Source organism: Salmo trutta, chromosome 31, assembly GCF_901001165.1.
Source record: "Salmo trutta chromosome 31, fSalTru1.1, whole genome shotgun sequence".
NCBI lineage: Eukaryota > Metazoa > Chordata > Actinopteri > Salmoniformes > Salmonidae > Salmo > Salmo trutta.
Window position 1 is genome coordinate 4,569,418 of NC_042987.1, and position 72,089 is coordinate 4,641,506.

The following is a 72,089-nucleotide window of genomic DNA, read 5'->3' on the forward strand; positions in this document are numbered from 1 at the left end:
CATGGCCTATACTCGGCCTTGTCTAAGGATGGTAAGTTGGTGGTTGAAGATATAACTCTAGTGGTGTGGGGGCTGTGCTTTGGCAAAGTGGGTGGGGTTATATCTGGCCTGTTTGGCACTCTCCCGGGGTATCGGCGGATGGGGCCACAGTGTTTCCCGACCCCTCCTGTCTCATCCTCCAGTATTTATGCTGCAACAGTTTGTGTGTCAGGGGGCTAGGGTCAGTCTGTTATATCTGGAGTATTTCTCCTGTCTTATCCGGTGTCCTGTGTGAATTGAAGTATGCTCTCTTTAATTCTCTCTAATTTTCTTTCTTTCTCTCTCTCAGAGGACCTGAGCCCTGGGACCATGGCTCAGGACTACCTGGCCTGATGACTCCTTGCTGTCCCCAGTCACCTGGTCATGCTGCTGCTCCAGTTTCAACTGTTCGGCCTGCGGCTATGGAACCCTGACCTGTTCACCGGACGTGCTACCTGTCCCAGACCTGCTGTTTTCAACTCTCTAGAGACAGCAGGAGCGGTAGAGGTACTCTGAATGATCGGCTATGAAAAAAAGCCAACTGACATTTACTCCTGAGGTGCTGACCTGTTGCACCCTCTACAACCACTGTGATTATTATTATTTGACCCTGCTGGTCATCTATGAACATTTGAACATCTTGGGCATGTTCTGTTATAATCTCCACCCGGCACAGCCAGAAGAGGACTGGCCACCTCTCATAGCCTGGTTCCTCTCTAGGTTTCTTCCTAGGTTCCGGCCTTTCTAGGGAGTTTTTCCTAGCCACCGTGCTTCTACACCTGCATTGCTTGCTGTTTGGGGTTTGAGGCTGGGTTTCTGTACAGCACTTTGTAACATCAGCTGATGTAAGAAGGGCTTTATAAATACATTTGATTGAACTATTAGGGATGCACGATATATCGGTAACCATATCGGATTGGTCGATATTGGCTCAAAATGCCAACATCAGCATTGGCCCGATGTGCAAACCCAATATCAAAGTTGACGTGCATACCTATATAACGTAGGTAGATGACGTAATGACGCCATGACAAATACAGCACTACACATGCAACACAGCATTCCTAACCTAGCCGACAATGTCTGCTGTGTGGATCCATTTTGAAGTTTCAAAGGAAGATAACATAAAGCCCATATGCAACATTTGTGCTGCTATTATTTCCAGAGGGGAGAAAGTGATATCTTTCAATACCACAAACCTAATTTGAAAGTGCATCACCCCCAGACGTTCAGTGACTACTTAGAACAAAAGCAGTAAAAAAAACTAAGCACACACTTCCAACAACTAAATAAGTTCACGTCACAGTGGGTCGACGAGGATTTCGTACTGAGGAAAGCCGTATTGCATGCTCAAGAATGTGCTGGTTCTCATACTGACATTTCTATGGCATTTAAGAACGTTTGAACCTTGGAAACATGAACACACTCCTAGCGCCATTCGAACAACAGACTTGAGAAAAAAGCTCAACTGCGTCTGCAGCAGACGTGATACCCTTTGTCATGGCATTGAAACCACTGCAACACAGACAGTGTTGTGAAGAAGACACAACAGCGTCTCTTCAAATTTCTTCAGCCTCCTGAGGTTGTCTTGGCACCTAAAACACTCAAACTTTTACAGGTGCACAATTTAAAGCATCCTGTCGGGCTGTATCACTGCTTGGTATGGCAACTGCACCGCCCGCAACCGCTGGGCTCTCCAGAGGGTGGTTTGGTTTGACCAACGCATCATCGGGGGCAAACTACCTGCCCTACAGGACACCTAAAGCATCCGATGTCACAGGAAGGCCAAAAAGATCATCAAGGACAACAACCACCGGCGCCACTGCCTGTTCACCCCGCTATCATCCAGAAGGCGAGGTCAGTACAGGTTCATCAAAGCTGGGACAGAGACATTGAAAAACAGCTTCTATCTCAAGGCCATCAGACTGCTAAACAGCCATCTAACACAGAGAGGTTGCTGCCAACACACAGACTTGAAATCCCTGGCCACTTTAATAAAATGGAACACTAATCACTTTAATAATGTTTACATATTTTGCATTACTCATCTTATATGTATATACTGTATTCTATTATATTCTACTGTATCTTAGTCTATGCCGCTCTGACATTGCGTGTCCATATATTTATATATTTTTAATTCCATTCCTTTACTTAGATTTGTGTGTATTGTGTTTATTGTTGTGACATTGTTAGATATTACTTGTCAGATATGAATGCACTGTTGGAGCTAGGAACACAAGCATGTTGCTACATCCGCAATAACATCTGCTAAACACGGGTATGTTACCAATCACATTTTATTGGGCACCCTGTCTTGCCACCAGCAACATTTCAGTCGCACCTTGCGCCCTGCACTTGTCTGTACATCAAGCATTTAAACAATTTGCTCACCCGGTCTATAGCAAGCTGTGCCTCACTGATTGGTGGAGTAATTTAATGAGCTAAATGTAAACAGAATGTTGATTTCACAGCTTAAAAAAGGAATAGAAAGGAATTATATAAACTGACTTTTTGTGTGTGTGTGGGGGGGGGGGGGTTGAATCGGTTCAGTACTTTATTTGCTTTTCGGAACAGAAAAAAAGTGGTTCTGTTCAGATCGAAACGATTGGAAAATAAATTCGTGAGCATTTTGTATAAGCTAAACTGTAACGGAAACATCTGGCGTACATTCTGTAGCCTGCATGATGAGGGCTGCATGATTATTATCTGGCGTGCTCACAGCATCACATAGGTGTGGAGGGAAATAAGCTGTCAAGAAGAGAGGATAGCAGCCAAACGAACACCTTACAACAAAATCATGTATCCTACATGGACTCTGAAAGAGAGCTTTGGTAAGCTGGCATATCGCTAACCCATTAGCTATCCATTCTCATATAATACATTTATTTCCAAGCATTGGCAGCTGGCTGCATGTGGCAGGTGCTGCCGACTATGGCTTCGTAAATGAAAATACAAGATCATTACCTCTGCATCGTGTGATAACATCATATTATATTGTGACTATTGTCAGGCAGTTTTTTCATGTTAGATCAATGAAATAATTATTCTAACGTGATTTTCAACTCACTCATTGCGTCTGCTTCCGTATACAAAAAAACCCCACATTGTTATCACATGACCTAAGCGTCATGGCAGTCCGTACCAATCAATGAAATCCCACGTTGATGGGCTTTATGACGAAGTCTCGCGAGGTTTCTTGTGTGATCTTGATTGCTATCGCTGAAGAGTAGGAGGAAAATATCAGGTACAGTATTTAAAATAATATATTTTCTTTACCAAAACACAGTTGACTGCTACAACTAGATATTCGCGTTCCTAAACTGACCCTGTGCTTATTTATGTCTGATACAAATTCATCGAGGGCAAATAGATGGCATTGTTCTGCTTTGATAGCGGCCAGGCTTCAATGTTGTGGTTTTCATCGAAGGCCGCAGTATTACGTTTCCGGCTTATACCAAAAGGATACTCACTCAGTTCCCCAACTTTATTTACGAATACGTTATTGACGTTAAAATGACGTCCATGGCAATCTCATACAACAATTTTACAACATGGCAGTTATTCTAGTTTAACCTGTGCTATGATACATTTAATCAGCCGTGATTGTAAATAATAATTTGTTCTTAACTGACTTGCCTAGTTAAATTAAATAACTCACTGTAACGTTACAGTACAGCTGACACACCCACTAACTGCAACGTTAAACATTGAGCCTTAGTTTTATTAGTGAAATTACAATGAACATGGCAATGATCATCAGGAAAAACACTTTTTTGCAGGACAATTCATGATGAGTTATGCTGAAAAGCCGGAGGAGATAACGAGAGAGGAGTGGATGGAAAAGCTCAACAATGTCCACATTCAGAGAGCCGACATGAACAGGCTCATCATGAACTACTTGGTGACAGGTACAGTAAAACACACACATACCATGAACTACCTGGTGACCGGTACATTAAAAAACACACATACCATGAACTACTTGGTGACAGGTACAGTAAAACACACATACCATGAACTACCTTAGGACAGGTACAGTACAGTAAACCATGCACACACACAAACATAGGCATACCAAGAAATAACCAGGTACACAAAAAGGTTCTCTAAACAGATAATTGTATGTCTTTGATATTAACAGAGGGGTTTAAGGAGGCAGCTGAGAAGTTCCGTATGGAGTCTGGAATTGAGCCCAGTGTGGACCTGGATTCTCTGGACGAGAGGATAAAGATCCGGGAGATGATCCTGAAGGGACAGATACAGGAGGCCATCGCACTCATCAACAGCCTGCACCCAGAACTGCTCGACACAAACCGCTACCTGTACTTTCACCTACAGGTAAAAAGCAGATTGCCTCTCCCTTTATTCTTCTGGCAGTCTTATTTTATGTGCAGTGTTCCCTTTATTCCATGCAATCTGTTCCTCTCACTATCCTTTTTTTTGTCCATCTCCCTCTCATCTTCCTCCTCTGACCGTCCCCTCATACTGATCTGCCCCTCTGCAGCAGCAGCACCTGATTGAGCTGATCCGTCTGAGGGAGACTGAGGCAGCACTAGAGTTTGCTCAGTCCCAGCTGGCAGAGCAGGGGGAGGAGAGCAGAGAGTGTCTGACAGAGATGGAGAGAACCCTGGCCCTGCTGGCCTTTGACAACCCTGAGGAGTCGCCCTTCGGAGACCTCCTCAACACCATGCAGAGGCAGAAGGTGAGGCTTTAATGTCACATCATAATCTGGAAATAGATAACTTATTGCTTTGTAATTGCACGTTTCTACTATTTCATTTTTCATTTTATTTCTTCAGTAATTGAACTTTTGACTACATTATTGCTGATTTCATGTTTTTCCTGTCCACTGTGCTTCCTGAAGGTATGGAGTGAAGTGAACCAGTCTGTGCTTGACTACGAGAACAGAGAGTCAACGCCCAAACTGGCCAAGCTCCTCAAACTGCTCCTGTGGGCTCAGAACGAACTTGACCAAAAGAAAGTCAAGTACCCCAAAATGACAGACCTCAGCAAGGGCACGATCGAGGACCCAAAGTGACCGCACACCAGGCTATGTGTGCCGTGGGAAACTGAATGGACTCACCTACTTTCCTCCTATCTATTTATGCTCCGACACAGACCGACTCATACTACTTTTTAATTTGTTGTGTGGGTTGCTTTTTGGGAGACTTTGATAACATGGACTGTGCAAACTGGATGGTTTGTATTTTTAAAGTGACTTTCTGACTGAAACTTCAATATCTGAAATATAAACCCTTGTATTTTAATGAAGTAAAATTAGACTTTTGTTTCATGTCTCCGATAGATGGTTACATATTTCACAGTTACACTATTTTTTTTCTGTCTACTGGCAGGGAAAGTTAGCAATCTTTGCATATGGAGGGTGTGTTTAAAGCCTAAATTAGGCTCTCGGGACTATAATGTGTCAACCTAGAACAGGAATGAAGGTGTGGTGTTTGGGTAGAACGATTGGTTCCCATTGCTGTGGTCCACTGTCAACATTGTTATATTTTTCTGAACAAAAACATGCACATTTCAGTTTAATGCTATAGGAGAGGGGCCAAAGCTTCTGGGTACTGATGGTGAATGCTTCTAAGCTGCCAATGCCCTGTATCTTTGTCAGCGTTTTATTGCAACTTTAGTTTTCATCCTGTGTTATCTTGAACAAACAAGACATAATGTGAATACATACAGAGACATCCACTCAGTTCACGGTGGCTGTTTTGCAACCGGATTATTTACATGTATGGAATAAAATACTCTTTTGGAACACTTGATATGCCTAGGTTGTTGTTCATTATAATTGCAACCAAAAACATGTAATGATGATATTGTGTGTGTGTGTTATTGTCATCTGTATGCTAGTTACTGATAGCTTACTTTCTCACAGGATGGAACAAGTAAGAAATATCGTTTTACACACCAATGTGCAGGAATCTCACTTTTTTCCCATCTGATTGCAGATTATATAATAGTACCTATGCTTGGTGTGTCATCCAGCCTAGGCAGAGGAGCCAACTCGTTGAAGATGTTCTGCAGCGTCCCTGGCTGTCCTATGAAGGATGACAACACCGACTACATCACAACAGAGGACCATCAGACATGCTTTTGCCAAGGGCAGGGTAGTGCATCCATCCCGTAAGTGGTAGGCCTACGAAATATAGGATGCTATGGCTATTATAGACTAACATTCTGTAGTAGCTGGCTATATTGGGCTGGGATGTGGGGTTTTTCTCATATGGACCCTGCTGAGTTTTGCTGTGCAATCCAGTCAGGTACTTATGGAAGCTTGTTCCCACCCCAAAAAAAAATATCTGACTGTGTTATGAAATAGTAAGTCATGAGATTGTAAGTCATTATGATCTTTTTTATTTAACTATGCAAGACAGTTAAGGACAAATTCTTATTTACAATGACAGCCTACACCAGCCATGGGACTCCCAATCACAGCTGGATGTGATTCAGCCTGGATTCAAACCAGGGACTGTAGTGACACCTCTTGCACCGAGATGCAGTGCCTTAGACCACTGTGCCACTCGGGAGCCAGATGCATTTAGGTGATCTGTATCAGATGAATCCAGTGTGCACTTTGCATCAGGCCTGCCTCAACTTTCAAGGATAACTGTATGTATATCCTATAGCCAATCACACATTGTGTGTGTGTATGCGAGAGAGAGTTTGTGGTGGTAATGTTCCATATTAATGGATTGGAGAGTTTTTTGTTGATGTGAGTTGGTGCCTGTATGATGACATCTGGTTGATATCAGATTTAATTAATTTCTGTAAAAATGTCAATAGCTCTGGCATTTATTTCCTTAAATCACTGAACACAGCTTTTGCTCATTTGCATAGTTAATTGTTTAATTCCAGCATTCACTTCCAGCATTTTAATCAATTTCTACATTGCCTGCACTGTGTTATTATTTACACACTGTCACGTTTCTTTTGTCTTAGTATGCCTCTATGTAAAAGTAAGAAAAACTTCATGGACAGAATTATTTTCCACTTTGACTGCATTTTCAGCAGTTCTACCACTAGAGGGTGATTGGCCAATTTCTAGGGTCTCTACTCCCAGAATTGTTGACTGTTTTTGTACTTGCTAGTAAGCTAGGATTTCTCAGCTGTTAGCAGCCAATGGCTAGCACTTTCTCTTACTGGCTATAAAACGGATGATTGCCATTTTTTTTTATCTTTACAGAATTAATTAATGTAACAAATCAAACGATGCGTTGATATCACCTGGTTTAAACGTCTCTAGAGACTATATCTCTCATCATTACTCAATGCCTAGGTTTACCTCCAATGTACTCACATCCTACCTTACCTTTGTCTGTACACTATGCCTTGAATCTATGCTATCGTGCCCAGAAACCTGCTCCTTTTACTCTCTGTTCCAAACGTGCTAGACAGCCAGTTCGTATAGCCTTTAGCCATACCCTTATCCTACTTCTCCTCTGTTCCTCTGGTGATGTGGAGGTTAATCCAGCTCCTAGCTCCACTCCCACTCCCCAGGTGCTCTCATTTGTTGACTTCTGTAACCATAAAAGCCTTGGTTTCATGCATGTTAACATTAGAAGCCTACTCCCTAAGTTTGTCTTACTCACTGCTTTAGCGCACTCTGCCAACCCGGATGACTTAGCCGTGTCTGAATCCTGGCTTAGGACAACCCTGAAATCTCCATCCCTAACTATAACATTTTCCGCCAAGATAGAACTGCCAAAGGGGGCGGTGTTGCAATCTACTGCAAAGATAGCCTGCAGAGTTCTGTATTACTATCCAAGTCTGTACCCAAACAATTCGAGCTTCTACTTCTAAAAATTCACCTTTCCAGAAACAAGTCTCTCACTGTTGCCGCTTGCTATAGACCTTCCTCTGCCCCCAGCTGTGCCCTCGATACCATATGTGAATTGATTGCCCCCCATCTATCTTCTGAGCTCGTGCTACTAGGTGATCTAAACTGGGACATGCTTAACACCCCAGCCATCCTACAATCTAAGCTTGATGCCCTCAATCTCACACAAATTAGCAATGAACCTACCAGGTACAACCCCAAATCCTAAACTGTGCACCCTCATAGGTGTCATCCTAACTAACTCGCCCTCCAAATACACCTCTGATGTTTTCAACCAAGATCTCAGCGATCACTGCCTCATTGCCTGCATCCGTAATGGGTCTGCGGTCAAACGACCACCCCTCATCACTGTGAAACGCTCCCTAAACACTTCTGCGAGCAGGCCTTTCTAATCGACCTGGCCGGGGTATCCTGGAATGACATAGACCTCATCCCGTCAGTAGATGATGCCTGGCTATTCTTTAAAAGTGCCTTCCTCCCCATCTTAAATAAGCATGCCCCACTCAAAAAATGTAGAACTAGGAATAGATATAGTCCTTGGTTCACTCCAGACCTGTCTGCCCTTGACCAGCACAAAAATATCCTGTGGCATTCTGCATTAGCATTGAATAGCCCCCGTGATATGCAACTTTTCAGTGAAGTTAGGAACAAATATACACAGGCAGTTAGAAAAGCTAAGGCTAGCTTTTTCAAACAGAAATTTGCATCCTGTAGTACTAACTCAAAAAAGTTCTGGGACACTAAAGTCCATGGAGAATAAGAGCACCTCCTCCCAGCTGCCCACTGCTCTGAGGCTAGGAAACACTGTTACCGCCGATAAATCCACTATAATTGAGAATTTCAATAAGCATTTCTCTACGGCTGGCCATGCTTTCCACCTGGCTACCCCTACCCCGGTCAACTGCCCGGCACCCTCCGCAGCAACCCGCATATGCCCCCACCATTTCTCCTTCACCCAAATCCAGATAGCTGATGTTCTGAAAGAGCTGCAAAATCTGGACCCATACAAATCAGCCGGGCTAGATAATCTGGACCCTCTCTTTCTAAAATGATCTGCCGAAATTGTTGCAACCCCTATTACTAGCCTGTTCAACCTCTATTTCGTATCGTCTGAGATTCCCAAAGATTGGAAAGCTGCCGTGGTCATCCCCCTCTTCAAAGGGGGTGACACTCTAGACCCAAACTGCTACAGACCTATATCTATCCTACCCTGTCTTTCTAAGGTCTTCGAAAGCCAAGTTAACAAACAGATTACCGACCATTTCGGATCCCACCGTACCTTCTCCGCTATGCAATCTGGTTTCAGAGCTGGTCATGGGTGCACCTCAGCCACGCTCAAGGTCCTAAACGACATCATAACCGCCATCGATAAGAGACATTACTGTGCAGCCGTATTCATCGACCTGGCCAAGGCTTTCGACTCTGTCAATCACCACATTCTTATTGGCAGACTCGACAGCCTTGGTTTCTCAAATGTTTGCCTCGCCTGGTTCACCAACTACTTCTCAGAGAGAGTTCAGTGTGTCAAATCAGAGGGCCTGTTGTCCGGACCTCTGGCGGTCTCTATGGGTGTGCCACAGGGTTCAATTCTCGGGCCGACTCTCTTCTCTGTATACATCAATGTTGTTGCTCTTGCTGCTGGTGATTCTCTGATCCACCTCTACGCAGACGACACCATTCTGTATACTTCTGGCCCCTCTTTGGACACTGTGTTAACTAACCTCCAGACGAGCTTCAATGCCATACAACTCTCCTTCCGTGGCCTCCAACTGCTCTTAAATGCAAGTAAAACTAAATGCATGCTATTCAATCGATCACTGCCTGCACCTGCTCGCCCATCCAGCATCACTACTCTGGACGGCTCTGACTTAGAATACGTGGACAACTACAAATACCTGGGTGTCTAGTTAGACTGTAAACTCTCCTTCCAGACTCACATTAAGCATCTCCAATCCAAAATTAAATCTAGAATCGGCTTCCTATTTCGCAACAAAGCATCCTTCACTCATGCTGCCAAACATACCCTCGTAAAACTGACCATCCTACCGATCCTCGACTTCAGTGATGTCATCAATAAAATAGCCTGCAACACTACTCAACAAACTGGATGCCGTCTACCACAGCGCCATCCGTTTTGTCACCAAAGCCCCATACACTACCCACCATTGCGACCTGTATGCTCTCGTTGGTTGGCCCTCGCTTCATACTCGTCGCCAAACCCACTGGCTACAGGTTATCTACAAGTCTCTGCTAGGTAAAGCCCTATCTCAGCCCTATCTCGCCTTATCTCAGCTCACTGGTCACCATAGCAGCACCCACTCGTAGCACGCGCTCCAGCAGGTATATCTCACTGGTCACCCCCAAAGCCAATACCTCCTTTGGTCGTCTTTCCTTCCAGTTCTCTGCTGCCAATGACTGAAATGAACTGCAAAAATCTCTGAAGCTGGAGACTCATATCTCCCTCACTAGCTTTAAGCACCAGCTGTCAGAGCAGCTCACAGATCACTGCACCTGTACATAGCCCATCTATAAACAGCCCATCTATCTACCTACCTCATCCCCATACTGTATTTATTTATTTATCTTGATCCTTTGCACCCCAGTATCTCTACTTGTACATTCATCTTCTGCACATCTACCATTCCAGTGTTTAATTGCTATATTGTAATTACTTCGCCACCATGGCCTATTTATTGCCTTAACTTACCTCATTTGCACTCACTGTATATAAGACTTTTTGTTTTCTTTTGTTCTACTCTATTATTGACTGTATGTTTTGTTTATTCCATGTGTTGTATGTGTCGAATTGCTATGCTTTGTCTTGGCCAGGTCGCAGTTGTAAATGAGAACCTGTTCTCAACTAGCCTACCTGGTTAAATAAAATAAAAATAAAAACATTAAACCTTGTGCCGGTGTTTGGAGGATATATTGGTATGGTTATTGTTAGTCGAGGGCCAGCAAACCGTAATGATTTACATATATATATATTTTTTTTACTTTCATTTGATTAATTTATTCATACAATTTCATCCATCCACAAGATATAGTCTCGACACAAATCTAGAGTTGCTACCCAAGCCGGCTCGTCGTTTGTTCTATCGGTTTGGTTGCCAGAGACAGGACCCAGTCGTTCAATCTTTTTGTTCTACATTTATGGACGCGATCCAGTCGTTCTAAATGTTCCTGCTTCCTAGCTAGCCAACTACAGCTAACTTAGTCACATAAGACAAACAGCAAAGTAGCTGCATTTGTGCTTGTTTAAGCTGTTTTCGAGTGATATTAATTTGGATACATCCATAACATTGAGCTAATGTGTGATTTCGCCTGGCATAGAAAATGTGCTCTCTCGTCAGGACACTGTTGCTCAGAGGAGCTAGCCAAAAACACAGCTAATACAATAACTTCAAACTGAAGCTGGAAATAAGGCAAACAAGCTACACTTCGTTTCATTTTACCAGTTTTTTTATTCATAGTTCTTTATATACCCATAAAAATTATGCTGATTCATGATTTCGACTGGATGACAATTTGAATATTGAAACAATATTGCAAATGTCGGAGAGACAGACAGCAAGGTTTATACAAATCTCTGCTGTTGAAACAATGTTATTCTAAAAGAAATGTGAGATAATGTGTAGATGCATTTTATAGTGGAGATAAAGTTTATAAATTGCCTGGCTGGGCTGATGAGACAGTGGATTGCGCAGTCAGATGGAACAGAGTAAATCATTTTAACCTCAGATTTAGCCAGTGGTAATTTTTGGATTCGACACCGGCTGGAATATGGTTTTAACCAATCAGCATTCAGGATTAGACCCACCCGTTGTATAATATCTCCTAATTATGACTTCGTATATCATTAGTTTGACTTACTATCTCATAATTATGGCTTACTATCTCATAGTAAGTCTACTATCTCATAATTTTGAATTATTTCATAATCATGATTTACTATCTCATTATGATTTACAATGTCATAATTATGACTTACTATGCCATAATTATGATTTACTATCTCATAACTCGTAGTCAGATTTTTTGGGGGGGAGGGTGGCGTGAACGGGCTTCCATAGTTATCACCCAGGTTATGTAGCATAGAATTTCAAGAATATTGCACAGTCATTATGGAGCGCGAACGCCTATATTGGATGGATATGCTAGGCAGCGATACCCCGGGTGGAAAAGAGAGTGCATTTTCTTTCTAACGAAACTCAAACTGGTTTTCATAGGGACTGAGTAACTTCTTTAACTTACTTCCTGATGTAACATACCGTTAGCAGGAAGAACTGCGTGTCTGGAAAAGAAAACGGACACGTGGATTATCATTGCTCCTCTAGCTCTAGGCAAGAGCCACGGAAGAAAAGAAAAAAACAGCCTATCTATCTGTCCTTATTCTCCGGTGCTCTTCACCTCATCACACTGCAATACAATTATGGATCCCCGTTAAACGAATGGAAATGATACGTCGGCGCGAACATCGACCAAGCGTTTCTTTTTGTCGGCTTTCCTCACTCATTCCATAGCCTACTGAACTGCGACGTGCAGGAAGAAAGCACATCTCAAACATTAACATCTCTCGTTGAATGGCAATTCTGCAAAAACATGGAAAGATCTCTGGTCCAGATTTGGCCTGCCTCAAAGAAACCCCCTCAGACAAAATCGGTGACGCCGGAGGTCACCAGAAGAATTGGAGTGAACATAACACGAACTGGCCCAGGTGAGTTAACGAAGGAACATTTTAGTAGCCATCATTTCCCCCAAAGACTAAAACTACCATATTGGAATTACGGACGTTTTCTTGTTATGTTTTTAATAACAGAACACTATATGTTAGCTAGTTCCTTATTTTGAAAACTATTATTCGAGTTCTTCTGTGGGTTACTGAAAGTAATTGGCATTGGCAAATTGATTTTTCAGAATATTTTCTCTCCCTTGACGTAAGCAAACAAAAAGTATGACTCATACAAATGTAGCTTTGTGTTTGATACTTTTGAGTCTTCTCTAAAAGTTGATACAAAGTGTAGACCTAAAATGAAGCCATAATGTAACCGTATGAAATGTAGTTAACACTGCTATGAGGGGCATTCCCCCCCAAAATACTTGACTTTTAATCAGATGCCTGTCAGCTGGTTGCCTCCAGGTTATTTTACTAAGCTGCACCCACAGCTTTTGGGACCTTCAAAGCTACTAGGAAGTCTGATAGTCAGGTGTTTAATATAATTTTCTTAACATCCATCATAGCCTTATCGTTGTCTTAACTAAGGATTCAGACAATACTTATACCATGAGATGTAGGCTTAACCTAGCTAGTTACAATTTATATATTTTAAGTCAAGTGAAAACGCCTAGTTGGTTAAGTTTAACATTCTACGTCTTATGAGCCCCATTTGCCGTTTTTAAAATGTAGAAAAGCAAAATAAATGTACATATGTTGGTTTTACTGAGAATATCACACCCACTCTCGCTTACAAATACACCATTTGTTTTTGCTACACGATCATTCCCTGTACCCGCTACGCAGGTCCCTGGCGCGGGTATGGACGGTGGTGCTACTGCTGGGGACATGTCTGCTGTACTGTGCCCGCGTGGCCATGCCAATCTGTGCTGTCAGCATGGCCGAGAAGTTTAACTGGACCAAGAGGGAACAGGGCATGGTGCTGGGCAGCTTCTTCTGGGGCTACTGCTTCACACAGGTCCTTGGAGGCTACGTCAGCGACAGGTGGGCAACGAGAGGAGATGATTATAGAGTTATTGTCTGTTTGCTCATAAATTTGCACATAAATTGCCTGTTTGCACAACCTGCAGCTGCGCTCACTACATACAATAGCTAGGATAAACAGTGTACATAGCATTACATTTATTCACCTTTAAACACAGATGGACAATCGGATGATATGAGACCCGCGATTCGAGAATCAAATGGCCTAATACTTTGTCTGTTTTACATGTACATTAGTTTTACGTCATACAGCTGCTCCGTTGGTACAATAGACTATAAAACAATACATTTTATATTACTCATATTCATTTCAAAACACCCATTACAATGCTATTACCCATTAGCCCAAAAAGCAAAAGAACACCTGAGGGGATGGTGATAGAATGTCATGGTGCAGAGATACTACTGTACATGCTACTACTGTACATGCTACAGAGTATAAAGGGAGTGTAGTTTAGGGAGCTTGAGAAGCCAATACCCATTTCAGACAGAAGATGGGGTATTTTACCTTAAACAATTATAACGCCGTGTTTATATGGCCCCCTTTCAAACAGCCCCTTATTTAGCACTTATTTGCATGTATAAACCGTATAAATACAGTGCATTCGGAAAGTATTCAGACCCCTTGACTTTTTCAAGATTTAGTTGTTTCAGCCTTACCCTAAAATTGAAAATGTTATTTTATTTCACCTTTTATTTAACCAGGTAGGCCAGTTGAGAACAAGTCCTCATTTACAATTCCTCATCAATCTACACACAATACCCCATAATGACAAAGTGAAAACAGGTTTAGACATTTTTGCTAATTTATAAAAAATAAAAATCAGAAATACCTTATTTACATAAGTATTCAGACCCTTTGCTATGAGACTTGAAATTGAGTTCAGGTGCATCCTGTTTCCATTGATCATTCTTTATTGGAATCCACCTGTGGTAAATTCAATTGATTGGACATGCTTTGGAAAGGCACACGCCTGTCTATATAAGGTCCCACAGTTGAAAGTGCATGTCAGAGCAGAAACCAAGCCATGAGGTCGAAGGAATTGTCCATGGAGCTCCGAGACAGGATTTTGTCGAGGTACAGATCTGGGGAAGGGTACCAAACTATTTCTGCAGCATTGAAGGTCCCAAAGAACATGATGGCATCCATCATTGTTAAATGGAAGAAGTTTGGAACCACCAAGAACCATCCTAGAGCTGGCCGCCCGGCAAAACTGAGCAATTGGGGGAGAAGGGACTTGGTCAGGGAGGTGACCAAGCACCCCATGGTCACTCTTTGATTTGATTAGAATCTCTTTTAGTCCTCATTTGGACTAATCTTCCAAGAGTCCTTAAACATTAAAATACAATTTATAATACGATCACTATTACGTTCTCCCCTCGGGTGTAGCTCGTCTGAGGAGGAGACGTAAATGCCTGGGCCTAAACACACCAGGTAACACGGATGAAAGGGGCAGAAATGTGGGGTGTAATGAGCAAAAAATAAATCGGACCACAACTCAATTTAAGCCCTCAGGGGATGTTTAGTAAAGTAATTAAATAAACAATATAAAACACCCATAAAGAATCAGTAAGAAAACAAAACCTAAACAACCACAACCAGAGAAGGGAATGTTTGCTATCGGGGTCCAAGTAATGAAAATAAACAAAAGGTCCCTCCTCTTCTACACACCTAATCCTTCCTAACACACTCTAAACCCTAACCCACTGTCCTACCTGGTTCCAAGAAAACACAAGGGTGACACCCGCCCGGCTAACCTAGTGTATAAAACAATGGGTTATCTACGTGGGAATGTACACCCATGGGCAGAGCTACCTTTTCCCTTCTCCAGGACCTAGGTAGGGTGGAGTACCTCAAGAGGACAGGCTGAAACACAAACAAAGATAAATTAAAACAAATAATCAAACAAAACAAGAGTCCTCTCTCTCTCCCCCTCTCTTCTTCTCTTCTCACACAGCAAACAGTTATCCTCTCTGTAATCAGCTACAGCCACGCCCACCATCGTTAGCCGCAACTCGGTACACCTGTAATGCCCAAGACACAAACACACTAACGAGAAAATGGGGAACAAGAAAGACGTAACAAGTAACAATCACATATAACACAATGTTACAAACAGACATAATACACTGACATATTGACCAGATAAATACTCTTAACATTCTAAAAATATATATTGATTCTTCTTCTACCATAGTCCAGCACAACTTTCCTATGTATTATACACTGCTCAAAAAAATAAAGGGAACACTAAAATAACACATCTTAGATCTAAATGAATGAAATAATCTTATTAAATACTTTTTTCTTTACATAGTTGAATGTGCTGACAACAAATTCACACAAAAATAATCAATGGAAATCCAATTTATCAACCCATGGAGGTCTGGATTTGGAGTCACACTCAAAATTAAAGTGGAAAACCACACTACAGGCTAATCCAACTTTGATGTAATGTCCTTAAAACAAGTCAAAATGAGGCTCAGTAGTGTGTGTGGCCTCCACGTGCCTGTATGACCTCCCTACAACGCCTGGGCATGCTCCTGATGAGGTGGCGGATGGTCTGCTGAGGGATCTCCTCCCAGACCTGGACTAAAGCATCCGCCAACTCCTGGACAGTCTGTGGTGCAACGTGGCGTTGGTGGATGGAGCGAGACATGATGTCCCAGATGTGCTCAATTGGATTCAGGTCTGGGGAACGGGCGGGCCAGTCCATAGCATCAATGTCTTCCTCTTGCAGGAACTGCTGACACACTCCAGCCACATGAGGTCTAGCATTGTCTTGCATTAGGAGGAACCCAGGGCCAACCGCACCAGCATATGGTCTCACAAGGGGTCTGAGGATCTCATCTCGGTACCTAATGGCAGTCAGGCTACCTCTGGCGAGCACATGGAGGGCTGTGCGGCCCCCCAAAAGAAATGCCACCCCACACCATGACTGACCCTCCGCCAAACCGGTCATGCTGGAGGATGTTGCAGGCAGCAGAACGTTCTCCACGGCGTCTTCAGACTCTGTCACGTCTGTCACATGTGCTCAGTGTGAACCTGCTTTCATCTGTGAAGGGCACAGGGCGCCAGTGGCGAATTTGCCAATCTTGGTGTTCTCTGGCAAATGCCAAACTTCCTGCATGGTGTTGGGCTGTAAGCACAACCCCCACCTGTGGACGTCGGGCCCTCATACCACCCTCATGGAGTCTGTTTTTGACCGTTTGAGCAGAGACATGCACATTTGTGGCCTGCTGGAGGTCATTTTGCAGGGTTCTGGCAGTGCTCCTCCTGCTCCTCCTTGCACAAAGGCGGAGGTAGCGGTCCTGCTGCTGGGTTGTTGCCCTCCTACGGCCTCCTCCACGTCTCCTGATGTACTGGCCTGTCTCCTGGTAGCGCCTCCATGCTCTGGACACTACGCTGACAGACACAGCAAACCTTCTTGCCACAGCTCGCATTGATGTGCCATCCTGGATGAGCTGCACTACCTGAGCCACTTGTGTGGGTTGTAGACTCCGTCTCATGCTACCACTAGAGTGAAAGCACCGCCAGCATTCAAAAGTGACCAAAACATCAGCCAGGAAGCATAGGAACTGAGAAGTGGTCTGTGGTCCCCACCTGCAGAACCACTCCTTTATTGGGGGTGTCTTGCTAATTGCCTATAATTTCCACCTGTTGTCTATTCCATTTGCACAACAGCATGTGAAATTTATTGTCAATCAGTGTTGCTTCCTAAGTGGACAGTTTGATTTCACAGAAGTGTGATTGACTTGGGAGTTACATTGTGTTATTTAAGTGTTCCCTTTATTTTTTTTGAGCAGTGTATTTAAATGGTTTTAAAGTATTGTTTGAATTTATATATTGAAAGGTTTTTGGTTTGCTCAGATAAATTATTCCATTTCTTTATTGCTCTAAATCGAATTGTTATTTTGCCTATTTCTCTTTTCTGTCTGGATAACACATAGATGGGGGACAATCTTTTCCTAGTATTTACTGAATGTCTGTCTCTTACCAACGGAATACTATTGTGAATAGAGTTTTAAATGGTGTATATTATGAAATATAATAAGCGTGTTTTTTTTTCAATTATCTTGTTGATTGATGACCAACCAAGAACTTTGAGCATGACTACAACAGAAGAACTATATCTCCACCTTAAAACAATCCTTGCTGCTTTGTTCTGTGCAATCTGCAGCCTCCTAATTTGAAAAAAAATATGAAAAATAGCCTCTCCTGTTGTCCTGGTTTGCAGAAGAGGATGTCTTCCTTAATTGACCCCCCATAAACTTAACGGACATATACCAGGAGATGTGCCATGTCTGTTGACTCATCCAGCTGTAACGCATAGAATTCACTGGCTTGTATGTGAAGCAGTAATTGTTTTAAAACATATCCTGCCATGTCACTGATGCCTCGTGAATAAGTGTTTTTTGATGAAGTAATTGTCTGTATAGTTTTTTGGGGCCTTTTTCCTCAGCATTGTCCCAGCCACATCCACGGCAGCAGGAAGAATTAAGTCCTCCAAATAGTATGGGGCTTGCCTGTCCTAGCCGCTTGGTAGCTCACCATATAAGACGCTTCTAGCCCTTTCTTATTAATGTTATCTGTTGCTTTTACACGTCTTACTACTCGAAAGTCATCTTAATTCTCGCTCAAAAAACTCAGGTGGCTTATTTTTCAAATTGGCATGTTTTGTTTCTAAATGTCTGCACAAGAGTGAAGGTTTCATCGAGTTTTGAGAAACTCCTCACAAGTCCTCTTCTGACAGCTTCTTTAAATAGTACCCGCAAAACACCAGTCTCAACGTCAACAGTGAAGAGACGACTCTGGGATGCTGTCCTTCTAGGCAGAGTTCCTCTGTCCAGTGTCTGTGTTCTTTTGCCCATCTTAATCTTTTATTTTTATTGGCCAGTCTGAGATATGGCTTTTTCTTTGCAACTCTGCCTAGAAGGCCAGCATCCGGGAGTCGCCTCTTCACTGTTGACGTTGAGACTGGTGTTTTGCGGGTACTATTTAATGAAGCTGCCAGTTGAGGACTTGTGAGGCGTCTGTTTCTCAAACTAGACACTCTAATGTACTTGTCCTTTTGCTCAGTTGTGCACCGGGGCCTCCCACTCCTCTTTCTATTCTGGTTAGAGCCAGTTTGGGCTGTTCTGTGAAGGGAGTAGTCCACCGCCTTGTATGAGATTTTCAGTTTCTTGGCAATTTCTCGCATGGAATAGCCTTCATTTCTCAGAACAAGAATAGACTGACGAGTTTAAGAAGAAAGGTCTTTGTTTCCGGCCATTTTGAGCCTGTAATCAAACCCACAAATGCTGATTCTCCAGATACTTAACTAGTCTAAAGAAGGCCAGTTTTATTGCTTCTTTAATTGGCACAACAGTTTTCAGCTGTGCTAACATAATTGTAAAAGGGTTTTCTAATGATCAATTAGCCTTTTAAAATGATAAACTTGGATTAGCTAACACAACGTGCCATTGGAACACAGGAGTGATGGTTGCTGATAATGGGCCTCGGTACGCCTATATTCCATTAAAAAATAATCCGTTTCCAGCTACAAACGTTATTTACAACATTAACAATGTCTACACTGTATTTCTGATCAATTTGATGTTATTTTAATGGACCAAAAAAAAAAATATATATATTTTTTGTTTTTCAAAAACAAGGACATTTCTAAGTGACCCCAAACTTTTGAAAGGTAGTGTAAGGGAACCCCAAATCAATGTAGTTCTCATCATATTTGCACCTCTTCGATTGTCCAACACCCCTGTCTGTTGTTCGGTGCTTTCCCAGGTAAGGGGGCAGTAGCTCTTCAGCTGCATCAGATACACAACTGTCAGTGTCCATGCTAGCTGGGCTAACAACAAATGTAGAATTACTGATGCTAGCATTGAATGTGCTCCTGGAAGCAGAACAACTTTTGTCGTCGACAGGTGCAGGTGTAGTACTGCTGGTAGTAGCAGTACTACCAGTAGAGCTGGTATATGTCTCTGGACGAGGGCCTTACTAAATGGACTGTTTTTAAAAATGTAAAAATAATTGTTTAAAAAAAAAATGTGAATCACATTTTTATTTGGTGTACCCCCAGTTTGGGAATACCTGCTCTAGATTAATCATCTCCCAGGGTACAGCAGCCAAATCATTTTGAAATAGCGATTCAATGTTTTACAATTTCTTTGACCACAATCCTTGGGGGTTTCTTTGGAACCTTGGTGTTCATGGTTATGGTCACAATATTATGGTCTGTCCAGCCCACTGGCATTGCTCTGGCTTTTAAGCATTGCAATGGTATATTACAGAAAATCAGATCAATGCACGTGTCCAAACGGTGACCCAATTTTAGTTGATGATCGAGTAGTATCATTAACCATATGCCGAGAACTGTGGTTTGAAACAAATCTCATCAATGTGGTTATATTTGAATTATTATGATCCTTCCAATTTTTATCAAAATCACCCAAGATGAATAGATCTCTGTTACTATCTGTGGCCTGGTCAAACGCAGTGCATAAGTCATCCAGATGGGACACCTTGGAGCTCGGAGGTCTATACACACATCCTACCAAAAGGGTGCCTGGTGAGGCAGATGAACTTGAGCCCATAGTGCCTCTATTTCAAATCAAATTTATTTATAAAGCCCTACTTACATCAGCTGATATCTCAAAGTGCTGTACAGAAACCCAGCCTAAAACCCCAAACAGCAAGCAATGCAGGTGTAGAAGCACAGTGGCTAGGAAAAACTCTCTAGAAAGGCCAAAACCTAGGAAGAAACCTAGAGAGGAACCAGGCTATGAGGGGTGGCCAGTCCTCTTCTGGCTGTGCCGGGTGGAGATTATAACAGAACATGGCCAAGATGTTCAAATGTTCATAGATGACCAGCAATGTCAAATAATAATAGTCACAGTGGTTGTAGAGGGTGCAACAGGTCAGCACCTCAGGAGTAAATGTCAGTTGGCTTTTCATAGCCGATCATTCAGAGTACCTCTACCGCTCCTGCTGTCTCTAGAGAGTTGAAAACAGCAGGTCTGGGACAGGTAGCACGTCAGGGTTCCATAGCCGCAGACAGAACAGTTGAAACTGGAGCAGCAGCATGACCAGGTGACTGGGGACTGCAAGGAGTCATCAGGCCAGGTAGTCCTGAGGCATGGTCCTAGGGCTCAGGTCCTCTGAGAGAAAAAGAGAGAATTAGAGAGAGCATACTTAAATTCACACAGGACACCGCATAAGACAGGAGAAATACTCCAGATATAACAGACAGACCCTAGCCCCCCGACACAAACTACTGCAGCATAAATACTGGAGGCTGAGACAGGAGGGGTCGGGAGACACTGTGGCCCCATCCGACGATACCCCCAGACAGGGCCAAACAGGCCAGATATAACCCCACCCACTTTGCCAAAGCACAGCCCTCACACCACTAGAGGGATATCTTCAACCACCAACTTACCATCCTGAGACAAGGCCGAGTATAGCCCACGAAGATCTCCGGGGGGGCGCCAACCCGGACAGGAAGATCACGTCAGTGACTCAACCCACTCAAGTGACGCACCCCTCCCAGGGACGGCATGGAAGAGCACCAGTAAGCCAGTGACTCAGCCCTTGTAATAGGGTTAGAGGCAGAGAATCCCAGTAGAGAGAGGGGAACCGGCCAGGCAGAGACGGCAAGGGCGGTTCGTTGCTCCAGTGCCTTTCCGTTCACCTTCACACTCCTGGGCCAGACTACACTCAAATCACAGGACCTACTAAAGAGATGAGTCTTCAATAAAGACTTAAAGGTTGAGACCAAGTTTGCGTCTCTCAAATGGGTAGGCAGACCATTCCATAAAAATGGAGCTCTATAGGAGAAAGCCCTGCCACCAGCTGTTTGCTTAGAAATTCTAGAGACAGTTAGGAGGCCTGCGTCTTGTGACCGTAGCGTACGTGGAGGTATGTACGGCAGGACCAAATCGGAAAGATAGGTAGGAGCAAGCCCATGTAATGCTTTGTAGGTTAGCAGTAAAACCTTAATCAATATGGGTGCCTTGACAAGGTCATCCCTCCTCTTAAAAGGTATTTGATTTTGAATGTACAGTGCTACACCCCCACTATTCCTGTCTCTTCTAAGTAGACTATATCCAGGAATGTTAATTTACCCATCATTTACAGATGCATCTAAATGTGTTTCCGTCAAAGCTAAAATATGAATATTATTTATGTTGATCAAGTTAAAAACCTCATGTATTTTGTAAGGAAGGCTACATACATTAACCTGAGCTATATGCAACCCTTTCCTTGTCAAGTGAAGATCAATAGAGCATGTATTCGTTATAGTTGGCATGATACACTACAACACACAAACTCAAATTTGAACATTGAATTTAGATAGCCAGGGAGTTACTCTAGAATCCCGATACAGTTTCCCGTTGATGTAAAGTTTATCCATCACCATGGAGACTCATTGATTCAGGCAACGCTTTCCCATCATAATAGGATACTGTTTTTTTTTCTCCTTTCATTGATATCTGTGGGGAAGTGATCATTCATTCCAAAATCAGTGTTTCTGAGTTCTCTGCCCCTGGTCTTCGCCATTTTCCTTTTGCTTAAAATGGTCAAAACATGCAAAAATAGCCTGTGGCCTATTTCCAGAGGCCTTACCCATTCTATGGACTCTGGAGAAAGTGACATTATGCATAACATCTCTGGGCAGTTTCAGTTGAGTAGACAAAGTCTCGGACAGTGTCCTCACAGCTTCTGCTGTTGTCATTCTCCGCTATCCCTGAAAAGATTGTCCCGCATTGATCGACACTGTACATCAAGCAAGGTTTCTTTAAGTTGTTTGTTCTCCCTTTGCACCACCTCCACCTTGCTATGAATAGAGTCTACAGTACCTTTCAGCGCCGTGTTTTCTTTCCTTAGATCATCAATCTGACGTTGGCTGAATTCTAGACTGGCACATATTGCATTAACGTGCGCTCATTGTATATTCAAGATATGACGTTTGGCAAGCCTTTCATTGATGAATTTTAGGAAGTCAACATCCATATCTGTAAACCTCTCCCCACTCTCCACGTGTGCCCTCTTGCTTGGGGATGGTTTGGTGCCATCGTTGATACCGCTTGGCCAACTTGGTTTGTTTTGTTGATTGGGTTTGTTGTCCTTAACTGTGCTCGAATCCTCCGTAACCAGTGACATGTTTCTTTGAGCTCGTAAGTATCTCTCGTCAATGAATCGTTCAAGCTCCTCAACGGTTTCTGAGTCATCCAGCATGTTTGCAGGCAGAGTAAAACAAAAATAACAAAACAACGGATGGATCTTTCCAGTAAATACTCGCAATACTTTTTAAAAAACTATTGTGTACTCACGTGGTTGGAGGAAGTGATAGTGTTAAAGAGGATAAGAGACACTTGTTTGGTTAGCGGGTTTTCAGTAGTCCAGTAACAAAGCCAACACAGATCGCTGTGTTTTCTGATGTTTGAATCTATTCAAAAGGAAAACCTGACAGAGCTCCAGAATTCCTCTCTGGAGATGAGAGAACCTTCCAGAAGGACAACCATCTCTGCAGCACTCCACCATTCAGGCCTTTATGGTAGAGTGGCCAGACGGAAACCACTCCTCAGTAAAAGGCACATAACATCCCACTTGGAGTTTGCCAAAAGACACCTAAAGACTCTCGGACCATGATAAATGACATTCTCTGGTCTGATGAAACCAATGTTGTGGTCTTTGGCCTGAATGCCAAGCGTCAAGTCTGAAGGAAACCTGGCACCATCCCTTCGGTGAAGCGTGGTGGCAGCATCATGCTGTGGGGATGTTTTTCAGCATCGGCATGGACTTGGAGAATAGTCAGGATCGAAGGAAAGATAAACAGTGAAAAGTAAAGGGAGATACTTGATGAAAACCTGCTCCATAGCATTCAGGCCCTCAGACTGGGGTGAAGGTTCACCTTCCAATAGGACAACAACCCTAAGCACACAGCAAGACAACGCAGGAGTGGCTTCGGGACAAGTCTCTGAATGTCCTTGCGTGGTCCAGCCAGAGCTCGGACTTGAACCCAATCAAACATCTCCAAAGAGACCTGAAAATAGCTGTGCGGCAACGCTCCCCATCCAACCTGACAGAGCTTGAGAGGATCTGCAGAGAAGAATGGGAGAAACTCCCAAAATACAGGTGTGCCAAGCTTGTAGCGTCATACCCAAGAAGCGTCGAGGCTGTAATCACAGCCAAAGGTACTTCAACAAAGGACTGAGTAAAGGGTCTGAATTCTTATGTAAATGTCATATTTCATATTACTATTATTTTTTTAAATTTGCAAAAAATTCTCAACCTGTTTTTTCTTTGTCATTATGGGGTATTGTGTGTAGATTTGGGGGGGGGGGGGGGGGGGAGAGACTATTAAATCAATCAATTTTAGAATAAGGCTGTAAGGTAACAAAATGTGGAAAAAGTCATGGGGTCTGAATACTTGCCCGAGTGCACTGTATATATCAGGTCGTAACTGGTAAATTGGGAGGGTTGGGGGTTGTTGTTAAACCATGGGGTCTGTTTGCAGTTCAAATTAGGGAGGTGTTAAACAATAGAAGTTTTAATGAATTTACCTGTAAAAAAGCAGAGAATCATTCACGCAGGCCTAATACCTGTATTTTGGCTACAGGGTCTGTGAGAATGCAGGAAAAATGAATACATAAACATTTTCTGGGAACCCCTTTCAGAAATACGAAAAGGCTGGTATAAAAATGAAGGTATGGTACATTTGTGGGATTTTGGTCTGTGTATGAAAGGGATACAAGATAAACCTTGAGTCATGAGTGGAATTTGAAGGGCATTATCTGACCGTTAGTATTATACTGTGTGTCGTTTGAGGAGTGCACAGCCCTTGTGCCGGTGTCCGGTTGGTGAAAAGGGTGACAGCAATGACGTTGATGTCATTGGTTAGTTGTGCTTGCTTTGTATGCTGATGTCCATTCAAAGCAGATTAAATCATCCAATGTCAGTCATATCTCAATGACATTGCCTGGCAGTTGTGTTTCCTGGTAGGAAAGATGAGTGCCAAGACATTTTAACTGTCTGCAGACTAAAATGGCAGTCTAAAAGGTATTTAATGATTCTGTCTCTTCACATGGCAGGCCATGTTTAGGGTCATCTCACATCTTGCCAACGGAGAAAATAAGTAATCGAGAGTTCCAAGTTCAGAAGCGTCTGCTCTCAACTCCACCCCCCAAAATCAATGATGTGAAACAGTCTTTTTAACTCCTCTGGAACAGTTTAGATTTGGCCTAAACACCTTTGTCAGAAACCTGAAGCTATTATCATATGATTCTGATATTCAATTATTTTACATATTATTTTACCTTTATTTAACTAGGCAAGTCAGTTAAGAACACATTCTTATTTTCAATGACAGCCTAGGAGCAGTGGGTTAACTGCCTTGTTCAGGGGCAGAACGACAGATCTGTACCTTGTCAGCTCGGGGATTCGATCCAGCAACCTTTCGGTTACTAGCCCAATGCTCTAACCACTAGGCTACCCTGCCGCATATTAGAGGAAGCACCCAGGAAATTGGGAGTTTAATGGGAAGTAGCCTCCTTTTCAAGTCTACTTTTCTTCATTTGCATTGTTCTGACAACAGAATAGGTGAAAGCTAATTGTTGGAAACTAACTGGAAAGCTTGGTTTCATATATACATGTTTTTATGAATAGTGCAAATGAAGCAGGTTAGATGAGAAAATACATGTTGTACTATTGAGAGATGCATAATTGTTATCATCTGTGTCTTTCCCTCAGGTTGTAGATTGAGAGTATGTCATCATTGTAACTGTCATCTACTTGTATCACTGTTTCATCATTCTCTTCCCCTCAGAGTTGGAGGTTAGTAGTCCAGTAGTAATGATATTATTGTTATATTACGCCATCTCTTCCCCTCAGAGTTGGAGGAGGAGTTTAGTTTCGTAGTCCAGTAGTAATGATATTGTTGTTATATTACTCCAACTCTGCCCCTCAGGGTTGGAGATGTGGTGTGATACTGTAGTAATAGCCATGCTGTTATATGACTATCTCTTCCCCTCATGGCTGAAGGTGAGAATGTATAGTTGTAATAATAAAGTTGGCTGGAGAGTGCATGAAGTTGCAGTAACAGTATTATGATATCTGTTTCCTTCAGAGTTGGAGGTGAGAAGGTGCTCCTGCTGTCTGCAGCGGCCTGGGGGGCTATGACAGCCTTCACGCCCGTCCTGGCCCACTTCTGCTCTCAGCCCATCTTCTCCATGACGCTGGCCCGCTTCCTGATGGGGCTGCTGCAAGGTCAGAGGTCACTGGGCACTGGGAGCGTGTGAACAGCTTTGCTGCGTCTCTAATGACACCCTATTATTTCCTATATAGTGCTGTAATTATAACAAGAGCCACATAGGGAAGGGACAAGCAACTGTGTGCCCAAACCGAGAGAACTGGTTTCTGGTTAAGAGTCAATTACTGTACAAAACCAGTCAAATAGTTAGTCTCTGTCCTGAACAAACAAAAATGGTCTCAGCTTCAGAGCTACATAGCCTGCGGCTTTAACTTTGAGTGGCCTCTGGGGTTGAAGTTTGACTTTATTGCTTCCCCCTGAGGTATAACTGTTCGTGTTTCCCACTTTTTTTATTTCTTCTTTATTTAACCCTTGTTTTACCCAGTAAGTTGACTGAAAACACATTCTCATTTATAGCAACGACCTGGGGAATAGTTACAGGGGAGAATGATCAAATTGTAAGCTGAAGATGATTAGGTGACCATGATGGTACAGTATGAAGACCAGATTGGGAATTTAGCCAGGGCACGGGGGTTAACACCCCTACTCTTACCTTAAGTGCCATGGGATCTTTAGTGACCACAGAGTCAAGACACCCGTTTAACGTCCCATCCGAAATACAGCACCCTACAGTGGTTCCTCCTTTAAAAGTTGCGAGCTTACACCGCGGGACTTAGAGATACCCAGCGTCACGGCTTCATTGCTCCAGACCACCACAAGGGGGAGTTAGAGCACTCATTATGCATTTGGGTCCCAATATTTTTATATGACCAATCATATCAAGTGGTTCCAATGATGAACTTGACGCGAGCCACCCGTCCCTGGTGCCTTTCTTCAGCAAAGATGGCTGACAAAACATTATGGTGGAAGCAAACATAAGTAATTATAACGTCATAACAAGACAAGCAAAAATGTACAATTGAGAGGAATATGTTAGTTAATGTAGAGACACATGATTGTGCATATTTTTTTGTCATAAAGTTAATTTACGAACTAAACTATTTAGCAAGTTTTTTTTCAGTCATATCCAATACCAGGTGTTTCAAACTCCATCCTCTGAATGATGTATTACCATTCTGCACTTCAACAGTGTTTACCACTCCTGCTCCTGGGACATCAATGATTACACATTGGAACTATGCAATAGACTAGAAACATGATTGAAGTAAAGGCTGATTTGTAATTCATATATACAGAATAAAAACAGTACATCCTGCCTGAACGCCCACAAGCGAGCCACTCAGGCGGATAATGACGCCAGGAACGAGATGGGAATAACAATCCAGGCTATTTGCTCTGAGACCGGCATAATAATGTAATGAAACGAGCAGGCAGCAGGATTTGATCCCTCAACATTCTAGCCCGATGTCCAGCGCGCTATCGACTGTTCCCAAATGTAATAATTGGGGTTGGGGCCGATTGTGGCTAAAAACACTATCTATTGGAATCTTTAATGTGGAAAGGGGAAAAAGCATTATTATTAGTTCTTCACCAGCGTAGCAGGATGGGCTATTAGCTGAACAGTACACTATTCAACCTTTACTAAAGAATTGTCTAACAGCCGAGCTAGGTGTGAACCTCCCCCCCCCCAACTTGCAACAAATCTTTTGTATCTATCTTTCCGCATCTACCTACACACGGTTAATGTTCTGAAGAAAAAAATATAGAAAATGGCCCATTTTCAGGACCCTGTCTTTCGAAGATAATTCGTAAAAATCCAAATAACTTGCCATGCTTGTTCAATGAACCATAAACAATGAATGAACCTGTGGAACGGTCGTTAAGACACTAACAGCTTACAGACGGTAGCCAATTAAGGTCACAGTTATGAAAACTTAGGACACTAAAGAGGCCTTTCTACTGACTTTAAAAAACACCAAAAGAAAGATGCCCAGGTTCCCGGCTCATCTGCGTGAACGTGCCTTAGGCATGCTGCAAGGAGGCATGAGGACTGCAGATGTGGCCAGGGCAATAAATTGCAATGTCCGTACTGTGAGACGCCTAAGACAGCGCTACAGGGAGGCAGGACGGACAGCTGATCGTCCTCGCAGTGTCAGACCACGTGTAACAACACCTGCACAGGATCGGTACATCCGAACATCACACCTGCGGGACAGGTACAAGATGGCAACAACTGCCCGAGTTACACCAGGAACGCACAATCCCTCCATCATTGCTCAGACTGTCCACAATAGGCTGAGAGAGGCTGGACTGAGGGCTTGTAGGCCTGTTGTAAGACAGGTCCTCGCCAGACATCACCGGCAACAACGTCACCTATGGGCACAAATCCACCGTTGCTGGACCAGACAGGACTAGCAAAAAGTGCTCTTCACTGACGAGTCGCGGTTTTGTCTCACCAGGGATGATGATCAGATTCACGTTTATCGTCAAAGGAATGAACGTTACACCGAGCCCTGTCCTCTGGAGCTGGATCGATGTGGAAGTGTCCGTCATGGTCTGGGGCGGTGTGTCACAGCATCATTGGACTGAGCTTGTTGTCATTGCAGGTAATCTCAACGCTATGCGTTACAGGGAAGACATCCTCCTCCCTCATGTGGTACTCTTCCTGCAGGCTCATGCTGACATGACCCTCCAGCATGACAATGCCACCAGCCATACTGCTCGTTCTGTGTGTGATTTCCTGCAAGACAGTAATGTCAGTGTTCTGCCATGGCCAGCGAAGACCCTGGATCTCAATCCCTTTGAGCACGTCTGGGACCTGTTGGATTGGAGGGTGAGGGCTAGGGCCATTCCCCCCAGAAATGTCCAGGAACTTGCAGGTGCCTTGGTGGAAGAGTGGAGTAACATCTCACAGCAAGAACTGGCAAATCGGGTGCAGTCCATGAGGAGAAGATGCACTGCAGTACTTAATGCAGCTGGTGGCCACACCAGACACTGACTGTTACTTAATTTTGACCCCCCCTTTGTTCAGGGATAATCAATCAGTCAATCAAATGTATTTATAAAGCCCTTCTTACATCAGCTGATATATCAAAGTGCTGTACAGAAACCCAGCCTAAAACCCCAAACAGCAAGCAATGCAGATGTAGAAGCACGTTATTCCATTTCTGTTAGTCACATGTTTTTGGAACTTGTTCAGTTTGTCTGTTGAATCTTGTTATGTTCATACAAATATTTACACGTGTTAAGGTTCCTGAAAATAAACACACTTGACAGTGAGAGGACGTTTCTTTTTTTGCTGAGTTTATTTATGTTGGTCATGGCTCCCGAGTGGCGCAGCGGTCTAATGCACTGCATTTCTGTGTAAGTGGCTTTACTACAGTCCCTGGTTCGAATCCAGGCTATATCACATGGGAGTGCCATAGGGTGGTGCACAATTGGCCCAGCGTCATCCGGGTTTGGCCTGGGTAGGCCGTCATTGTAAATAAGAATTTGTTCCTACCTGACATGCCTAGTTAAATAAAGGTTCAAATTAAAAAACAACTGGCGGCAACCGCAGCGCAATCAATAGGAGGTGAACAGTAGGAAGTAGGAGAAGGTGAACAGTAGGAGGTAGGAGGAGGTGAACAGTAGGAGGTAGGAGGAGGTGAACAGTGGCTGGTGCTGAAAATATAGCTAACTTGTTATGCAAGTGTTGCACACCAACAAATGGCGAAAACCTACACCAGTTGAGCAATTCATTTCAACAATAATCTTAATTTTAAATTTGACTTTACAAACAAGAAGAGGGCTTAATTTGAGTTTATTTTTCGGAGCCTAGACCTATATAACTTAACTGGCTGAGGCTTAACAGCCTAATAGAAGTAGGATTTTTTTTATTAGGCCTACTTACAATTGCAACTGGTAAAAAATGTAGCATCCTACATAAAACAATGTAACTAATAATGAAAGCGCGCATTTGTAAATCCTATACTCTAATAGTAATTGGAAAGGTAGATACAAATTATGTGTGACATTGTGGTTACAATAAAGAATGTAGCCCATCATGCAAATGGTTCCTATTAGCAGGACAATAGACTTTTTATAACCAGGCTACTGTTGTGAAAATACCTCAACTTGCAATGTATTCAATGCTTAAGTACTCTAAAGTGTTACATTTCTAACTCAAAATAGCAGTACAGTATTTCTTCATCTACATCTTTATGCTTTTGTTAATAAAATAAAGAGAGAAAAGATGTTTATATTAGCTACATTTTAGTCATACTACCACCCAGCTCGACAACCACAGGTAAAACCTTGCTGAGATGATCAATGTATTAGTTGCATTGTTGTATCGTCAATTTCTCTAGACAAAACATCTTGATGGCCTTGACCAGTTCATCTTTGCCTGTCGGCTTGGCAGAGTTACGGATTAATGTTTTCAGTTGATGCCAAACAAGTTAGATCGGGTTTAAATCAGGAGACCTACATGTAGAGACAAAAAAAAATAGGAAAGGGTGCCTCCTACTGGCCCTCCAATTCCACTTCTAGCAGCATCTGGTCTCCCATCTAGGGACTTACCAGGACCATCCCTGCTTAGCTTCAGAAGCAAGCCAGCAGTGGGATACAGGGTGGTATGCTGCTGATTACTACATTGGCTCTGACCTCATCAAATGTGTCAGGGCTTGAAAACTATCACAAAGGGAAACCCAGCCGTGAGCTGCCCAGAAACCCGAGCCTTCCAGATGAGCTAAATACCTTCTATGCTCGCTTTGTGGCAAGCAGCACTGAGCCATGCATGAGAGCACCAGCTGTTCCGGATGACTGTGATCTCGCTCTCCGTAGCCTATGTGAGTAAACCTTTAAACAGTTTAACATTCGCAAGGCCGCAGGGCCAAACGGAATACCAGGAAGCGTACTCAGAGTATGCTCTGACCAGCTGGCAAGTGTCTTCATTGGCAGTAGAATGGCCCGTACTGAAGAGCTCAGCGATTTTCAACGTGGCACCGTCATAGGATGCCAACATTTCAACAAGTCAAATTTCTGCCCTGCTAGAGCTGCCCCGGTCAACTATAAGTGCTATTATTGTCAAGTGTAAACATCTAGGAGCAACAACGGTTCAGCTGCGAAGTGGTAGGCCACAGAAGATCACAGAACCGCCGAGTGGTGTAGCACGGTTGCAATGCTCACTACCGATTTCCAAACTGCCTCTGGAAGCAGCGTCAGCACTAGAACTGTTCGTCGGGAGCTTCATGAAATGGGTTTCCATGGTCGAGCAGCCGCCCACAAGCCTAAGATCACTATGCGCAATGCCAAGCGTTGGCTGGAGTGGTGTAAAGCTCACCGCCATTGGAATCTCGATCAGTTGAAACGTGCTCTCTGGAGTGATGAATCACGCTTCACCATCTGGCAGTCTGATGGACGAATCTGGGTTTGGCGGATGCCAGGAGAGCGCTACCTGCCCCAATTTATAGTGCTAACTGTAACTTTTGGTGAATGGAGGAATAATGGTCTGGGGCTGTTTTTCATGTTGCTGGCTAGGCCCCTTAGTTCCAGTGAAGGGAAATCTTAACGCTACAGCATACAGTGACATTCTAGATGATTCTGTGCTTCCAACTTTGTGGCAACAGTTTGAGAAAGGCCCTTTCCTGTTTCAGCATGACAATGCCTCCGTGCACAAAGTGAGATCCATACAGAAATGGTTTGTCGAGGTGTGGAAGAACTTGACTGGCCTGCACAGAGCCATGACCTCAACCCCATCGCAGAGGCCTAATCACCCAACATCAGTGCCCGACCTCACTAATGCTCTTGTGACTGAATGGAAGCAGCCCCCCCCCCCCAGATAATGTTCCAACATCTAGTGGAAAGCCTTCCCGGAAGAGTGGAGGCTTTTATAGCAGCAAAGGGGGGACCAACTCTATATCAATACCCATGGTTTTGGAATGAGATGTTCGACAAGCAGGTGACCACATACTTTTGGCCATGTAGTGTAAAAATGCTGTTCATTAACTACAGCTCAGCATTCAACACCATAGTCCCCTCCAAGGTCAGGACCCTGGGACTAAACACCTCCCTCTGCAACTGGATCCTGGACTTCCTGACAGTCTTCCCCAGGCGGTGAGGGTAGTTAATAACACATCTGCTACACTGACTATCAACACGGGGCCCCTCAGGGGGGTGTGCTTAGTCCTGTTCACCCACGACTGCGTGGCCAAGCACGACTGCAACACCATCATCAAGTTTGCTGATGACACGACAGACTGATCGCTGACGACGATGAGGCAGCCTATTGGGAGGAGGTCAGAGACCTGGCAGTGTGATGCCATGACAACAACCTCTCCCTCAAGGTCAGAAAGACAAATAAGCTGATCGTGGACTACAGGAAACGGGTTGAGTTTCAAGTTCACTGAAGAATTAACATGGTCCAGACGCACACAGTTGTCAGGGCAAGACAGCGCCTCTTCCCCCTCAGGAGGCTATAAAGATTCGGCATGGGCCTTCAGATACTCATAAAGTTATGCAGCTTTATCATGTAGAGCAGGTATTCCTAAACTGGGGCACACGCAATGCCGTCAGGGGTACGCCAACTAAAAATGTAATTCACTTCAATTGTTTTTATTTTTTTTCACATTTTCAAAAAATATTTTTTTTCTTCTGATTTTCAAACAGTAAATTTTATTTTTTCCAACGGGGCTATACATTTGGGTGAGTTTTTTTTACATTTAAAAAAAAAATGTTGTCACCTGAGTAGCCTTGTTTCACTGCCAAAAATAAAATTGAAACCATCTAGTGTTGAGCGATATAACAACAATGTGAAATACAGGTAGCCTAGTCAAATAATTAACATCCAATCACATTAACCGTTACTCTCTGACGGGAAACCTTCACTCTTGCGCAGACATTTAGAAGTTAAACATGACAATTGAAAAATAAGCCACGGGAGTTTTTTGAGTGAGAATAAAGACGACTTTCGAGTAGTAAGACATGTATAAAAGCAACAGATACCATTAATAAGAAGGGGCTAGAAGAGTCTTATATGGTGAGCTACCGAGTAGCTAGGACAGGCAAGCCCCATACTATTGTGGAGGACTTCATTCTTCCTGCTGCCGCGGATAAGGCTGGGACAATGCAGGGGGAAAAGGCACCAAAAAATATACAGACAATGCCTTCATCAAACAACACTGTTTCCCAACGCATCAGTGACATCAAATGGACAACAAGAGAGGATATGTTTAAAGTACTGGACAGCTTTGTGACATCAAATGGACTTTGGTGGTCAAGATGTGCTGGTATCTGTACTGATAGCGCAAAAGCCATGGCAGGGAGACATAGTGGAGTGGTAGTGTGTTTGTAAGCAGTTGCTCCCGATGCCACTTGGGTACACTGCAGCATCCACCGAGAGGCTCTTGCTGCCAAGGGAATGCCTAACAGCTTGAAAGACGTTTTGGGCACTACAGTGAAAATGGTTAACTTTTTTTAAGCAAGGCCCCTGAACTCTGCTCTATTTGCTGCATTATGCAATGTGATGGGCAGCGATTATGTAACACTTTTACAACATGTAGGAGTGCGCTACGGAGAATGGGAGAAACTCCCCAGATACAGGTGTGACAATAAGACTTGAGGCTGTAATCGCTGCCAAAGGTGCTTCAACAAAGTACTGAGTAAAGGGTCTAAATACTTATGTAAATGTGATACTTCATTTAAAAAAAAAGGTTTTTATACGTTTGCAAAATTTTCTGAAGACCTGTTTTTGCTTTGTCATTATTGGGTATTGTGTGTAGATTGACGAGGGGGGAAAAAACAATTTAATCTATTTGCGAGTAAGGCTGCAATGTGGAAAAAGTCATGGGGTCTGAATATTTTCTGAATGCACTGTATATGTCCATAGCTACCTCAATTACCTCGTACCCCTGCATATTGACTCAGTACTGGTACTCCCTGTATATAGCCATGTTATTACCTCGTACCCCTGCATATTGACTCAGTACTGGTACTCCCTGTATATAGCCATGTTATTACCTCGTACCCCTGCATATTGACTCAGTACTGGTACTCCCTGTATATAGCCATGTTATTACCTCGTATCCCTGCATATTTGACTCAGTACTGGTACTCCCTGTGTATAGCCATGTTATTACCTCGTACCCCTGCATATTGACTCAGTACTGGTACTCCCTGTATATAGCCATGTTATTACCTCGTACCGCTGCATATTGACTCAGTACTGGTACTCCCTGTATATAGCCATGTTATTACCTCGTACCGCTGCATATTGACTCAGTACTGGTACTCCCTGTGTATAGCCATGTTCTTTTTCTGTATCTATTTATTGTGTCACTATTCAAAATGTTAAAAAAATTTTATCTTTAACTCTGCATTGTTGAAAAAGGACCCGTAGGTAAGTATTTACAATTACATTTAGATGTTGATTTGAAGCGCATCTGTCAGGATATGAATCATTAGTTTGTTGACTCTGCAGGCGACAACGCTTTCGTATTTGAGACAATGGTGTTTTTCTTTTGCCGTTTTCCACTTTCTGTGTCATTTACTAACGTTGATCACATTGCCTAAAGAAGACAGAATAAAGAAAGTTCCTTCCAAATATGTATTAAATGAATGACCCAATGTGTGTGACTTTCTTCACTCACTATATAGTGTAACAGAGCTGTGTGTATCTGTACCTCCAGGTGTGCACTACCCGTCTCTGGTTAGCCTGTGTTCTCAGAAGGTGGTGGAGAGTGAGAGAGGATTCCTCATGAGCACTGTGGGCAGTGGCTCCTATCTGGGGTGAGTCTGGCTCTGCAAAACTTCCTGTTTCCACGCTGATCTAGGGTTGCAAATATTACTGGAAACTACCAGAAGTTTTGTAACTTTGAAGAATTTTTATGTCATTTATCACAAGACATCTAGAGGCCCTTTTGGGTACTTCAAATGATGACAGTAAAATCAAATCCAATTTTATTTGTCACATGCGCCAAATACAATAGGTATTGTATTACCGTGAATTACCGTGAAATGCTGACTTACAAGCCCTTAACCAACAATGCAGTTTTAAGAAAATAGAGTTAAGTAAATATTTTCTTAAATAAACTAAAGTAAAAAAATAAAACAATGACAATAATGATGCTATATACAGGGGTACTGGTACCGAGTCAATGTGCAGAGGTACAGGTTAGTAACGAGGCTATGTGCAGAGGTACAGGTTAGTAACGAGGCTATGTGCAGAGGTACAGGTTAGTAATGAGGCTATATACAGATGTACTGGTACCGAGTCAATGGGCAGGGGTACAGGTTAATAATGAGGCTATATACAGGGGTACTGGTACCAAGTAAATGTACAGGTGTACAGGTTAATAATGAGGCTATATACAGGGGTACTGGTACCGAGTAAATGTACAGGGGTACAGGTTAATAATGAGGCTATATACAGGGGTACTGGTACCGAGTCAATGTACAGGTTAGTAACAAGGCTATATACAGGGGTACTGGTACCGAGTAAATGTACAGGGGTACAGGTTAATAATGAGGCTATATACAGGGGTACTGGTACCGAGTCAATGTGGAGGGGTACAGGTTAGTAACGAGGCTATATACAGGGGTACTGGTACCGAGTCAATGTGGAGGGGTACAGGTTAATAATGAGGCTATATACAGGGGTACTGGTACCGAGTCAATATGGAGGGGTACAGGTTAATAATGAGGCTATATACAGGGGTACTGGTACCGAGTCAATGTGCAGAGGTACAGGTTAATAATGAGGCTATATACAGGGGTACTGGTACCAAGTAAATGTACAGGTGTACAGGTTAATAATGAGGCTATATACAGGGGTACTGGTACCGAGTAAATGTACAGGGGTACAGGTTAATAATGAGGCTATATACAGGGGTACTGGTACCGAGTCAATGTACAGGTTAGTAACAAGGCTATATACAGGGGTACTGGTACCGAGTAAATGTACAGGGGTACAGGTTAATAATGAGGCTATATACAGGGGTACTGGTACCGAGTCAATGTGGAGGGGTACAGGTTAGTAACGAGGCTATATACAGGGGTACTGGTACCGAGTCAATGTGGAGGGGTACAGGTTAGTAACGAGGCTATATACAGGGGTACTGGTACCGAGTCAATGTGCAGAGGTACAGGTTAGTAACGAGGCTATATACAGAGGTACTGGTACCGAGTCAATGTGCAGGGGTACAGGTTAATAATGAGGCTATATACAGGGGTACTGGTACCGAGTAAATGTACAGGGGTACAGGTTAATAATGAGGCTATATACAGGGGTACTGGTACCGAGTAAATGTACAGGGGTACAGGTTACTCAAGGTAATTTGAACATGTCGTAAGGGTAAAGTGACTATGCATAGATAATAAACAGACAGTAGCGACAGTGTAAAAACAAAGGTGGGGGGTGTGTCAATGCAAAAAGTCCGGTTGGCCATTTGATTAATTGTTCAGCAGGCTTTTTATTTTATTTTATTTCACCTTTATTTAACCAGGTAGGCTAGTTGAGAACAAGGCTTAGGGGTAGAAGCTGTTAAGAAGCCTTTTGGACCAAGACTTGGCGCTCCGGTACCGCTTGCCGTGCGGTAGCAGTGAGAACAGTCTATGACTAGGGTGACTAGAGTCTTTGACAATTTTTGGGACCTTCCTCTGACACTGCCTTATATAAAAAAGGCATTAGTTGGAAGAGTTATAATGCCATTGTTGAATAGATGCTTTTTTCATTAATTAGTCTATTTTCTCTTGAACCATATATTCTATCCACAAGAAACTCATGGATAATATGGACACAGATAGAAAAAAATGAATACTGTATATGTCACAGCTGTCTTCAGAAATGGACCAAAATGCAGCAGAGTTAGTATTCATCCTTCAATTTAAATAGAACGAACACTATACAAGAACAAAAACAAGGAAACTGACAGCCAACAGTCCTGTCAGGTGCAACCACACTAAACAAGAAACAATTACCCACAACCCCAAAGAAAAACACACACTCCTATATAGGACTCCCAATCAAAGGCAACTCAACACACCTGCCTTCAATTGGGAGTCCTAATCACCAACACAACCATTCACACACACAAAAACCCTGCCACATCCTGACCAAAACTAATCCAATTGCTCCCTCTGCTGGTCAGGATGTGACAGTATATGAATGAATTTTGATATATTACAGAAGATTCCTGTAACTTTGGTAAATTACCAGTAGCTTTGCAACCCTACGCTGACCTAAGCTCCGTTTTTTGTTTCTCCCACTGGTGTTTAAAGGGTAGGATTGAGGGAGGGTAAGCTGATCCTAGATCTATGCCTTCGGGCAGTTTTTACCGGGGTGTTTTAAGTGCTGCTGTTGTTGAGGTCATCTGTTATGGAAGCCAGGGTCAGCCGTTTGCCATTGGAGTTGCAGGGGGATGTCGTTTTGGGCTGGCCATAACCAACTCATCAGGGAGCCACAGTCAGGACTTCTCCACAGATGCTCTTGTTTTGCCATTGCAGTTAAAAACAATACGGTCTGCAGCTAAAGCTTTAAACTACACTTTGAGTGTATGACCAGTGCTGTTGTCTCCTGCAGGACACTGGTGATTGGGGGGGCTGGTTCCCTCATGCTGGACCTGTATGGTTGGGAGAGTGTGTTCTATGTGTCTGGTCTGCTCTCTGTCCTCTGGGCGTTTTGCATGTGGAAATACCTGCTCAAAGGGGAAGGTAAGGAGTGTGTATGTGTAATGAGAATATGCATATCTAACTGAAAGTAAACACATTTTTCATTTCACAGCTAGACTATTTTGGGCAAGTGCTGCTTCATTGTTGTTTTCTGTTCCTATTGTTGTCATGAACTTCCTCTGAGCTCCACATTTGAGCTCAGACTTTCCTCTTTCTCTTTCTGTGTGTGTGTGTGTGTGTGTTCCAGGTCCTATCATCACATTGGAGTCGCTGGGTCGTGGAGGGCCCCGGTCCAAACTGTCCAGGAGACACTGGCTACGTCTTTTCAAACAACCTGCTGTCTGGTGAGATAAAGCCCAAACACAATCCTCTCTGATCAGCTCACTTCCCTGTAGATGTTTCCGTCTCACATAAAGGCTTCATTCATATCCTCTGTGCCTGTCTCTATTGGCTGTTATTTATAGAACCCCATGGCAGTCCGTTCAACTGATCTGCCCTGTTTACAATGACAGGAATGATGTCTGGTTGGTTGATTTTGTTTCCTGTAATGGCTAAACCACACCTTGATAGGAAAATGAACCACTGAACAGAAAAGCAGATGTCACTGACTGTGTGGGTGGGGGTTGGTGTGAGCATGGATTTGCAGAACAGACTGACACTGTTCACTTCTTGAGTGAGCAAAACTCAGTGGAGAGAAAGCTATTTAAACACTCCAAATAAATGTACAATAAACATACTGATATTGCTTGTTTTTATGTTGAGCAAGCACATTAATATAACTGTAGTGGTGACCCATACGTAAGTTATTACAGCCAGTAAAAGTAGGAACCGCTGTGGAATATTTTATGAGCTTTAAAATGACGTAGCCTATGAATCATAGAAGTGGTACACTAACTTATTTCTATTTGTTTTCTCTGTCTCTCTCTCTCTCTCTCTCTCTCTCTCTCTCTCTCTCTCTCTCTGTTTTCTTTCTCTCTCCTCTCTCTGTTCTCTTTCTCTCTCCTCTCTCTGTTCTCTCTCTGTTCTCTCTCTCTGTTCTCTCTCTCTGTTCTCTCTCTGTTCTCTCTCTGTTCTCTCTCCTCTCTCTCTCTCCTCTCTCTCTCCTCTCCTTCTCTCTCCTTCTCCCCTTCTCTCTCTGCTCTCTCTCTGTTCTCTCTGCTCTCTCTCTGTTCTCTCTGCTCTCTCTCTGTTCTCTCTGCTCTCTCTCCCTCTGTTCTCTCTCTCTGTCTCTCTCTCTCTCTCTCAATTTTTCAATTCGCTTTATTGGCATGACGTAACAATGTACATATTGCCAAAGCTTATTTTGGATATTTACAATATAAAAAATGAGAATCAAAATCGTCAACGGGACAACAGTAACAACAATAACCAAGGGTCAGAATAACCATACATTCAACAATAACAATAAGCATACAGTAGAGGACATGTGCAGGTTGATTGGTCTGTCAGACACTGTCCCTCAACTTATAGCAGGCAGCAATGTAGTGCGCTGCCAACCCACAGCGCTCTGCGTCCTCCCCCAACAGGACGGGTAGCCTACTCTCATCAGAGAGGTCTTTGAAACCTTGAATAAGGGTTTCAAATTTGAAGAAATGACACTCTCTAATTGTTTTATATTTTTTACATTTTGTCAGGAAATGCAGCTCCGTCTCAGGTTCTGCTGTTGTGCAATGGTTGCACAGCCTTTCCTCTACAGGGAGCCAGGTTTTCCTGTGTCTACCCTTCTCAATGGCAAGGCTGTGCTCACTGAGCCTGTACTTTGTCAAGGTTTTTCTAAGGTTTTGATCAGTAACCATGGTCAAATAGTTAGCCACGGTGTACTGTCGATTTAGGGCCAGATAGCACTGCATTTTGCTTTGTGTTTGTGCTTGTGTTTCCCGATAAGCAATGTAGTTTTGTTTTGACTGTGTTGTAATTTGATTTATTCTGATTGATTGGATGTTCTGGTCCTGAGGCTTCAGTGTGCTAGTAGGACAGGTTTGTGAACTCAGCCCCAGGACCAGCTGGATGAGGGGACTCTTTTCTTTGCTCAGCTCTTGGCATTGCAGGGCTTGGTAATGATATGAGAGGGGGTCACTGTATTTTAGATGTTTCCAAAACTTAATTACTATTTTTTGAGTTTTTATTATTAGTGTATATTGGCCTAATTCTGCCCTGCATGAATTGTTTGTAGTTTTCCTCTGGACATGTAGGAGAATCTTACAGAACTCTGCATGCTGGGTTTCAATGGGGTGTTTGTCCCATTTGATGAAATCTTGTTTTGCAAGTGGACCCCACACCTCGCTGCCATAAAGTGCAATTGGTTCAATGACATATTCAATAAGTTTTAGCCAAATTTGAATAGGTATTTGAATTTGCTTTTTAATGGCGTAGAATGCCCTGCGTGCTTTCTCTCAGTTCATTCACTGCCTCATTAAGGTGTCCAGATGGGCTTATTTTTAAACCTAAGTAATTGTAGTGTGTACAGTACTCTATATATTCTGTACCAATTGAGAACTTTGGTCTAATTCCCTGAGATCTGGATCTTCTCTGGAAAATCATTATTTTAGTCTTTTTTGGGTTTACTGCCAGGGCCCAGGTCTGGCAGTACTGCTCTAGCAGGTCCAGGCTCTGCTGTAGGCCATGTGCTGTGGGTGACAGCAGGCATAGGTCATCTGCGAAGAGTAGACATTTAACATTGAACTCTCTCTCTGTTTCTGTTATCCTCCCTTCAGTGCTGTGATTATTACGCACCTTTGCACTGCGAGCACCTTCTTCACACTGTTGTCATGGCTACCAACTTACTTCAAGGACACCTTCCCTGATGCCAAGGTAACTTGCCCCCTCCATCCCTCCTCTTCTCCCAACCCATCCCTTCAGAAGACAAGGCAAAACAAAACTTGAAATACCACATTGGAGTTCAAGGTTGGAATGGCGAAGACAACAGACACTTGAAAGTGTACATACAAAATGGCTCAAAGCTAGTCAGACCCCCCCCCTTGCATCTGACAGACCTGTGTAATGCCACTGAGTAAACCAAGAGAGGGCGCTGTAGACATGGTGTAGACATAAAACTCTGCTAGCTAAGGATCTCGGATGTTCCCCAAACGTAGATGTTCGCCAAGTTGGATCACTATCTCTTAAAAAAACCCATAGGGTATTATGTCTGTGCTCATATCCGTGTTCTTGGTGTTTAATGTTATGGTGTTCTCCCCGCAGGGTTGGGTGTTTAATGTTATCCCATGGTTTGTGGCCATCCCCTCTTCTCTCTTCAGTGGCTGTCTCTCAGACCACCTTATCAGCCAAGGTAATGCCAGAGATATCAACTATTTGTCATCAGGAAACGAATGATGTGAATGTTTTACTTATGTTTTACTGATTGTAATCAGTCGAAGTTGGTACCTTTATACGATTGTCAAGGTTTTTAACTATTGCTCTGTCCCACGTCTCTCTCTCTTTGTGTCTCTTTCTCTCTCTGTCTCTCTAGGGTTTGACACTGCTGCTGTGAGGAAGCTTATGCAGGTATTGTAGCTTGTTTCTGATTCAATGCCCAAATTGGCATTACTAGTAAACTTTAGATATGCCTTTCCTCTCCTCACCTTTCCTCTCCTTGTGTCCTGGTCAGTTCTTCTCCATGGGTGTGTCCAGTGTGTTTACCCTCCTGCTGTGTGGCACCACCACCTTCCCCACCGCTGTGGCCTTTGTCTCTGCCACCATGGGTCTCACCACCTTCAGCCACAGGTACCGATGCTCGTCCCCAAATCCACTCCTAGGCCTAGCCCCTAGACCTAGTGTCTATCATCTAGGGCCTGACCATATTCAGCCGCATGTACTAACCCTTGAGGGCTGCGCTGTTTGATCCTGAAAGTGTACAAGGATGTAAATGATAAATGCAGGATGTAGATAATAACCAACAGTGGAATGGATCATATAAACATAATCACCCCCTCACAAGTGCCGTGCTTTAACAGTAGTTCCACTTACCTGTCAGTTTTCTAGGGTTTAATATGTTCAGGTGACAAAGATATCTACTGGGGCAGACAGTATAGGGAGTCTGTATAACACCTTGTCTACTGGGGCAGACAGTATAGGGAGTCTGTATAACACCTTGTCTACTGGGGCAGACAGTATAGGGAGTCTGTATAACACCTTGTCTACTGGGGCAGACAGTATAGGGAGTCTGTATAACACCTTGTCTACTGGGGCAGACAGTATAGGCAGTCTGTTTAACACCTTGTCTACTGGGGCAGACAGTATAGGGAGTCTGTATAACACCTTATCTACTGATGCAGACAGTATAGGGAGTCTGTATAACACCTTATCTACTGGGGCAGACAGTATAGGGAGTCTATATGACACCTTATCTGCTGATGCAGACAGTATAGGGAGTCTGTATAACACCTAATCTACTGGGGCAGACAGTATAGGGAGTCTGTATAGCACCTTGTCTACTGGGGCAGACAGTATTGGGAGTCTGTATAACACCTTGTCTACTGAGGCAGACAGTATAGGGAGTCTGTATAACACCTTGTCTACTGGGGCAGACAGTATAGGGAGTCTATATGACACCTTGTCTACTGGGGCAGACAGTATAGGGAGTCTGTATAACACCTTGTCTACTGGGGCAGACAGTATAGGGAGTCTGTATAACACCTTGTCTACTGGGGCAGACAGTATAGGGAGTCTGTTTAACACCTTATCTACTGGGGCAGACAGTATAGGGAGTCTGTTTAACACCTTGTCTACTGGGCAGACAGTAACGTGTCTTGTTGTCTGTACTCCAGCGGTGTGTCTGTGAATGTTCAGGACCTGGCTCCATCATGTGCTGGGGCTCTGTTTGGTATGTTACACCAGTGGTTTCTTTATCCACCTCTCAGCAGATTTGACTTTTGATTGATTAATATTACAGTCCTGTCAAATATTACAAATGAATCATGTATCTATTTTTCATTGCAGGTGTTATGAATACCTGTGGCGCATTCTCAGGTAAGCATGTTCATTGAGGGACAAACTAAAGCGGAACCATCTGCGATGAATCTTTCACCAACAGTTCCAGGATCAGTTGTGTTGGCCTTTCATGAGGTAGTGATGAATAATTCATCTGATTGTTCTAAAGGCAGGACTTTGGGTTGTGTCTCTTGTCTGTCTCATTGGCGCCAATGCTCCATGCATATTTGATACTGGAGTGATAATAGAGTTTGTGTCAGATAAATAATTGAGGGAGTAGAAGGTGACAGTTAGGGTACCGTAGGGGGAAGGGGCATTTCAATCCGTTTACTTATACCGCACACAACTGGGAATGGGAGGCTGAACTGTCATTTGTTGATATGATATGCCGTAGTCTGAAACTGCTCAGTTTGTGTGTGCATGTATTGTTTCCTGATGCTGTATTCCTCTGCGTATCTGATCGTGTGTGTGTGTTTCTCCAGGTGTGCTGATGGTGTATTTCTCGGGGTATCTGATTGAGGCTACAGGGTCGTGGACATCTGTCTTCATCCTTATCACTGTGGTGAACCTGGTGGGCCTGGTCACCTTCCTGGCCTTCGCTGAGGCCCGCCGGGTCGACATTGACTCTTCCAAGGGCCACTACCACAACATCCACATCTGAGTCCCAACGTTGAGATGAGGAACCAGGGCTTGCTACCACAACAATCACCTTTTAAACTGAGGGGCCAAAACGGGACCAGGTCCCACACTGTACACATCTGAGTCCCTAAAACAGGACCAGAACCTATGCCCAGGTACCACAGAGTGCACACTGGAGACTTAAATGTAGAAAGAGAACAGCGAGAGCCTTGGTCTGTTAAATGTATCAAAACATCCATATCAGAATTTGAGAAGTGAAAGAAGTGAAACGGTAGTGAAAGTCAATCATAGATGTTTGTCAGATCATAGTCAGTGTTTCTCCTATATTAATTTAACAACTCTTAATTGTTTCTCTCTATATCGACATTCGTGGATTCGGCAATTTCAGCTACACCTGTTGCTGACAGGTGTATAAAATCGCACGCACAGCATTGTAATCTCCATAGACAAACATTAGCAGTAGAATGGCCTTACTGAAGAGCTCAGTGACTTTCAACGTGGTTCTGTTATAGGATGCCACCAGTTCATCAAATTTCTGCCCTGCTAGGGCTTCCCCGGTCAACTGTCAGTGCTGTTATTGTGATGTGGAAACGTCTAAGAGCAACAACGGCCGCAAAATGGTACGCCACACAAGCTCACAGAACGGGACCGTCGAGTGCTGAGGCACGTAGAAATCATCTGTCCTCGGTTACAATTTTCACTACAGAGTTCCAAATTGCCTCTGGAAGGAAAGTCAGCACAAGAACTGTTGGGAGCTTCATGAAATGGGTTTCCATGGCCGAGCAGCCACAAACAAGCTTAAGGTCACCATGCGCAATGCCATGCCATGGAGTGGTGTAAAGCTTCCTGCCATTGGACTCTGGAACAGTGGAAATGCGTTCTCTGGAGTAATGAATCACACTTCACCATCTGGCAGTCTGACGGACGAATATGGTTGTGGCGGATGCCAGGAGAACGCTACCGGCCCAAATGCATAGTGCCAACTGTAAAGTTCGTGGAGGAGGAATAATGATCTGTGGCTGTTTTCATGGTTCGGGCACCTTAGTTCCAGTGAAGAGAAATCTTAACACTGCAGCGTACAATGACATTCTAGAGGATTCTGTCCTTCCAACTTTGTGGCAACAGTTTGGGGAAGGCCCTTTCCTGTTTTAGCATGACAATGCCTCCGTGCACAAAGCAAGGTCCATACAGAAATGGTTTGCCGAGAGCGGTGTGGAAGAACTTGACTGGCCTGCAAATACATTTAAACTCAGTTTTTCACAATTCCTGACGTTTAATCCTAGTCAAAATTTCCTGTCTTAGGTCAGTTAGGATCACCACTTTATTTTAAGAATGTGAAATGTCAGAATAATAGAGTGAATTATTTATTTCAGCTTTTATTTCTTTCCTCACATTCCCAGTGGGTCAGAAGTTTACATACATTCAATTAGTATTTGGTAGCATTGCCTTTAAATTGTTTAACTTGGGTCAAATGTTTTGGGTAGCCTTCCACAAGCTTCCCGCAATAAGTTGGGTGAATTTTGGCCCATTCCTCCTGACAGAGCTGGTGTAACTGCGTAAGGTTTGTAGGCCTCCTTGCTCGCACATGCTTTTTCAGTTCTGCCCACACATTTTCTATAGGATTGAGGTCAGGGCTTTGTGATGGCCACTCCAATACCTTGACTTTGTTTTCCTTAAGCCATTTTGCCACAATTTTGGAAGTATGTTTGGGGTCATTGTCCATTTGGAAGCCCCATTTGCGACCAAGCTGTAACTTCCTGACTGATGTCTTGAGATGTTGCTTCAATATAGCCATCTAATTTGTGAAGCGCACCAGTCCCTCCTGCAGCAAAGAACCCCCACAACATGATGCTGCCACCCCCGTGCTTCACGGTTTGGATGGGGTTCTTCGGCTTGCAAGCCTTCCCCTTTTTCCTCCAAACATAACAATGGTCATTATAGCCAAACAGTTCTATTTTTGTTTCATCAGACCAGCGGACATTTCTCCAAAAAATACGATCTTTGTCCCCATGTGCAGTTGCAAACCGTAGTCTGGCTTTTTTATGGCGGTTTTGGAGCAGTGGCTTTTTCCTTGCTGAGCGGCCTTTCAGGTTATGTCGATATAGGACTAATTTTACTGTGGATATAGATACTTTTGTACCTGTTTCCTCCAGCATCTTCACAAGGTCATTTGCTGTTCTTCTGGGATTGATTTGCACTTTTCGCACCAAAGTACGTTCATCTCTAGGAGACAGAACGCGTCTCCTTCCTGAGCGGTATGACCACTACGTGGTCCCATGGTGTTTATACTTGCGTACTGTTGTTTGTACAGATAAACATGGTACCTTCAGGCGTTTGGAAATTGCTCCCAAGGATGAACCAGACTTGTGAAGGTCTACAAATATTTTTCTGAGGTCTTGGCTGATTTCTTTTGATTTTCCCATGATGTCAAGCAAAGAGGCATTGAGTTTGAAGGTTGGCCTTGAAATCCATCCACAGGTACACCTCCAATTAATTATGTCAATTAGCCTATCAGAAGCTTCTAAATCCATGACATCATTTTCGGGAATTTTCCAAGCTGTTTAAAGGCACAATCAACTTAGTGTATGTAAACTTATGACCCACTGGAATTATGATACTGTGAGTTATCAGTGAAATAATCTGTCCGTAAACAATTGTTGTAAAAATGACTTGTGTCATGCACAAAGTAGATGTCCTAACCGACTTGCCAAAACTATAGTTTGTTAACAAGAAATTTGTGGAGTGGTTGAAAAACGAGTTTTAATGACTCCAACCTAAGTCTATGTAAACTTCCAACTTTAACTGTGTGTTTGTGTGTGTCTATATAGATATATATATAGATATCGATAGATAGATAATCTGCAGAGACGTGCTTTTAAAGGGATAGTCCTTTGGCTCAATGACTAATTCTATGGGAACAGCTAGCATGTCATTGCACTAACACCCACTAACACCCACCTCCCTTCCCACCCACTACCCTCGCCACCACTGCTGAAAAAAATCCTAGGTGGAACACTGATAGTGCTTCAATATTTGGATTTAAAGAACCATTCCTGTGATGTTTTTGATTGTTTGAATTTCAGCCATGTTTTTTTATTTATTTATTTTATTTAACCTTTATTTAACCAGGTAGGCAAGTTGAGAACAAGTTCTCATTTACAATTGCAACCTGGCCAAGATAAAGCAAAGCAGTTCGACACATACAACAACACAGAGTTACACATGCAGTTAAACAAACATACAGTCAATAATACAGTAGAAAAATAAGTCTATATACAATGTGAGCAAATGAGGTGAGATAAGGGAAGTAAAGGCAAAAAAGGCAATGGTGGCGAAGTAAATACAATATAGCAAGTAAAGCACTGGATTGGTAGATTTGCAGTGGAAGAAAGTGCAAAGTAGAAATAGAAATAATGGGGTGCAAAGGAGCAAAATAAATAAATACAGTAGGGGAAGAGGTAGTTGTTTGGGCTAAATTATAGATGGGCTATGTACAGGTGCAGTAATCTGTGAGCTGCTCTGACAGCTGGTGCTTAATGCTAGTGAGGGAGATAAGTGTTTCCACTTTCAGAGATTTTTGTAGTTCGTTCCAGTCATTGGCAGCAGAGAACTGGAAGGAGAGGCGGCCGAAGGAGGAATTGGCTTTGGGGATGACCAGTGAGATATACCTGCTGGAGCTCGTGCTACAGGTGGGTGCTGCTATGGTGACCAGCGAGCTGAGATAAGGGGGGACTTTACCTAACAGGGTCTTGTAGATGACCTGGAGCCAGTGGGTTTGGCGACGAGTATGAAGCGAGGGCCAGCCAACGAGAGCGTACAGGTCGCAGTGGTGGGTAGTATATGGGGCTTCGGTGACAAAACGGATGGCACTGTGATAGACTGCATCCAATTTATTGAGTAGGGTATTAGAGGCTATTTTGTAAATGACATCGCCGAAGTCGAGGATCGGTAGGATGGTCAGTTTTACAAGGGTATGTTTGGCAGCATGAGTGAAGGAGGCTTTGTTGCGAAATAGGAAACCAATTCTAGATTTAACTTTGGATTGGAGATGTTTGATGTGAGTCTGGAAGGAGAGTTTAGTCTAACCAGACACCTAGGTATTTGTAGTTGTCCACATATTCTAAGTCAGAACCGTCCAGAGTAGTGATGCTGGACGGGCGGGCGCAGGCAGCGATCGGCTGGGCCTTTTGGGCTGGGACTGTGGAGTAGCGGTCGTGGAACCAGTGACTGTGGTTAACAGTTCAAAGGTTCGGTATGACCTCAGTGTCTCCTGGTTGCACACACAGGTCTGGGTTTATGTTGGAGTAATATGAGGAGACTGAGGTGTGTGAGTAGTCGGTTTGACGGTGGGTGCTCTGTAGGTAACCCTGCCTACCGAGAAAGATGTGTGTTTGTGGCTGATGAAGGAAGCCCCACTCTGTGGAGACTATTGGGAAAGCAGACCAAAAGAAAAATACATGACTGTGTGAGTTGCATCTAATTAGGAGGTGACTAATCACCCATACACCCACTCTGATGTACTGTACAATTTACCTGCCATCGTCTATCACCATGGTTACATGCTCGTCAGTGTGCTTCACTGCATTTTGTTTTATCTCCAGAGCTGTCATAGAGAGACTAGCCTCAACATACATTTAGCTAGAAGGATTTGTTTTATGTTAAATTAAGAAGGCCAACGGTTATTACGTTTCCTTTTTTTAATGTAATGAAGATAATTGCATGACATGCTCAAATACAAATACCTGAATCACAGAATTTTTTTTATTTTTTTTATGCATTTCATTTATATGGAAATTGATATCAATGATGTTGTCAATAAAGCATAGGAAACCTGTAGAAAGATGCCATAATGTATCATTTGAGAGTGGCCACTTAAAGGAGACTTGATGGATGCAGTTCCCCACAGCTGATGAGGCAGTCAACTGTCATGCCGTAGACGGCTCCTGTTTGTTATGATTACTTCAGTCTGGACAGGATGTGACGTCATCTTTAACGTGTTAAGCTTTACCACCCACAGAGTGGTACGGACACAGTAGGGTGCTTGCTTCTCAGAAACAAAGGCCTTGATTGCAGTAAGGTTATGACGAGGACAAACAGGATGACATTATGAATCAGTTATATTATGGCATTTTTGATTGAACATGTTCTTGTTACTGAATACATGAACAGTGTTGACTCTACCTGTAGATACATGTATAAATGAAACTTACATATAGACCTGCTTTATACCTTAGGTCTTAGCATACAAAAGGTAACACACATGTTAGTGACCGGGTACTGTACAAAAGCTATGCCCTAGTTTGTCAATGTCTGACCAATTTGTAGTCTACTGTTTTTACTTTTTTGTAAACTGAACACCCAACATTTTCGATCACAGAAGCTGACTAAGAGATGCCCTTATTCAAAAGCTCTTTCACTTCACTTGCCTTAGCTGATGATTGTTTGAAAATGCCTTCATTGCTTGTTTTATTTCTGTCACATCAGGTTTGGGGTCCAACCAGTAGTAAAATCAGTGAGTGAATTGAAATTCTAATTCAAGAATAGAAAAATGCCATCTCAATTAGGATATAAAAATCTTATTTAATTGGAATTTTGATGAACTTGAATTTCTCCAGAATTGACCCCCCGAACCCTGTGTCACATGTTGCCCTTTTGTATGCTGATATGTTGTCATACCGGCCCATTGAATTAGAGCCAAGAACCATATAATTCTGATTATGTTTCCGCCCACCAACATTTCACAAACGTGTAGCTTTCTGCAAAAGCATACTGACTATTTTTGACAAGACAATGTAATATATATCAAAAACGTTTTCAAAATGTTTATGCAAAATAAATACTATTCTATTGCTTAAAACATATATTGTATTTGTAATCTTATTTTATTGAACTTGAAATAAATACAACTATTTTATCAACTGTAGTGTGTTGTTGGACTATTCCTTCCTGCCATAGAAAGTGACGTGGTTAGACTGTAAGATGTACTTTCACCTGCTACCACACAGGGGCAGCAGAGGGCTTATAATCAACAGCCACAAAGTAGCTCATTGGAAAAGGGCAGTACAATACATGTTTTGTCTTACTTTAGAAATACAACAAATGTAAGTGTGTGTTTTCGTATGTCTACAAGATGTCATATACTTCTTTTTTCCGCCCAATCAGATTTGTTTGTAACTAACCTTCCCTGTTGCTCAGTTGGTAGAGCATGGTGTTTGCAACGCCAGGGTTGTGGGTTCGCTTCCCACGGGGGGCCAGTACGGAGAGAAAATAAAAAATGCATGAAATGTATGTATTCACTACTGCAAGTCGCTCTGGATAAGAGTGTCTGCTAAATGACTAAAATGTAAATGTAATTGCAATTAACTTCAAAGACGTTTCAGTGGTATTGTACTTTCTTACATATTATAATTTTTGTACGCATTGCACACACCCTTGTGATAACGGATGAGCAATAGTAAAACCATCAAGCATGCAACATGCACCTTTTAGTGGGCATCATGTGCTCTCAGATCTCTGCCTCAGCTGTGGAGTGTATACTGGTGCAGGCAGGTCTCTCCCATTAACACTCCCCTCTCTTCAGGCCCGGCTCAGCCAGGACGTATGGGGTGGCACCATATGGCAGAACGCTATGTGCCATGTTGGCTAGCTGACACAGTCCCACGACACCACTCTCACGGGACTAAAGGCTCAGGTTACCATGGAGACCGGTGGCTTGTGGCCGTCAACGTGGCAATAGATGTGGAGGGGTCAGAGACCAAGGATGGTTCTGGAGAATTCAATGGTTAACACAATGAATCATTTGAAGATGGCTGGAGCAGCGAGTTGCAGGTTTTTAGGTAATATAGTTCTTATAAATGTCTTACACTGATGATGACTTGATTTCGGACCATCTCCATCACACCTGCAATACAATCTGAAGACAATATACTACAGGTGACATGAGAAAGGCACACAGGAATCGCACTTTACATCATGTCCCAAATAGTCTGAAACAGTTCCCTTTCCTCTAGGACCTCTGATCTAATAGGACTTTACTGTCGCTGTAGTTACGTGGACAGGGGAGAGGTAGAGCGGAACTCTGCCTCCATTTTAAGAGTAGGCGGAGGGTCAGTCAGTCACTTCACGGTCTAGATGGGTAGATTCAAAAAGTCTCTTAATTGCAGAGTTAAAGCAGCACACAGACATAATCATGATGACTGGCCCACAGTTTAATTAGCTCCCATGAAACACTGGGGAGACGGGACAAGAGGAACCTCCCCACATCTTCTGGGCTTCAATGGGCCTCGCTAGAGTAACCTACTATAGGAGGGCCCCGTCACAGAGCCAGAGATACATGTAAATGAAATAGCCCTATTAATTTGTAATTAGCATCAAGTTAATGACAATGTCACAGTGTCACCGTCTCATGGGATATCCTTCCATTGTGGCAGAGGGCCTACTCTACTGTATGTCCCTCCCCCTCCTCACTCTCTCGCCCTCTTTCTCTCTCCTGATCCCTCTCTCTCCTGATCTCCTGATCAGAATGCTAATTAGTGGAATGCGAGTTAACGACATTAAAAGGCACAGGGAGTTTATTAGGACTAACTAACGACATAAAGACCTAGTTAACGAATGGGCATTGTGTTGTTGAGGATTAATCATTCACTGGTGATAGATCAGGTGTTAGAAGTCCTGAGGTCCTCTGAGATCCTTTGTATTGGAACACCATTGACATGGTTTAAACGCTAATTGCATTGCGCCTGTTAGCCTGATCTTAGGGATTTCCTTAGGAGGTTAATTTTAGGCATTGCAGCCTGATAGAACTAACACCTTTCCAGTATAGCCTACGTCTATCAGACCTCAAAATAAGACCCAGATGCAGACAGTTCGAAGTAACAAAAGTTTATAACTAGAACAGGGGGCGCAGGCAAAACGACAGGTCAAGAGCAGGCAGAGGTCAGTAATCCAGAGCAGAGTCCGAAAGGTACAGAACGGCAGGCTCAGGGTCAGGGCAGGCAGAATGGTCTGCCCTGGAAAGAGGAGAAAGAGGACAGTGAGACAGAGGTTTAATCCTTGATAGATGAAACGTGAGATGTATATGGAGGGTGCGGGGCAACAGAAGACAAACAGCAGAGGGGCTAAGGATCTTGGAAATGGGGAAAGGGCCGATAAAACGGGGGGAATGTTTGTAGGACTCAACCCAGAGAGGCAGATTCCGAGTAGACCCCGTGTAGCTCAGTTGTAGTCCCATGTAGCTCAGTTGGTAGAGCATGGTGTTTGCAACACCAGGGTTGTGGGTTCGATTCCCACGGGGGACCAGTACGGAGAAAAAATGTATGAAATGTATGCACTACTGTAAGTCGCTCTGGATAAGAGCGTCTGCTAAATGACTAAAATGTAAAATGTAAATGTAGACAGCCATACCATCTGCCCAAGACGATAGTGGGTAGCTGGGGTCCGGTGGCGGTCTGCCTGTTGACAATACCTGAGCTCCTGACCGAGCTCTCTTCCAGGTACGCTGACAGCGGCGGACAAACATCTGGGCAGAGGGTATTTTGACCTATTCCGCTTGCTCCGGGAAGAGCGGGGGCTGATAACCCATGGATCACTCGAAGGGCGAGAGCCCAGTGGCCGAGCAGGGAAGGGTGTTTCGGGCATACTCCACCCACACAAGTTGCTGGCTCCAGGTGGTGGGGTTGGCCGAGACGAGGCACCGAAGAGTCGTCTCCAGGTCCTGACTGGCCGTTGGATTGGGGATGCAACCCGGAGGACCGGCTGGCCAACAACTCAATGTGCAGAACGCCTTCCAGAACCGGGATGAGAACTGAGGACCACAGTCGGAAACCATGCCCACAGGAAGTCCATGGATCCGGAAGATGTGCTGCAACATGAGCTGGGCTGTCTCTTTGGCGAAGGTAGATTGGGGAGGGGAATAAAATGGGCGGCTTTGGAAAACCTGTCCACCACCGTCAGGATAGTGGTGTTGCCATCAGACGGAGGGAGAACAGTGACGAAGTCCAGGGATATGTGTGACCAGGGACGGTGAGGGACAGGAAGAGGTTGATGGAGGCTAGCCGGAGCTTGCTAAGGTGTCTTGTTCTGAGCACAGACAGTGCAGGTGGCGACGAACGAGGAGACGTCCGGAACCATGGTGGGCCACCAAAAGCGTTGTCGCACAAAGGCCAGGGTCCGACGTTTTGATTGAGGAGTGTGTTGTTCTTCCTTCTCTTACCAGGCGACCACTGTAGATTGACCTACAGTACAGAGAGTTTGCACTTCTTTTTTGAAGCCAGACAATGAGTCGTATTTCACTGTTAGTTTTACACAAATAATTGTACATTTTCAGTTATCTTCTTGGGGCTATGTGGGACGTTAGCGTGCCACCCGTGGCGCACCCTATCAACAGCAGGTGCATTTCAAGAGCGGCAAATTTGAAACCAAATAAATGTCAAAATTAAAATTTCTCAAACATACAACTAACTTACACCCTTTGAAAGATAAACATCTCCTTAATCTAACCACGTTGTCCGATTTCAAAAAGGTTTTACGGGGAAAGCATAAAGTTAGGTTATGTTAGGAGAGTACATTGACAATAGCTGTGTGTAATGCATTGTCGATTCAAAGACAGGCGTCACCAAAACCATACAATCAGCTAAAATTATGCACTAACCTTTTACAATCTCCATCAGATGACACTCCTAGGACATTATGTTAGACAATGCATGCATTTTTAGTTCTATCAAGTTCATATTTATATCTAAAAACAGCGTTTTACTATGGCGTTGATGTTCAAGAAATCGTTTCCCTCCAATACCGGCAGTCAAGTCATGACAACAAAATAATTAATTAATATTAGAAAACATTGGTAAAATATTATATTGTCATTGAAAGAATTATAGATTTACATCTCTTGAACGCAATGGACTTGCCAGATTTAAAATTAACCTTACTGGGAAATCACACTTTGCAATAATCTGAGCACTGCGCCCAGAAAAATACGCATTGCGATACAGACTAACCGCCATGTTGGAGAGATCTAAAATCGAAAATACTATGTAAATAATCCATTACCTTTGATTCTCTTCATCAGATGTTACTTCCAAAGAATCCCAGGTCCATAACGAATGTAGTTTTGTTCAAAAAAGCTCATCATTTATGTCCAAAAACCTCCGTGTTGTTAGCACATGATCTAAGCCAGCCGGACTTCACTTCACTTCACGAACGGAAAAAATATATTTACGTTCGTTCAAACATGTCAAACGTTGTATCGCATAAATCATTAGGGCCTTTTTTAACCAGAACATGAATAAAATTCAAGGCGGACCATTGGGTTCTCTTTTAAAACGTTTCGGAATGAGAGTACCCACCATCAACTCGCACGCAAGGTGTCTAATGGGCCATCACCGTTCCAAGGCTCTTCTTCAGTCAGATCTCAGAGTAGAAGACTCAAAACACTTTGTAAAGGCTGGGGACATCTTGTGGAAGCAATAGGAAGTGCCAAAACATTCCTCAGCCCCTTTGTTTTTCAATGGTATAGGCTTAAAGTCAATTCAACACATCAGGTATCCACTTCCTGTCAGAATCTGTCTCAGGGTTTTGCCTGCCAAATGAGTTCTGTTATACTCACAGACACCATTCAAACAGTTTTAGAAACTTTAGGGTGTTTTCCATCCATATATAATAAGTATATGCATATTGTAGTTACTGGGTAGGATTAGTAACCAGATTAAATCGGGTACATTTTTTTATCCAGCCGTGAAAATACTGCCCCCTATACCCTAACAGGTTATAAAACTGGCAATAGTTAATTTTTTATTAAAAGTACTGATGATGGGTGTACTGTTGTTTCATGCATTGTATGCGTGTACTTGCTGTGACTGTCACCCTGATTTTGGCTACTAGGTAGATACTTCCCATGCCGTTGCCGGACAGTAGTGCTTGTCAAGCGGGAACGAAGGGCACTGTGTCCAGGTGCTGTTGTCGTTCATGCCCTCTTTGGCCTGATGAAGATCTGTTTCAGATCGAAACATTGTCAATAAAGCAGTGAATTGGGAGCATAAACAGTGTGCAGGCCTTGTGTTCTTTACAAGTATTCTTCATTAGCCCAGCACCTAAGTTTTTAAGGATGTGCGTATGACCAAAAACTTTTCTATAGCCATTGAGTAGTAGACTGTATGTATACTGTATATCAAGGTGACATCTAGATGGTTATTAGTTATTATTTATTGTGTGGGCTGCTATCCCTATTTGAAATAAAATCATAGGAGGAAAAAAATGGCCTCTTCCGGCGACATGACCGTGATACCCAGTAGGATACAACATTGGTACACTGATTTCCCGCCCGACTCTACTTGTTGTGCAGCTCAATCAGCCGAGAAGCCACGCAAAACTGTCTTGAGTGACAAAAAATCGGATCAATTAGCTGATTTGCTTTCCATACACCCACTCCTTTTGACTCGCCCACACTCCGGTCACCATACTGGGCTGCAGCTACACATACTTGTTTTGGAATGATTCTCTGATGCCCAAACAATATCTCTTTGCCCCTCTCTCTCTCTCACCCTCATTCCTTTTCTCTTACACACATACAGTTGAAGTCGGAAGTTAACATATACCTCAGCCAAATACATTTAAACTCAGTTTTTCACATTCCTGACATTTAATCCTAGTAAAAATTCCCTGTCTTAGGTCAGTTAGGATCACCACTTTATTTTAAGAATGTGAAATGTCAGAATAATAGTAGAGAGAATGATTCATATCAGCTTTTATTTCTTTCTTCACATTCCCAGTGGGTCAGAAGTTTACATACATTCAATTAGTATTTGGTAGCATTGCATTTAAATTGTTTAACTTCGTTCAGACGTTTTGGGTAGCCTTCCACAAGCTTCCCACAATAAGTTGGGGGAATTTTGGCCCATTCCTCCTGACAGAGCTGGTCAGGTTTGTAGGCCTCCTTGCTCGTACTTTTTAAGTTCTGCCAACAAATATTCTATTGGATTGAGGTCAGGGCTTTGTGATGTCCACTCCAATACCTTGACTTTGTTGTCCTTAAGCCATTTTGTCACAACGTTGGAAGTATGCTTAGGGTCATTGTTCATTTGGAAGGCCCATTTGCAACCAAGCTTTAACTTCCTGACTGATGTCTTGAGATGTTGCTTCAATATATCCACATATATTTTCTACCTCATGATGCCATCTATTTTATGAAGTGCACCAGCACCTCCTGCAGCAAAGCACCCCCACAACATGATGCTGCCACCCCCGTGCTTCACTGTTGGGATGGTGTTCTTCAGCTTGCAAACTGCCCCCTTTTTCCTCCAAAGATAACGATGGTCATTATGGCCAAGCAGTTCTATTTTTGTTTCATCAGACCAGAGGACATTTCTCCAAAAAGTACGATATTTGTCCCCATATGCAGTTGCAAATCGTAGTCTGGCTTTTTTATGGCAGTTTTGGAGCAGTGGCTTTTTCCTTGCTGAGCGGCCTTACAGGTTATGTCGGTATAGGACTCGTTTTACTGTGGATATAGATACTTTTGTACCCGTTTCCTCCAGCATCTTCACAAGGTCCTTTGCTGTTGTTCTGGGATTGATTTGCCCTGTTCGCACCAAAGTCCGTTCATCTCTGGGAGACAGAACGCGTCTCCTTCCTGAGCGGTATGACGGCTGTGTGGTGCCGTGGTGTTTATACTTGCGTACTATTGTTTGTACAGGTGAATGTGGTACCTTCAGGCGTTTGGAAATTGCTCCCAAGGATGAACCAGACTTGTGGAGGTCTACAATTGTTTTTCTGAGTTCTTGGCTGATTTCTTTTGATTTTCCTATGATGTCAAGCAAAGAGGGACCAAGTTTGAAGGCAGGCCTTGAAATACATCCACAGGTACACCTCCAATTGACTCAAATGATGTCAATTAGCCTTTCAGAAGCTTCTAAAGCCATGACATATTTTTTCTGGTATTTTCCAAGCTGTTTAAAGGCAGTCAACTTAGTGTATGTAAGCTTCTGACACACTGGAATTGTGATAAAGTAGATGTCCTAACCGACTTGCCAAAATTATAGTTTTTTCACAAGACATTTGTGGAGTGGTTGAAAAACTAGTTTTAATTACTCCAACCTAAGTGCATGTAAACTCCTGACTTCAACTGTATGTATATTTCTGCCAATTAAACCCTGTCAGCTTTTTGCCTCCTGCTAGACATATGTGATTTGTTTCAGGAAACTAGGCATATGTCGCACGTCACTACGTCAGAGGAGCATCATTTGAATGTAAAACATTTTTTTTCAGCAAAATGTGTTTTTGGGTAGAAATGCCTTCTGGAACATGTGCACTTTCATGTGCCTTAATGACAAACTTGTGTTCCATCCATAAATACAAATTAACCTCTTACATCTAGATGTTCCGCTAGCGGAATATCTGCTCCAATATCCAATGATGGGCGTGGCGCGAAATACAAATTCCTCTAAAATCCGAAAACTTCCATTTCTCAAACATATGACTATTTTACAGCTATTTAAAGACAAGACTCTCGTTAATCTAACCACACTGTCCGATTTCTAAAAGGCTTTACAACGAAAGCAAAACATTAGATTATGTCAGCAGAGTACCCAGCCAGAAATAATCAGACACCCATTTTTCAAGCTAGCATATAATGTCACAAAAACCCAGAAGACAGCTAAATGCAGCACTAACCTTTGATGATCTTCATCAGATGACACACCTAGGACATTATGTTATACAATACATGCATGTTTTGTTCAATCAAGTTCATATTTATATCAAAAAACAGCTTTTTACATTAGCATGTGACGTTCAGAACTAGCATACCCCCGCAAACTTCCGGGGAATTTACTAACAATTTACTAAATTACTCACGATAAACGTTCACAAAAAGCGTAACAATTATTTTAAGAATTATAGATACAGAACTCCTCTATGCACTCGATATGTCCGATTTTAAAATAGCTTTTCGGATGAAGCACATTTTGCAATATTCTAAGTACATAGCCCAGCCATCACGGGCTAGCTATTTAGACACCCGGCAAGTTTAGCCTTCACCAAAATCACATTTACTATAAGAAAAATGGTCTTACCTTTCCTGTTCTTCGTCAGAATGCACTCCCAGGACTTCTACTTCAATAACAAATGTTGGTTTGGTCCCAAATAATCCATAGTTATGTTCCATCAGCGCCATTTTGTTCGTGCGTTCTAGACACTATCAGAATGGTAAATAAGGGTCGTGCGCATGGCGCATTTCGTGACAAAAAATGTCAAAATATTCCATTACCGTACTTCGAAGCATGTCAACCGCTGTTTAAAATCAATTTTTATGCAATTTATCTCGTAACAAAGCGATAATATTCCGACCGGGAATCTGCGTATCGCTAAAAAGAGGGAAAAACAGAAAGGCCAGGGCGGCCAGTGCACGCGCCTAAGCCTTTTGTCTGCTGATAGACCACTTAGCAAAAGCGCTCGTGTGTTTCAGCCAGGGCTTTGAATTACGTCATTCAGGTTTTTCCCGGGCTCTGAGAGCCCATTGGAGCCGTAGGAAGTGTCACGTAACAGCAGAGATCCTTTGTAATGAATAGAGATGACAAAGAAGGGCAAGAAATGGTCAGACAGGGTACTTCCTGTACAGAATCTTCTCACGTTTTGGCCTGCCAAATGAGTTCTGTTATACTCACAGACACCATTCAAACAGTTTTAGAAACTTTGGAGTGTTTTCTATCCAAAGCTAATAATTATATGCATATTCTAGTTTCTGGGCAGGACTAATAATCAGATTAAATCGGGTACGTTTTTTTATCCAGCCGTGAAAATACTGCCCCCTAGCCATAAGAGGTTAAATTGTTAAATTTTCAGCCTAGCTGGTTTAGCAATGGAAAAAGACATTCCCATTAGCCATGATTGGCTGAGATAATGGATGAGCTGGACATGCCGGGAGATGAGTTCTGATTGGTCTGCCATGTAGCATGCTTCTGTCTATAACGTGAGCTGCTCAGTATGTGTTGACAGTCCTTTCTAACATGCCATTTTTGAATGATATAACATTAGCCATGAGAACTACAAAGTTTTTCTACTTTTATTAACAACATTGATGCCCTGAATTTAGCAAGCACTATCAACAGATCAGTTAGAAACAGTGATGGCCTTTTTTCTGCACACACCACGGTCAGTGTGAACCGGAGTGACTTGACACAAAGCTGGCCAAACAAGATGAAGCTACAAACAAAACAGAGTTAAATGTTTCCAATCTGCCGTGAAGTGTTCATCCATGTATACGGGTAAGAGTCTAGCTACATTTTCCAGATATACGTTTCTAATTTGGTCAGAAAGTACTGTTTATTGCAAGTTAAATCATACTGTTAGTTTGCTATCAAATGTTAGCTTGCTGGCTCGCTAGCTAATGTGTATCATCTGTGTAGTAATATTATTCTAATCAGAAATCCATTTGATTGCTAGTTATAGCTTAATGTTAGCTAACTAACATTGAACCTAGTTTGTTAGCTTTAGCTACCTGCAGATTCATACTACAGCTATGACAATGTTTGTATTGGTAGTAGTATGAGTTGGGGTTATGCCGGTTCATTGTTTAGCTAGCTAGTTAAATACATGTCTAAACAAAAGACTCCATTCCGGATGGATTATTACATGACCCATCAAATTAGCAGGTGTGTCTGGGGGTGATTACGGCCATCTATTGTATTTCATGAAAGTGTGTACATGCCCAGACAATAGTGACCCATCCACTTAGCTAGATGTGGCTGTGAGGTGGTTACAGCCATCTATTGTATTACATGAACATGTGTACATGTCTAGACAATAGTGATCCATCCATTTAGCTAGATGTGGCTGGGAGGTGGTTACAGCCATCTATTGTATTTCATGAACATGTGTACATGTCTAGACAATAGTGACCCATCCACTTAGCTAGATGTGGGTGAGGGGTGGTTATAGCATTTCCTTCACGTGACCCATCAATTTAGACAAGTGTGTCTGGTAAGCGTCATCTAATAACGATAAAATATGTACAAAATATGTTTTTGATATTGCTCCTATGCAAGTATGCAGGTACTATCACTGTACCGTTTACACCTTCTGTATCCTGTGCATGTGACAAATAAACTTAGATTTTATTTGATATAGCGTGTGATTACTACATGGCCTCACATGTGAATCCTTAAAAAGATGGTTGGGACTAAGGCTTAAGAGGGTGTGAACGATGCTGAATGGGTGTAGACAAAGAAGAGCTCTCCAGTTGGTGTACCAAAACATTCAAGGGCCATTTTCTCAAAAGTGGGGTGACAAGTTGATCAACTTTCAAAGCAGGATTACTTTCCCATTGTTCCTCAACTGTTGTGTATGATATACACTTTTCTAGCTCTGAGTCTCTACTTGTATCCACTGTAAAAAACACAATTTCACATTTTGCTATATAAGACCGAATGGAGCCGGTCAGTCACATAATGTCCTCTGTTAAATAAAAAGAGCAAATGGCACAGGCATTGAGAGGGGCACCATTTTAATGGAACCCTTTGGGACCTACCCATTAGTTTTTTTCAATCACGTTGGTACAATTTTCACAAATATGTGGTACATTTTCACAACTCTTAGTACAAAACTCAAAACAGATCATCAAAAAGGCAGTTGTTTCAAAACTCTAAGGACTTTTTCAAATGAATAAGTACAACATTCAAAATCAGTCACTTTTTCACCAAACTTAATCAGTGTTTCATCTAGAAATACATTTCACATTGGTTTTCAATTTACTCCTGAAATTATAGTGGAATGCACAAGGGGCAAATTTCGAATTGGGTAGTGCAACAGCAGTTTTCCTCTTTCTTGTCAGTTTTTCAGATCTTACAGAGCAATGCAGTGCCTTCAGAAATTGTTCATACCCCTTGACTTATTCCACATTTCGTTGTGTTACAGCCTGATTTAAACATTTATTAAATAGATGTTTTTCCTCACCCATATACACACACGATAGCCCACAATGACAATTTTAAAAACATTTTTTTATTGAAATATCTAATTTCACATTAGTATTCACACCCTTGAGTCAATACTTAAAAGAAACACCTTTTGCAGCAATTACAGCTGTGAGTCTTTCTGGGTAAGTCACTAAGAGCTTTCCACACCTGGATTGTGCAATATTTGCCACTACTCTTTTCAAAATTCTTCAAGCTCTGTCAAATTGATTGTTTATAATTGTTAGACAACCATTTTCAGGTCTTGCCATAGATTTTAAAGCAGATTTAAGTCAAAACTAGGCAAGTCAGTTAAGAACAAATTCTTATTTTCAATGAGAGCCTAGGAACAGTGGGTTAACTGCCTTGTAAGAACAACAGATTTTTTTTACATTGTCAGCTCAGGGATTTGATCTTGCAACCTTTCTGTTACCAGTCCAACCCCCTAACCACTAGGCTACCTGTCGCCCCTAACTTCACATTAAAAGCATACCCATAACATGATGCAGCCAATATGGAGAGCGGTACCCCAAACGTAACACTTTGTATTCTGGATAAAAAGTGAATTGCTTCGCAAAAATGTTTTCAGTTTTACTTTAGTGCCTTATTGCAAAACGAATGCATGTTTTGGAATATTTGTATTATATACAGGCTTCCTTCTAATTAGGTTAGTATTGTGGAGTAACTACAATGTTGTTGATCCATCCTCAGATTTCTCCTATCACAGCCATTAAACTCTGTAACTGTTTTAAAGTCACCATTGGCCTCATGGTGAAATCCCTGAGCGGTTTCCTTTCTCTCCGGCAACTGCGTTAGGAAGGACACTTGTATCTTTGTAGTGACTGGGTTTATTGATACACAAGCCAAGGTGTAATTAATAACTTCACCATGCTCAAAGGGATTTTCAATAGCTGCTTTTTTTGTTAACACTAACCCATCTACCAATAGGTGTCCCTCTTTGCGAGGCATTGGAAAACCTTGTTGGTCTTTGTAGTTGAGTTTTTGCTTGAAATTCACTGCTCGACTGAGGGACCTTACAGATAATTGTATGTGTGGCATACAGAGATAGGGTAGTCATTCAAATATCATGTTGAACACTATTATTGCACACAGAGTGAGTCCATGCAACTTATTATTTAACTTCTTAACTTCTTTTTAACATTTTTAATCCCAGCCCCCGTCCCAGCTGGAGGCCTTTTGCCTTTTGGTAGGCCTTCATTGTAAATTATAATTTGTTCTTATCTGGCTTGCCTAGTTAAATAAAGGTTAAATAAAAATAAATAAATATTTAGGCTTGCCATAACAATGGGGTTGAATACTTATTGACTCAAGACATTTCAGCTTTTCGGTTTTTATTCATTTGTAAACATTTTGAAAAATATAATTCCACGTTGACATTATGGGATATTGATTTTGTTGTACTGTTTGAGTCGATTATATATCACATGAACACACATAAGACATGGCAAAAATGTATAGAATTGCAGGAATAAACTTTAAACCTTCAAAATGTTCTCTCCGCCAATGTTCCCCAATGATGGGAGGGGGGCCCGGGTGAAAAAGCTTGGGAACCACTGAGATAAAGTAAATGCTCACAGTACTATTGATATGATTGCCTTCTCATTTGTCAAAATACCTTTTACTAATACTTAATCCAACTGCTCCTAATTGATAATCACTCAATTGTTTAGTAAACCTATAGATTTTAAAATGGTTTGTCTACTATTTACGTTTTTTGAGAACTACAGAATGAGAATGAATGTAAAGTATGATCATGTAAAGTATTATGGGTACTGTAATGTACAACTATCATCATGACTACTATGATTTGACTCTACAGTAAGTTTAAACAATATCTGATATTGATAAGAGCAGAGATGTACTGTATGAAACAAATGCATCACTTACAGTAAGCATGTATCCAAAATGAAGTTGCTGAGGGGTTTTCACACTGCTTTACTGAAGGTGTATTGGTCAACAGTGTACTGTAATACATTCCATTGACATAGCAGACACTTTTATCCAGTGACAACAGTAAGTCAATACATTTTCATGTGTGACCCAGTGGGAATCAAATGCACAACCCGGATGTTACTAGCGCAATGCTCTTACCAACTGAGCTACACAGGACCACAATAATACATAAGTAACATACAGTACTGTAAAATACAATACATGATGATTACCATACATAATGACTACTTGTTATTGCTAATGATTTCACATAGTGGTATCCAGAATTGGTAACCATTTTAAAAGGGGGTGTGTGAACACAATTTCTTTCAACATGTAGCAGGATGCACAATATGTGCTTGGACCACTGCAAGGGAGAGGAAGAAAACTCAGAGCTGGTGGATGTGGATAAGGGCCCCATTAGAGAGGTGGGCAAAGGCACTCTGAAAGAGGTGGCTAAGGGCCCCGTCAGATAGGTGGCCAAGGGCCCAGTCAGAGAGCTGGCCGCCAAGGGCCCAGTCAGCCAGGTGGCCAAGGGACTGGTCAGAGAGGTGGCCTTCAAGGGCCCCATCAGAGAGGTGGCTAAGGGCCCCAACAGAGAGGTGGCAACGGCCACATCAGAGAGATGGCAAGGGCCCCGACCGAGATGTGGCCAAGGGCCCCGACCGAGACCAAGGGCCCCGACCGAGACCAAAGGCCCCGACCGAGACCAAAGGCCCCGACCGAGACCAAGGGCCCCGACCGAGATGTGGCCAAGGGCCCTGACCGAGATGTGGCCAAGGGCCCCGACCAAGATGTGGCCAAGGGCCCCGACCGAGACCAAGGGCCCCGACCGAGACCAAGGGCCCCGACCGAGATGTGGCCAAGGGCCCCGACCGAGATGTGGCCAAGGGCCCCGACCGAGATGTGACCAAAGGGTCCCGACCGAGATGTGGCCAAGGGCCCGGACCGAGACGTGGCAAGGGTCCCGACCGAGATGTGGCCATCAGAGAGGAGGAGGCAGAGAACAGAGATATGTCGTGTTGGACAAAGTCCAGGCCATCACAGTTGACCATGTTATAAACAGTGGCCTTACCATGGCAGAGGCTGCATGATTGGTACATCCTAACTTCAAAAGGTCAACAGTCAATTCTATCATTAAGACATTTTCGTAAAGAAAACCGGTAAGTCTGCCGGATATGCACTATAATGCAAAATTACATATTTGAATTAATTTAAATTCACACAAAATAGTATAGTAAGTGTTGTATGTATGTTTTTAGTACCTGTATTCTTATGATAGATTGACTGTATGCTCCGTTCGACCCTCAGAAGTGACAGAAGGCCACATGTGGGGGGCCGAGGCCGTTTGCTGACTGACCAACAGGGGCAGGCAGTGGTGGAAATGGTGAGGGCCAGGAATGATATACGTCTGAATGAAATTAAACAGGCCATTGACGACAACAATGACACCTTTGCCAATGTGATATCCATCAGCATGTCTACAATAGGCCACCTTTTGAAGAGGCCCCAGGTATCTATGAAACAGATATACCTGGTGCCTTCTGAGAGAAACAATGACCAGATGAAACAACTGCGGGCTGTGTGTGCTATTTGATGTCCATGCTACTTCACAATATTGTATTGTAATTGACAATAACTAACCCAAATCTCTTTTTAGAGGGTGATAAATGCTTGATGTTGCTGTGAAACAACGGAATACATATTTGTTGATGAATCGGCCTTCAACCTGGCCAAAACTTGCCACCGTGGGCGGAACCTCGTCGGCCAACAGGCGACCGTTCAAGTTCCTGGACAGTGTGGGGGAAACATCTCCAGCAGCCATATCTGAAGATGGTGTGGTAGGGCATAGGCCTCTACTTGGGTCCTACAATGCTGCACACCTCCTCGATGAGATTTAGCAGGCCTGTCAAGGAGAAAGGGTCACCTATTTCATTGTGTGGGACAATGTCAGGTTTCACCATGCAGTGGTGGTTCAGGCATGGTTTCAGGCCCATCCCCGATTCCTGACCCTATATCTGCCCCCATAATCTCCTTTCCTCAAACCTATCGAGGATTTATTTTCAGCATGGAGGTCGAAGGTGTATGATCACCATCCACATAAGCATGCCAGCCTCCTTCAGGTCATGGATGAGGCATGCGGTGATATCAACCCAGACCAATGTCAGGCTTGGATTCGCCATGGCAAAAGTTTTTCCCCCAGGTGCATGAACAATGAGGACATTAACTGTGATGTCGATGAGAACCTTTGGCGAAATGTTCAAGACAGGCTTGATGCAAACTAGTGCCAGCTAACTAGTTTCTTTCTTTGATTAATTTCCTTTGTTTAATTTCATTTGTTAAATTTGATTACAGTAGACATACAGTACCATTCAAAAGTTTGGACACACCTACTCATTCAAGGGTTTTTCTTTATTTTTACTATTTTCTATGTTGTAGAATAATAGTGAAGCCATAAACTATGAAATAACACATATGTAATCATGTAGTAACCAAAAGTGTTAAATAAATCAAAATCTATTTTATATTTGAGATTCTTCAAAGTAGCCACCCTTAGCCTTGATGACAGCTTTGCACACTCTTGGCATTCTCTCAACCAGCTTTATGAGGCAGTCACCTGGAATGTATATCAATTAACAAGTGTGCCTTGTTAAAAGTTAAATAGTGGAACTTCTTCCTTTCTTAATGCATTTGAGGCAATCAGTTGTGTTGTGAGAAGGTAGGGGTGGTATACAGAAGATAGCCCTATTTGGTAAAAGACCAAGTCCATATTATGGCAAGAACAGCTGAAATAAGCAAAGAAAACTGACTGTCCATCATTACTTAAAGACATGAAGGTCAGTCAATAAGGAAAATGTCAAGAACTTTGAAAGTTTCTTCAAGTGCAGTCGCAAAAACCAAACTGGCTCTCATGAGGACCGACACAGGAAAGGAAGACCCAGAGTTACCTCTGCTCTGCTCTGTGTTATTTCATAGTTTTGAGGTCTTCACTATTATTCTACATTGTAGAAAATAGTAAAAATAAAGAAAAACCCTTGAATGAGTAGGTGTGTCCAAACTTTTGACTGGTACTGTATGTTGTAGTCAATATCTTCAATGACACATATTTCACAGTAAACATGTACTGTATTTTGGCTCAATGGTTGTGTGGTGAATGAATGCACAATGAGAGGGTTTGATTGTAAGACTGGCTGCTTTATAAAAGTTACCAACTTGGAGTTGTGTCTAAGAGTTTTGAAAATTCACCAAAGGGATTGAAAAACTGTCATAGCATAAACCACTATCAGCCCTATGGCCAGATGAGGACAGTGTGTGTGTGTGTGTGTGCTCCCTCTCTTTACATGAAAGTTAAGTTTCAGTTGGTTTTCTGCTACCATCAGGGGTCCTATAATAATGTACTGTACCTACCTGGCTAGTGGCTACAGTTGCTTGACATACTCTAATACTTTGTGTCTGCCCGAATCAAATGTTTAAATTATGTAAATTGGGCTGAAATGTAGAGTTGGAAATAAATGTTTTACTCTGTTGTAAATGGTTATACATGCTGATTTACTAAGAGTGTGTGAATCTTATGTTTTTCAATGATAATTAAACACAGGTGAAACCAGGTGAAAGCTATGATCCCTTATTGATGTCACTTGTTATTTATTCCTCTTCAATCAGTGTAAATGAAGGGGAGGAGACAGGTTAAAGAAGGATTTTTAAGCCTTGAGACAATTGAGACATGGATTGTGTATGTGTGCCATTCAGAGGGTGTATGGGCAAGACAAAACATTTAAGTGCCTTTGAACGGGTTATGTAAGTAGATGCCAGGTGCACCGGTTTGTGTCAAGATCTGTAACACTGCTGGATTTTTCACGCTCAACAATTTCCCATGTATATCAAAAATTGTCCACCACCCAAAGGACATCCAGTGAACGTGACACAACTGTGGGAAGCATTGGAGTCAACATGGGCCAGCATCCCTGTGGAATGTTTTTGACACCTTGTAGAGTCCATGCCCTGACGAATTGAGGCTGTTCTGAGGGCAAAAGGGGGTGCAACTCAATATTAGGAAGGTGTTCCTTATGTTTTGTACACTCAGTGTATGCCTTAGAATAAATAAATATTATTTGAAGAGAATATCTGTCAAATACTTTGCATACAGGGAGGGACCAGGAAATCGAGTCAATGCGGACACAGTGGATAGATAAAAGACACATTAATACCATGTGTACGCGTGTCTATAATGTGAGCACAATTAGGATATGGACAAGATCAGGACACGTTAGGGCCAGGTATAAACGGGCTTAAAAGTCCATTGTCCACATCACATGGGAGTTTCCTTCTCCCTGAGCTGTGGCGTTTGTCACTGTCAGTCTGTCTGTCCAAATTGAGTCATCCATCATACCCAAGAGGCAGAGGTAGATCACTTCAGGATGTTGTTCACTCACTTATTTATTGATATGCAGTGATATTCAATGGGCTTTGTCTTAGCTAGAACAACAAAGACACAAACACACAATATCATCGCGACATTCCCTGCAGAGAAAGAGAGAGTTCAAAAGTATTTGGTCTGTGACAGAGAGAAACTCATCATAACAAATGTTGAAGGAATATCATTTTAGGAAACAATAGGGTGTGTGTCCCGACTTCCGCCGAAGTCGGTCCCTCTCCTTGTTCGGGCGGCGTTCGGCGGTCGACGTCGCCGGCCTTCTAAGCCATCGCCGATCCACTTTTCATTTTCCATTTGTTTTGTCTTTGTCTTACACACCTGGTTTCAATTCCCCAATTACTTGTTCATTATTTAACCCTCTGTCCCCCCATGTTTGTTTGTGAGTGATTGTTTTTATGTAATACGGTCCGTTTATGTGGACTCGCTTATTTTGTATTGTCTGACATTTTTGAGTAAAATATGTTTATTTACTCATATCTGCTGTCCATCGCCTGACTCCTCTACACCAGCTACACACAGACCACATTACAGTGTGTTTTCCCTTCGACACTGAGTTGTCTTATGCTTTTGAAATGACAGAGAAATGCAGAAATTCTCACCCAAAAATGGTTAAATACTGAAAGTAATTAGACCACTGCATGTGATACTGAATTCATTGTTCTTGCTTATAATGTTCATGAATGTTTATAAATGCTGAAACACTCATTTATCAATAGCATGAATAGTTTATTAACCCTCGCTTCAATTTGTTTATCGTTTCCAGAGGTGTTAATGAACTCCTGGATCAGCCCTCCCTGGATTCACACAGCAACCCTCTCTGCTCACATCTCCAGTACCACCAGATTTCCTTTCCCTCCTCTCTCTTTACTAAAGTTTGGCTGTCAATCAGCAGTGGCCTCGGGCAACAGGCACTGATGAAAAGGCCCCTGAGACAAGGAGACCCACATTAGATTTCAATAAGGACATTGAATATTCATATCGGGGAAACATCTAAAGGTAAATGCTTTTGATCTCTGCGCAGAAATATCACTGTTTTTTCCAGCCGGGTCCGGCCCCAGTCTCGGCCTCGGCTCCCACTCTCCTCCGGGGGATGCGGTGGAATAATGATGATGGAGCTACAAAGGACAAAAAGAGCCATAATGAATGTTTATACTAAAGGGACTCAATAGAAAGGGCACCCGCACTAAGTATTCAGTAATTAGTATTTAGCAGAAGTTGATCGCTATAACACACACACACGCACACACGCACACACGCACACACACACACACACACACACACACACACACACACACACACACACAGGGCAACCCGTCTAAAGTAAAAACGTTAGACGGGGGGAAAGGCAACCTCCCCTGACAGACACAGTCAAGACACAGTTTCATTTCTCCTGTCAACTTGTTTACTTTATTTTTAAAATTTACTCTACTTTCTAATGTTTATGGAAATGTCAGCAGAATACATGATGGGATTGTTTCATTTCCACAAGCACTTAGTTATCTAGAGCATTAGCCTTGTGCAAACAAAATAACTAGACTATCAATATAGCACATTATTAATTAAATATGTCTCTATTAGCTGACCTTTTGCACATGGTGATAATTAGTATGTACAAGTCTAAATTAAAGCTTTCAGATTCAGTCTTTTACAATTCCTGAACAGGTCCTGAACAGTCACTCAGAATTCAGTCTTTTCCTGAACAGGTCCTGAACAGTCACTCAGAATGCAGTCTTTTCCTGAACAGGTCCTGAACAGTCACTCAGAATTCAGTCTTTTCCTGAACAGGTCCTGAACAGTCACTCAGAATGCAGTCTTTTCCTGAACAGGTCCTGAACAGTCACTCAGAATTCAGTCTTTTCCTGAACAGGTCCTGAACAGTCACTCAGAATTGTTTTTCTCTTGCATGGCTAACTACCAGGAAGTTTGAAAAGACAGGCTGAGTGGGCAGGGAGCTAATATTCATAAGATCGCCTTGACTGACAGCTCTTTGAAACACTTATGTCAAGCAACTTGGATGCAGTGAACAGTGTTGCAGTAAAATAATCTCAAGCAAATTTGGTGATAAACAAAACAACTCAAACAACATTGAAATTGCATCAATGATATATTTTTTTAATACATCTCCCATTTGTAATGTCTCTTATGATGCCGTTCACAGCACCGCTGACGGATGAAGTTGACTTGACAACTGCGTCTAGGTGTTGAACGACCCGTCCCCCCCTTTTGTTCCATGCTGGCTGTAGACCTAGCTAGCCAGTAACTAGCTAACACCAGACAGAGGTGAAAGGGGAAACATGTCAAGTTGAAGTCGGAAGTTTACATTAGCTAAATACATTTAAACTCAGTTTTTCACAATTCCTGACATTTAATCCTAGTAAAAATTCCATGTCTCACATCAACAGCATTCTCCCGGATACCCTAGACCCACTCCAATTCGCATACCGCCCCAACAGATCCACAGATGACGCAATCTCAATCGCTCTCCACACTGCCCTTTCCCACCTGGACAAAAGGAACACCTATGTGAGAATGCTGTTCATTGACTACAGCTCAGCATTCAACACCATAGTACCCACAAAGCTCATCACTAAGCTAAGGACCCTGGGCTAAACACCTCCCTCTGCAACTGGAACCTGGACTTCCTGACGGGCCGCCGCCAGGTGGTAAGGGTAGGCAACTACACATCTGCCACGCTGATCCTCAATACTGGGGCCCCTCAGAGGGTGTGCACTTAGTCCCCTCCTGTACTCCCTGTTCACCCACGACTGCGTGGCTGGCCAAACATGACCCCAACACCATCATTAAATTTGCTGATGACACAACAGTGGTAGGTCTGATCACTGACAATGATGAGACAGCCTATAGGGAGGAGGTCAGAGAACTGGCAGTGTGGTGAGCAAGACAATGTGAACAAGACAAAGCACCTGATCGTGGACTACAGGAAAAGGTGGGCCGAACAGGCCCCCATTAACATTGACTGGGCTGTAGTGCAGCGTGTCGAGGGTTTCAAGTTCCTTGGTGTCCACATCACCAACGATCTGTCATGGTCCAAACACACCAAGACAGTCGTGAAGAGGGCACGACAAAACCTATTCACCCTCAGGAGACTGAAAAGATTTGGCATGGGTCCCCAGATCCTCAAAAAGTTCTATAGCTGCCCCATCGAGAGCATCCTGACCGGTTGCATCACCGCCTGGTATGGCAACTGCTCGGCATCTGACCGTAAGGTGCTACAGAGGGTAGTGTGTATGGCCCAGTACATCACTTTGGCCAAGCTTCCTGCAATCCAGGACCTATATAATAGGCGGTGTCAGAGGAAAGCCCATAAAATTGTCAGAGACTCCAGCCACCCAAGTTATAGTCTAGGACCAAAAGGCTCCTTAACAGCTTCTACCCCCAAGCCATAAGACTGCTGAACAATTAATAAAATGGCCAACGGATTATTACATTGTATTTGAATAAAGTTTATTTGATGCGTGACTGAAGTGAGTTTGTAAAAACTGAAAGTATGCATCTTAGAAATAGTTTTCACTTGCAAACGTTTTATGTCTGAACTAAGAATCAAATAGGCTTCCCAAAAATATCATAAATAATATAATAATAACTATTATGTTAATCTGACTATTCACAATACTCATATTGTTGTGTGGATAATCCATGCTCGCTGTGTTCCTATTGGTCAGTCACCAGGATCGGGGCATAACACTAATTCATTTTGGGCCCCGGGGCACCTAACTTCAGGGGTCCCCAACCCTCCCCCAAAATGAAAAAAAAAACTTTACATCTCATGCTATTTTCCCCATTTTGACAGAGGATGAGTGAGAGAAGACTGCCGTTTTAAGGCTAATTTGCTATTCTACACATTTTGCCATTGCTTAAAACGTGTTCTTATGCTATTTGGCGGGCCCGAGACCTCCAACCTAAAATATATTTTTGGGGGTTGGATGCCCCATGGAGGTCGGGAGCACCAGGGCACGTGCCCTACATTACCGTTCGGTAATCCAGCTCTGCATAACACCAGCCACACTACACAATAAAGGCAAAAACATTTGGACAGTGACAGAACTTTGTCAGAGCCTACATCCACACATAGAGCTACTTACTTACAGTGTTACTTAATTGGCAGACTTAGACCCTGTCACACTGAACAAGCCAAAACATCCGGCAATTGTTTACGACCCAAGAATTTGCCCACAACGTGAACATTATGTCTGGGACAAAAAAAAAAATTGTGGCATAAGACGGCTAAAATCGTACAGTCTGTGCCTTTATTCACTTACTGTTTTATTAGTCTAAATGAAAACGTTGTAAAAATATATACTTTATATGACAGGAATGTATGAAAAAAGAAGTATATTAATTTGTCACCCTTACTACATGGTATTCAGAGAACTGTGGCTGAACTAGCACCTCTGGCTCTGTGTCTGAGATACAAATGAATCACTCTGTAGCAATCATCGTTACAGTAGTGCATGGCTCTGTCATATAGGCCCATATAGGCCCTTTATTCCTTGTAGTCTCTGACATCTAAGAGGAAGGGAAGCGAGTGGGGATAGGGAGCGGTACTGCCTGGGGCACTATCTCCACAGAGAGTCCACCCTGATTGGGCACACACTGAGGACTCTTCCTTGATGAGATGGAGGTACAGTACTGACTAATGGAGACAGTGAGAATCCATTTAATAGAACCGACCAATCCTCACATTAATAATCGGTGTGTGTGTTTCATGCTTTTTTTCTCTAAATGCCAAAAACCGATGCAATAAAAGTCAATTTATTGCATTTCTTTCCGTTTCATAGATCTATCTTCCTTGCTCTCTCTTCGTGTGTTTCTCTTTCTATTCTTACAAAATTATAGTCCCTCCATTGCCAGGCATTCTGGTCTGTCCTGTTTACATGTGTGTTTACCCACAGTTGTTCCTCTATGTTTTTGGTTTTCTGACAAGAACCATGGAAATCCAGACCTCAACCTTACCAGCGCTCTAGTACGTACAATGGATTTTTGTCTGTGTCTGTGTGTGTGTGCAAGATCAAATCTGGATGTTTTTGCACATGTACAGTTGAAGTCAGAGGTTCACATACACCTCAGCCAAATACATTTAAACTCAGTTTTTCACAATTCCTGACATTTAATCCGAGTAAAAATTCCCTGTCTTACGTCAGTTAGGATCACCACTATATTTTAAGAATGTGAAATGTCAGAATAATAGTAGAGAGAATGATTTATTTCAGCTTTTATTTCTTTCATCACATTCCCAGTGGGTCAGAAGTTTACATAGACTCAATTAGTATTTGGTAGCATTGCCTTTAAATTGTTTAACTTGGGTCAAACGTTTCGGGTAGCCTTCCACAAGCTTCCAACAATACGTTGAGTGAATTTTGGCTCATTCCTCCTGACAGAGCTGGTGTAACGGAGTCAGGTTTGTAGGCCTCCTTGCTCGCGCACACTTTTTCAGTTCTGCCAACACATTTCTATAGGATTGAGGTCAGGGCTTTGTGATGGCCACTCCAATACCTTGACTTTGTTGTCCTTAAGCCGTTTTGCCACAAATTGGAAGTCTGCTTGGGGTCATTGTCCATTTGGAAGACCCATTTGCGACCAAGCTTTAACTTTCTGACTGATGTCTTGAGATGCTGCTTCAATATATCAAAATCATTTTCCTGCCTCATGATGCCATCTATTTTGTGAGGTGCACCAGACCCTCCTGCAGCAAACCACCCCCACAACATGATGCTGCCCCCCCTGTGCCACCCCCGTTCGTGGTTGGGATGGTGTTCTTCGGCTTGCAAGCCTCCCCTTTTTT

The 72,089-nt window shown here is 42.8% G+C and overlaps 2 protein-coding genes across 2 annotated transcripts; both read left to right on the top strand.

Annotated features, from left to right (window-relative positions):
• Positions 1-3,193: 3,193 nt before the first annotated feature.
• LOC115169378 (glucose-induced degradation protein 8-B homolog) lies at positions 3,194-5,796 on the top strand. Its single transcript, XM_029724942.1, has 5 exons — positions 3,194-3,265; positions 3,801-3,929; positions 4,163-4,359; positions 4,526-4,723; positions 4,886-5,796. The coding sequence occupies exons 2-5, from the start codon at positions 3,809-3,811 to the stop codon at positions 5,057-5,059; spliced, it is 690 nt and encodes a 229-aa protein (XP_029580802.1). The 5' UTR covers positions 3,194-3,265; positions 3,801-3,808; the 3' UTR covers positions 5,060-5,796.
• A 6,115-nt stretch (positions 5,797-11,911) lies between these two features.
• On the top strand, positions 11,912-43,232 carry LOC115169379 (solute carrier family 17 member 9). The gene is made up of 13 exons (XM_029724943.1): positions 11,912-12,590; positions 13,395-13,592; positions 25,718-25,857; positions 34,408-34,507; positions 37,299-37,429; positions 37,635-37,731; positions 40,102-40,198; positions 40,586-40,673; positions 40,854-40,888; positions 40,992-41,107; positions 42,151-42,206; positions 42,323-42,352; positions 42,796-43,232. Exons 1-13 carry the CDS (start codon positions 12,457-12,459, stop codon positions 42,972-42,974), a joined length of 1,401 nt encoding a protein of 466 aa, XP_029580803.1. The 5' UTR covers positions 11,912-12,456; the 3' UTR covers positions 42,975-43,232.
• The last annotated feature ends 28,857 nt before the right edge of the window (positions 43,233-72,089 follow it).

Excerpts from the sequence above, each read along its gene's own strand:
- LOC115169378 (XM_029724942.1), top strand. The coding sequence starts at position 3,809 with ATGATGAGTTATGCTGAAAAGCCGGAGGAGATAACGAGAGAGGAGTGG. Across the intron at positions 3,930-4,162 it reads CATGAACTACTTGGTGACAG|AGGGGTTTAAGGAGGCAGCT; the intron begins GTACAGTAAAAC and ends TGATATTAACAG. Across the intron at positions 4,360-4,525 it reads ACCTGTACTTTCACCTACAG|CAGCAGCACCTGATTGAGCT; the intron begins GTAAAAAGCAGA and ends GCCCCTCTGCAG.
- LOC115169379 (XM_029724943.1), top strand. The coding sequence starts at position 12,457 with ATGGCAATTCTGCAAAAACATGGAAAGATCTCTGGTCCAGATTTGGCC. Across the intron at positions 12,591-13,394 it reads CATAACACGAACTGGCCCAG|GTCCCTGGCGCGGGTATGGA; the intron begins GTGAGTTAACGA and ends CCCGCTACGCAG. Across the intron at positions 25,858-34,407 it reads CCTGATGGGGCTGCTGCAAG|GTGTGCACTACCCGTCTCTG; the intron begins GTCAGAGGTCAC and ends CTGTACCTCCAG.